The sequence below is a fragment of the Nuphar pumila genome, chromosome 10 (assembly GCF_984573655.1).
Source record: "Nuphar pumila chromosome 10, dmNupPumi1.hap1.1, whole genome shotgun sequence".
Classification (NCBI taxonomy): Eukaryota; Viridiplantae; Streptophyta; class Magnoliopsida; order Nymphaeales; family Nymphaeaceae; genus Nuphar; species Nuphar pumila.
The window spans coordinates 110,248,231-110,320,319 of record NC_143258.1 but is presented as its reverse complement, the minus strand read 5'-3'; the positions used below and the strand labels follow the sequence as shown (position 1 = coordinate 110,320,319).

Below are 72,089 nucleotides of genomic sequence, written 5' to 3'. Positions count from 1 at the left end.
TGGTGCTAGGTAGGGGGTGTAGGTTCAAATCCCATGAGCGTTCACCCCTTGCACAAGACGAAACATGACCACTCCCAAATGGGCAAGGAGTAAGCCCACGGAGTTTTACGCTGCGGATATAGTGATCATAAGTACAGCAGGCAGATCCAGCGCGGTTAGGTCTATGATCTTGGGGGCAGTTTTCTCCATGTAAATTAAAAAAAAAAAACTGATGGGAGTTAACATTGAGTTTCCTGTTTGATAATTTTTAGGACAACTATAGCTCATATCAGGAATTTTAACAAAGTGAGACCAATTTTTTAAATTATGAGAAAAATGTTGTCCTCCAAATGAAAACTTCTTTTAAAAAGATAAAAAATAGTCATTTTAGCCTCATAAACTAGGCAGTCGAACGTAATAACCGGAACATTGAGCTGCTTTTTATGAATAGCTCATATGTGAAAACATATCCGCATTGGATCTTTTCTATGGCTGCTGCCGCTACACGACAAAGGAAAATGTGTGTGGGAGGGATCAGCCGATCAGGTCATGCTGAACATGAGCAAATTTTTGCTCATGCCGACATCGTGGCCGTCCGTTTTGCATTTTTGAAAAGTCAAAAAGTCTATAGATCCGTTATATGCTACGTGGCATTCATCCAAAATGCCCACGATGTTGGCGTTAGCATGACCTGATCTGCTTCCGTGTGGGAGGCCCAAAACCGACCACCCCATTTTTTGACTCAACGCTCCCCCGCCTACCTTCCTTCTTTCCTTCCTTCCCATCTCAGTTTCTTCATTTTCTGTTTTATTCGTTTCCGAGCATGGCTGCTTAACTTGCCTTCATCACGAGGAAAGACTCGGTTTCCATAATCCCACACTTGTTATTTCCATTCCCTTCATCAAGTCCAACGTCAAGCCTTTTCTTTCTCTCTATCTGTCAGGGTACTGATACAAATTGTTGGGGGCCTATCTGAGAGCCAACTCAACCTGAAAAGCATGCGCGAGTGAAAAAAAATATATCTGAAAAAAGTGTTGAGTGATTTTTCTAAATTGGATCACCAAAAGGCAGAGAGGGAATGAAGCATTTGATTTTGACAGTTTTGTTGCTGTTGTTGCTGCTGCTGTGCGTTCATCTGAGTTGGGCAGCCAAGGTTAGCAATGCAGATGTGACAGTTAAGGTGAGCGTGAACAGAACGGTGGCTTTTACAGACGATCATTTCGTGTGCGCAACTATAGATTGGGGTCCTCCGGAGAGGTGCAACTCGGACGAGCCGTGCAGTCATCCCCAGACTTCTGTTCTTAACTTGGTAAGTTTGCAGCAGGTCGTGATGTATTTTCTGTTTTTTCCCATCTTTTTTTTATTGAAATGGGATCATGTCGGACTGCCGTTGATCTCAAGACGAACGGCAGCCAAAACCTGTTTTGATGGGTGTCGTTCATTTTTAAGATGAACGACATCCAAGGCCTCTGACGTGATCCTCTCTCTTTTTTGTTCCTTCCTTTTTTCGTTGTTGTTGATGTTATTTATTATTATTATTGTTAGAGAATTTGCCTTAAAAGCATGTTACAAGTACAGGCGGTATTTTAAAATAACCCAATTTTTTATCGTAGATGTTTTGAAAAATACGGCAATTGAATTGGCCATGTTTTGAAGATATTTCATTTTTTTATTGCGATATTTTCAAAAGCCATAACATGGAAAAGCAACCATTTTAAAATATCGCCTATTCTGAAATATCGCTTCTTTTGTCACCATATTTTACTTAAGTTCAATTTTTTATATTTTTATATTATAATTTTATATATTTGTATACATCGATCTTAATTTTTTTTTAATTCTTTTGTATCAGGATTTGAATAACCCTCTTCTTCCCAAGGCCATCAAAGGTATGAAATCTCTCTCTTTCGTCTCTCTCTCTCTCTCTCTCTCTCTCTCTCTCTCTATATATATATATATATATATATATATATATAAAGAACTTTAAAAAAGAAAATCTTCTTACCTTCTCATTTGTGAGTCGAAGGCTGCCTTAATATGCTATGCATAAGTAACTCGCTGACCTTATAATACACTATGTCGATTCATATCCCATATTCTGGATTTCAAATACAAATTGTTATAATAGAATGTTATGAACAGCCTTTTGACTTGGTAACTTAGAATCTGTTTCTGGAACAGGGCACTAAGTAAGGAAGAGGTGGTTGTCTCTGAAAATAAAATCATATGGTAGCAATTCAGAGCTCTAGATTGCATATGCTTCAAATGTATAAAATTAATTTTCTTGATTTTATTCATAAAATTCATAATATTTGAAAAAAAAATGCAAGGACACCTGTGGTAAAATCAATCATAGTCATGACATAGACTAAGGGCCTGTTTGTTTCATTTCCATGGAAGGAAATATTCTTTCATGAAAAGGGCATAGGTTTCTAAAAGCTCCTGTCAGCTCAGATTTCCCATGGAAATCCTTTCATATGGGGGGTTACGAAAGGATTCTGAAATGAAAAGAGAAACGTGTGGTGGGAAAAACCGGTCCCACCTGTGCCAAACTTTCCACCATGATGCTTCGATGTTTGTTTCACCAGGTTTGGAAAGAGAGCGAAAGGAATGCCAGCTCAGCAATTTCCCATGAAACAAACGGGGCCTAAGGAAACTAGCCTTAACGAAAAGAATAGGTCCTATGGCTTTATGATTGTAGGTGTGAATCCAGACATCTGATGAACCATATGAATGAAGCTGAAAAGGTTTGTTCCAAAGTAGATGGCAATCAAGCTGCCATAAGTTTTGCAGAAATACAGAGATTCTGGTAAAATTTAATGCAGGAAAATGATTTGCTCTATGCCGCAAGTTTTTTGGCAGTGACTGAAAACTACTCATATAATATATATTGATTGTATAAATACTTTATGGCAAAGTTGGTCATGGTAATTTGGACCAAGGTGATGATTTTATGTGCATTTATCTGAGAAAGTATGTTACGACTTCTTGGTCACTCTTACTGCAGCTTTTGGTCATTTGAGGATAAGAGTTGGTGGCTCCCTGCAAGATCAGGTCATTTATGATGTGGGAGAAACTGAGTCCCCATGCTTGCCCTTTCAAAAGGATGAAAAAGGACTGTTTGGTTATTCTAAAGGTTGTTTACACATGGACAGGTGGGATGAGCTTAACAAATTCTTCAGCCAGACAGGGTATGTACAATGATTAGTCCATTCTAGAGGAGCAATTACCGATTTATCATTACTTTCTGATTTTTGGGTTTATATTCAACTTAAGGACTTCCATCTTTATTTTGTTACTTCTTTAGATCGCTTGAACTGTGCACAAAATAACTAGGATGATCGAAGTGGGATGCTAGCTTTGATGATAGAAAATGTTAGAGATTATATTTCAAATGTTCTTTTTGCATTTCATCATGACTCTTTAAACCAGCTTGTCATAACTTGTTCTTTTGTGCAACATGCAGTAACTAAGGCAAAATGTTTGATTACAGGGCTATCATCACCTTTGGTCTAAATGCTCTATATGGGAGGCAAAAAGGTGCAAACGATCTTTGGACTGGTGATTGGAATTCTAACAACACTCGTTCTTTTATAGAATACACAGTTGCAAAAGGAATTCAAGTTGATTCATGGGAATTTGGTACTAAAGATCTTGTCCTGCTCCACTGATTTTGCCAATGTTCATGAAATATTCTTTAGATGCTTATTATCCTGTGCATGACAGGGAATGAACTCAGTGGAAAGGGCATTGGTGCAAGAGTGACTTCTCAACAATATGTAAAAGACTTGATCAAGCTCAAGTCCCTACTAAATGAGACATACAGTAACTCCTCATCACGGCCATTATTGTTGGCACCGGGAGGTTTCTATGATCAACAGTGGTTTGATCAACTTCTTCAGGACTCAGGACCAGAAGTAGTCAATGTATTGACACATCACATCTATAATCTTGGTGCAAGTGAGATAGGAAATGTTTTCTCTTTTATCATTTCATAACTTAGAAGTAGAATCCAGAGCTTGTGAGGCCTGATATCTACTGTTTGGTTTTGTCTTTTGTTTCAGCTGATGATCCCAATCTCATGAAACGGGTACTGGACCCACATTATCTTAGCCATGCTGCTGATATATTCAGAAGTCTTCAAAACACTATACAGAAATTTGGTCCCTGGACATCTGCTTGGGTTGGAGAAGCTGGGGGTGTCTTCCGTGGTGGCGCTCCATATTTTTCTGATACCTTTGTCAACAGTTTCTGGTCTCTCTCTCTCTCTCTCTCTCTCTCTCTCTCTCTCTCTCTCTCTCTCTCTCTCTCTCTCTCTCTCTCTCCAATGACTTCTGCTTTATCTGGTCTTATCCTGTCATACAGACTCCATTTTCTCTCATTTTGTATCCTTGTGTACAAGTCATAAACTTCATAAAAATGACCGTATCCCCATATCCTTCATTCGTGTCCATGTGACATAGGTCTTATCCCTTGATCATGCTTTACTGTTACTGTGCTCTGGCACCAAAAATGCCATGTAACACTTTATACTGTCTATCTTTACTCTCTCATACCACATCCCTTTATACACTACTCATTAATAGAAAACTTGATGACAGTGGCCATTATGCTTAACTTTTTCCAGTTTTCTTCGAGAGCTTGCTAAACAATATTATCTTATAGGTACTTGGATCAGCTTGGTATGTCAGCCACGTATGACACTAAGGTGTACTGCAGACAGACTTTGATAGGCAGCAACTACAGTCTCCTGAACATAAGAACATTGGTACCAAATCCTGATTATTACAGGTAAGGACTCCTGTATACATTGATCTATTTGCACATTCAGAAATCGTGTTCGTGTAAATGATGATGAACTTCTCATTCTGTTCCAGTGCATTATTATGGCATCGGTTGATGGGAAAAGGTGTACTTTTCACCAATGTTTCAGGGTCAGATTATTTGAAAGCCTACACACATTGCTCAAGAAACAATAAGGCACAATTTTCTTGAACATATCTTGCTTCTTCTGTTGTTTCTGTTCTCAGTCCATGCTCTGTTATTTATAGCAGCTGCAAACATGTTTCATTTGTTGCTCATTTGGACTGAAAAATAAAATTCAGTTATTAGAACAGAGCTACTATAAGGCTCAAAGTCTGTAACTAGCTCACCATTCTATTCATATTTACAGACTGGTATAACGATGCTTCTGATAAACCTGAGCACTGACACGGCATTTAAGATCGCGATGGAAATGGATGTGAACGTCACGACTCATTCTGAGGTCGACATCCGCATCCCCAGGAAGGCGACGTTCATGCATGGACTTAAGAAAGCTGTGGCATGGATGGGAAAGATGGTTTCCAATCCCACATTAAGGAGAGGTGAGTACCATCTAACACCAAAGCATGGAAACCTCAGAAGCCAAACCATGATGCTGAATGGGAAGCCATTGAAGCTCACTCAGGGTGGAGACATCCCTCCTCTGAATCCTCAATTTGTTGATGCCAACTCTACTCTATCCATCATGCCCTTGTCTATAGCCTTTGTTACATTCCCCTACATTGATGCTCCAGCCTGTTCTCAAGATAGGGAAGCTCAGATGTAGAAAACTGTGCAGATTGTCCTGCAGCTCATTTTCGTTTATCGGTTCGATGACAAGATATGTCACACAGATACTCCAATTTGGCCCTCTTAACCATTCTGATCCACTTGGTTCCCTATATGGTGAGTGGTTTAAGGCATTGGTATAATAATGTAATAGATCTCTTATTAGCCATTGGTTGGCTCAAGAGCATTTTTGTTGTTGTTGTATGTATCATCAAATATTTTTTCAATTTAATTATTGTATTAATTCATGGTTTTTATCTGTTTCTTTCTTGAGAATTTTTGTTGTTGTTGTATGTATCATCAAATATTTTTTTTAATTTAATTATTGTATTATTTCATGGTTTTTATCTGTTTCTTTCTTGCCTTTCGTCTCTCTCTCTCTCTCTCTCTCTCTCTCTCTCTCTCTCTCTCTCTCTCTCTCTCTCTCTCTCTCTCTCTCTTCCTACTCAAACATAGGATCTGTGATCTAGTGGATCTCAGATCCTAGAATATGTGATTCCTAGGTCTCAAAATCGCCTCTGTTCTCGCAAGCGAACATAAGATTCGAGTATTGGATGTCAGATCCTAGAATATAAGGCCTTAAGATCTCAAAATCACCTCCGATCTCATACTTTCTTTTTCTTGATATTTATATGGAGAAACCACTCACAGGATCATAAACCTTGCAGCGTTGGCTCTGCCTGCCATACTTACGGTCACTGTCCTGACAGCCTAAAACTCTATGGGTACTCCTTGCCCCCAAGAGAGTCGCACGCATAGACTTGCCCAAGGGGTGACTCCCATGGGATTTGGACCTAGACGACCTGCTTAGCAGCCTAGACCCCATCCCTCCCACTACACCAAACCCCTTCGGGACCTCAGATCTCATACTTGAATCTGAGATTAAGGATTTCAAATGCCCGTATATCTAGCCTGACCTCCTCGATTAGGCCAGAGATTCTTGTCTCTCTCTTAGAATGAAATGCATTTATTTCAGATTCATCATTTATTTTTTCTGGGATCTCAGTGCAGGCCCCACGAGTTAGAGGACCATGTATAATGTATTAGAGATCTAGTTATGTGAGCCGTTCTGATTAGGGTCAGATGTAGCCAATACCAAATCTGACTAATCAGATGTTGGCTAATTGGATTAGGATGGGGAAAAGCTAATACCGAATCCAGAAAAATCATGTAATCGGATTCAGATATCCGTCGGATTTGGTCATTAAATCCTTGCAGTACCAACTCCAAATCTGATTGCTAATTGGATTTGGAATCGGGTTGGATGTGGGATATATCCGACCTGTTGACCTCCTTATATTCAAAGTAGGGGTGGCAATTTCTGACACGACCGCCAACCCGCTTCTTAGCCGGGTTTGGGTTTGGCTTAAACGGGTTCGTGTCGTAAATGGGTTGACCTGCCTAACCCGTTAAACGGGTCGGGTTCGTGTTAGGGGTATGCCAACTCGCCAACCCATTTAATAATTGGGTTAGGTGGGTGGGTCAACCCGTTTACTCTAACCTGACCCACCAACCTGCCCGCCAACCCGCCTGCTAACCCACCAACCTGTAAACTTTTCAATGTAAAACTCTGAACCTGACCCACCAACCCGTTTACCCGACCCGACCCATTTATTAAACGGGTTAACCCTGTCGTGTCGGGTTACCTGTTTAATAAATGGGTCGGGTTCATGTTTGCCACAGCCGACCCGTTTAATAAATGGGCAGGGTTCGTGTTGAGGTATGCTGACCCGCCAACCCGACCCGATTGCCACCCCTAATTCAAAGACACCCTTAAGGGTGCGTTTGATAGCATTCATATATAAACAATAATTGGCAATGACTGTTTATCCACGGATGAATTTTCCCAGATAAATTGTTAGACCAGGCCCTCACCGCTTTTTGGGGGGATAAAACACACAAAATGGATTGATTGTTTCTTCCATGTTTGATTGGGATGTGCAGTCCACACAAAAAATCGGAAGAAATGTTCCGCCCTTCAAACGCCTCCTAAGTGAAACTGTGGATCATGCATCAATTGCCTTCAAACGAGTATTGTTTCTCCATCACAATTTGTTAACTACAAACACTCTCACATGAATCTAGTGGTATCGTTCTATCTCCCTACAATCCACCTAAAAATGCTACTGATCGGTTAGAGTTACCATTGGGGTTGTCCACGTGACCAGCAGGGTGGTTGTGAAGACATTGAATTTGATAGGAAGGCGTAGGATCAAAACCCCACTGACACACGGGTGCATCTGTAGCTTTCAAAGGTGGGCCACGCAAGGAAAGGTGGTTGTGGGCCCCACCCAATGTTTGCCTGGCTGGGAGGTGGGTCTATTAAGTGGCATGGTTCTCGGCGAGAGTCACTCACTACAAGAAACTAGGTCATTACCGATAAAAAAAAGATGGTGATGATAAATTATCGTTGTCAATAATAGTTTAATCCCGACAACATATAATGTCATAGTGAAAATCTTTGTTGCTGACAATATTTTATCATCGCTCTCATTTCGTCGGTATTATGATTAGGAAGACGGGGAAGATGGTCGGGAGGAGATATTGCCGACGATGTTATCATCGACTTTAAATTACAACGATAATTAATCATCGCAGAAAACCTTTTATAATTACGGCTATCATTAATCATCATCATTTCTAAGATGAAGATAATTATCGTCGAGTTTAATCAGTAGCCGACGATAATTATCACTGAGTTTTGATTTTTTTTTAAATTTTGAAACTAATATAGCCCACAAAAAAAATGGTCATCTATATATCTTATAGTAATGATAATTTATCGTCGGCTATGTAACACCCCAAAATTTTAACCCAAAATTTCAAGTTTTTTTTTAAACAACAGAAACAAACTTTTTTTTAGGTTAAACACTCTGTGCAGGTTACAATACGATCAATCATCATACTGAATTAAAATGTGAATAACATTCATTATTAAAATTTAATTCAGTTCCAATAATTTAAAATTTACATCAGAGTCTTTTCAATTTAAAATAACAAAATTGTTTTTTCAAAACTATCCCCAAGAAAGGAAAAGACCGTCTCTCAATGACACTCAAGCATCCCGCATCTGCTCTGCAGTTATATATCATACTTCACCTGAAACTCATAAAATAGGTCAGACTCATGAAAGCCTAGTAGGGATTACCAATACAGGTAAACCAAAACCAATATACATGAGACATACTATCGTGCATTCAAACAGGTAAACATTCTTATCAGGTAAATAAAAAATAATGTACATGATCATATTTCAATAAACACATGCAATGATCCAAACAATTATCTATTCAAATATGCATAGCATCATATTTTATCATAAGAATATCATTAATAAGTAATTAAATCTTATGCAAGATCAATTAAGGATGCATATACTTACTATTGCAGAACGAGTGGTCATTTATGCATAAGTGGCTTAATTGTCTTTAATTAGATATTTTTTGTAAATGATGCATGCCATGACTAACTAAATGCATAATTAGTTTAAGTTCTCACTTCTTAGCCCTATAAGTACGACATAAGTAGAAACATGGATCAGGGTCATGGCACAAGTAGTGTATTTATAAAATTATGGCTCTAGACCTGACCGAATACGTTTCACCAATCTTATGAGTGATGAACGACTGTATCGAGAGAGCACTTCCAACATCGTCATCCTGATGCATCAGATTTTCACTCATGAGTTTCTAACCTTTCACCCCACGGTCTACTGTGGAGGCTTTCTCTATCTTCATGGTTGAGGAGGAGCAACCTTTCGTGCTAAAAAATAATATTTATGAAGACAGACATACCGCTTACCCTCTCCTAATAAGCATTAGACTTTAGTGTCACATGGTTAACCTCTTTAACTCATTAAGTATATGCATATTATAATATAAATCTAATTAAAGATTCAGGCCTCTTTCGGACTTCATGGATGCACAAATTCAAATGTCAATCAATAGTCATGCATCATTGAATATTTTTGTATTTTTTTTTTTAACATTCATTCATCAATAAGCATTGGTCATACACAATTAGATGCATCCATATACATTCTCATTCCATGCGTATTTTATTTAATACGATCACAATATGCAATAAAAACCAATTTGTACAACAAGCACCTTATTCAATTCATGCCCCTACAACGTCTGTATAAAATCAGTGTCGGAATTACATTTACAATTTCAATAATTTTAGATTAAATAAAAATTTGAAAACCATTAGTGCATTGCATTCACTATTATTTGGGTCCTTAGCTAGTTCGGAACTCACTAGGTCCCCAAACTGTTTTGTTGGTGTTATTCATGAGTTAATCCATATTGAATTTGATTAAATTTAAAACAATGAGATTTCAAAGGTTTTTGGTCTCAATAAGAGTTTTTACAAAAATGTTTTTTGAGAAACCTAAATTTGTGATAACGAATATGTTATTTCCAACCAGTTTTGAAAATAAATTGATCTCTTTGAGTATCAGTCAAAAAATCTAAATAAAAATACTAAGTTAATTTACGCATCATGGCCTTAAATTTAGAATCTTGTTTTATTTCATTTGAATTCGTATTAAGGGAGAAATATCCGTTTTAATAAAACTCTAGTTTTTGGCTCTAGATTCAAGACTAATTTGACCTATATCTGATAAAAGCTATAAATGCCCAAGAAAAATGACTGAATAATTTATAAAAAAATTGGGTGAAAAATAGACCCTGTAAAAAGGGTTCTGTCAAAAACTTTTTATAAAAATTCCAACGAAAACAATAATTTGATAAACATATTACAGATTTTGGATTGAAATTTTGTCAAAATAAGGTTTCGTAAAAGATTTTTAGTTATTTTTGTACTCACTATTTTTGTGATCTGTTTATTGGGTTGTATTCTTAATAGGTGTACATAGTCACTATAAAAATATAGTGATCTTATATCTGATCTGTTATTCTTGACAGATTTTATAAAATGAGTCATCAGATCCAATCTCCATGACGACTTATGCTTGTGTTTAAGTAATAATGTATTTGAATCTTATGGATTTAATATTTTTCTAATATATACTTCATATTATTAGTGTTTATAAACCCTATTGAATCATAAATAAAGGGCTAAACATTTAGAAAGATATGAATGAAAATTTATGCAAGTTGTATGTGAAAGATGTTACTAAATCTTAATTGTCATGTAAATCAATTGTTTTGATTGATTTCAAAAGAGAGTATATTTATTTATATGATTATGTTCAGCATGTTTAGCTTATTTAATATCTAAATTCATGCTTGACTTAATGAAGATTTGATGGTTTATTCGTAAGAGAATTAAGACTTCGATTTCTCAAAAATTGATTTAGGGTTTTAAACTTTCTCTTGGATTTTGATTCTTTCAAATGCATATATGGTTAAGATATGATGTTTACAAGTTTTATGCAACATGAACTGAATTAAGTTATGTGTATTTACCTTGTTTAAGCATGGTTACAATTGAATGTAATTAAAAATATGCAAGTCTTTCTATTTTGGACTTATGGGGGACTGAATCAGGGAAAACTACTTATGTATTTTTTGTTATGGGTTAATTATAGTGGGTTTTGTGATTTATATGTTATAATGGATATTTTAATTATGTTTGATATGATTTGAGTACTGAAAATTCAATATATTAATTAGAGTCAGGTTGATTTGCTCGATGAGGGTTTATGGGAGCTCTTATCGGGAAAGTTAGGTTTATGGCTTTAATTATGTTTTAATATTTTCTCTAAACTTTTCACAAATTCAGTTTTGAATCATATTAGATTTGATATAAATGTTTATAGTAGAGATAAAGGTGAGTTTGATTGCTATTATTGTAGTGTATGGATGCCCTGTTTCTGAGGAAAATGCTCTTATACGTATTATAATTGACATGTATGAATAAATTCAATCATGGCAGACTATGTGTGTTTATTTCCATGAAAATTGACCATGAGCATGATTGTATTTGCAAAGCATATGAAAGGATGAACATAGATATATTGATTGTATTATGAATTGGCAACATGTTTCAGTTGTGCGGGTTCAAGCTACTCTGGCCACGAGACCTAAATAAATTGATAGTGATATTAGAACTGTGGTTCTCAGTTTATTTCATAATTATGAAATTGATGCATGATTATTCTGAATATTAAAATTATGTGATATTGTATGAATAAATTATTAAATAACATGTTGACATGATTCTTTGTTATGAGAATGCATGTTATGCTTTGAGATGCAATATTTGTGAAATGTATGCAGGATGATATAAGTCTCTCAGGGTTACATGGGTACTTGGAGTACTTGATAAAATAATAAATTATGGTTTCAGAGAGGGAACAGTGAGATGGCAATGCATTAGCCTAAATGGTAGTTGCGTTTACCTATAGCCTAATTGATAAAGATAACCCTGTGATATAATTTTGGACATGCCTTTACTAAGGTATGCTGAACTGGAATGATTAGTATAGTCTACATTAGAGAGGGTAGGCAATATGAACTTTTTGGGTCATATTCTTTTTATGATGCGAAAGGCAATAACTCTATGAACCTCCAGCCCAGAGACTTTTAGGGGAGACCAAGACTGCTTCTTATATCCTAGGCAAGCATATCCATGAAGTACTTTGGCAAAAGTGAGTGATCATGATCATCATTGTAGTGAATTCTACTTTATAGCTAGATTTTTCTTGGAGCATGTTGTTATTTCTCATAGCCTTTGACTTCACTCTTGGAGGATACGACTTAGTAGCTATTCGAAAAAATTAAAATACATAGCATAATAAACACATGGGTAGACTAGTCTGTTTTGTGTTGATCATACGCCATACCCAGGTAGGCCTTGGTAATCAAGAACATAAAATACTTGCTCACTTATGATCATGTGATTATGTAGATTTATGCATATTATTAGATGATTTGATTCTATTTAAATGCAGTTGTGTATGCTTGAAATTTATATATCATGCTTATTTAAACTTAAAATCGTGAATGCATGAATATTTCATAAAATCATTTGTATGCTTATTAGATGTTAAATTACAGTCTTTTAGTGATTGGTGTTTATTATGCAAGCTTTATGTATTATATCTTGCATTAGCTATGTGAATTTTACTAAGACTCTTAAAAGTCTCATGCTTTCAAAATAAAATATTTTTCAGAAAATCGGTGATCTATGGAGCGAGTGCAGGATGCTGGAGAGGGCTGTAAGGACTGACGTTTTTTAGAACCCAAGGGCTATTTGTCTCTTTTTAGATTCAATAATAATTGACTATTTATTTGAATAATTACTTTATTGATTTAATACTTAAATACGACTATTTTATGTTCAGTTAATTTCTCTTAGTAGCATTTGTTGATAATGTTTTTAAAATATAATGTGTTTGAGAGATTTAACAAAAAATCTAGTTTATTAAATTGAATTCCAAAATCAATAATTTTCGTTATGTTTGCTCACATAAGTGATAACTTAAAGATTTTGTCATTGTAAAGCTTTATTCTTTAACTTTGTTCTAAGAAGCTATTAAACGTCGGTGCATGCGCATGCTGACTCTTTAGAGCTTATTTTGGTTAGGGTAATGCCAATGATAAAAGACTTAGATTAATAATTGCTTCGATGTAATGGCTCAATTAGATTTGTTAACGATGGTTTCGTATTGGATCTGGTTAGGAGGCTAAGACATGTTCATGCTTGTGCTCAGGCTACTTGGCATGGTTGGAATGAGTTCGTTGATGAGATTGTTGAATTATTAGATTTTAGAAAACGATAATCAACAAGATGTTAACTTTAAAAAAAAAATGTTAATATGTTTGGGTTTGAATTGTTTCAAGCTGTTATAGTTGGTATGAGAGCTTGGGAGCGAAATTCATTAGTTCACAGCTGCTCAACAATCTAGCATCTCGTTGTAAGTATATTTCATTAAGACTATGTGTTTGTATAAAGAAATAGTTATATTTGAGGATATTGAGGGGATAATATAAAATAAATCATGTTTAAATTTAACATTCTATGTTGTAGCTAAGTTATAGTTAATTTATTATAGATGCCTCATCATGGGAACACTTTTAGGGAAACTGTTTTCAATGTGACTAACTCCAATGATGAGTGGCAGACGCAAAGGGGTTTTGTCACAAACACCCTTCAGAATATCAGGCAGGCCATTAAGACTCTGGCACAAAACCAGAACCGTCCAGTTCCTCATGTGCAAGTTGTTCATTAGAATCTGAATCCAGGGCTGGTGACCTACGAGAAGTTCCTTAAGTTGGAACCACTTACATTTGGTTACATGGCTGGAACCGGTCCTGCAACCTCTAAACCCATCCAATGAGTTTGCAAGTTCGTTCAAACTGTATCATTTTGATAATCCAGAAATTGTTTGTATGTCTCAACCTCTTGTTGGAGACAATTATGCCACTTAGAGTCCAGTCAGAATAATGGCCCTAAGTGCCAAAAATAAAACCGTCTTCATAAATGGTTTGGTTTCAAATCCTGAAAATGATTAACTGGATTATCCTAAATGGGTGTGATGTAACAACATGATTCTAACTTGGCTGTTAAACTTGATTTCTCGAGATTTGGCCAATAGTGTCATTTATGCCACCATAGCTCAGTAAGTCTGGGCAGACTTACATAAGCGATTCTCACAAAGTATTACACCCAGGATTTATTAAATCCAATGCACAATAGTTCATCTTTGGCAAAATTTTATGTCAATAGACACATACTTCTCTAAACTCGAAGGAATTTGGGATAAATTGTCTTCGTATAATCCTTTACCCTTGTGTACATGTGTTGTTATCAGACAATTGAAAGAATAATGAGAATGTGAAAGAGTTTTTCAGTTTCTTATAGGTCTTAATGACTCCTAAGATACAATAAGGGGACAAATTCTCCTTAAGAACCTATTGTCATCAGTTGCCAAAATATATGCCTTGGTTAATTAAGATAAACAAAATATATGCTTTGGTACGGTTGAAACGAGTCTGTTAATAAGACTGTTGTATTATTATATTTAAAAAAAATAAAATCAAAATTTTGAAAACTTAAAAAAAATCTTAACATTTTTGGATTGAAATATGTGAAGCCATTACAAATAGGTCTTAAAGTGTTGCATGCTCTCTCCATAAATGCACAATCAAAGCCCCTGTTATACGAGAAATTCATTCACTAAAGGGTGTGGTACTGGTATGACACATTTTTCATGTGAAATGTGCTTATTCGTTTGAACATGGATCCCACAGCAGGATCTTCATTTTGCGTAAGAAAATGTAGCCCTTTCCTTGGTTTTGGAATAAAACAAACGCTCCACTTTATTTATGTCAATGAGAGGAAAAGTTTGAACATCTGTAATTTGCCAAAAACTAAAATATATTTTGAGAGAGATCGAGATCCTTGAAATCGTCTGCTTAAGTCTTTTTCTTTGTTTTGATTTTCCTTTTCTTTTTTAATGAGAGGTTCCTCTTATTCTCAAAGATTTCACATTATATGAATCATCGCTGCCATTCATTTTGCCATTTTTCGTGGCATTCATATTGATAAATGTTGAGATGGATGGCCAGCAGTAAGCATGCAATACCGCTGCATAAAAAATGGATAGCAGATATCAGGTGAGCCGCAGTGATTTAGCATTCTCACCTTCCACAATGTACACAAGAAGCAATGGACGGTGAAGATGACAGATCACCTGATCTGATCTGGCCTCATTGGCAAAACGGATGATGACATCACTCTGGCCAAAAGTATGGGCCCCATCATTTGCTTGATGGATGGCTCGGTGAACGCAATGGACAGTGACGATTTCGAAGCACCAATTAGCTGCTTGTTTGTGGGACCCATCAAAGAAAGAACAAAACTTGGGAAGCAGATACGTTGGTTGTCTTGTCACTTTAGAAGCCAATGATGTTCCACGAAAAGTGGGGCCCCCACCCCCCCCTTCCCCATGACCCAATAAATCAACATGGAATCTTAGAACCAGTCATACCTTCTCGATTCAACCCTCCCCCAAAAAAAAGAAAAAAAGAAAAATAAAAAGATGAAAGAAAACAAATAAAGCAACAAAGTAAAATTTGAAAAACCATAATTTAATGCTAATAATAAAGAAAAGTGAAAAAGGGGTACTTTGCTTTGCCATTGCTTTGCTTTTTCATGGTCATTAAAATACTGTACTAAGAAGAATCTCCATGCAAAATCGCTACTTTTGAATGGACCAAAAGAAAGTTCGAGATATCAAACGGTTTTGCAATTTGAGTCATTTGACCAGGCTTGGGCCCCACAACGCATCTTCTACGTACCCGGTTTCTGACCCGAGATTTCTAGACCCATTTCTCTTACTTTGATGATGAGCCAGAGATTGGTCTGATACAAGGGGTGCAACATCGGGTTGGCCCGACCCGACCCAAATCGAAGTGTGCAGAAACTATGCCATGTGGCCCCACCCAATCCAAACCCTTGTCAGGTTCAGTCTGGGCCGTGGTTTTATTGGGTAATTGATTTCAAGGTTTGACGGGTCAAGCTCCTAGAACACTGACTAGTAAATGAGTCGAGCCAGGTTAGGCTCTATTGGGACGACATTTTGTCCCTCCTAAGCCATACTCATTTACTAATCGGGTCAGGTTAGGCCCGACATGTATCAGGCTATAGGCTATGCAAAGTAACCCAAAACCAGCTCAAGTTGGAATGAGTACTTGACTGCCCATGGGGTACCCAACTAGATGTCCAACCCCTACCTGGTACAGTACCTTGATGGGCCCAATGGACCTCGTCAAGGACGAGCTGGACAACTTGTGAATTATGCTTACTCGATATTATCCCAAACCCTTGATGGAACAAACAATATCAAATGGTAGTCTCTCTCTCTCTCTCTCTCTCTCTCTCTCTCTCTCTCTCTCTCTCTCTCTCTCTCCAACGGTTCACATTACGGCGTTTAATGTTCGTTCCTTTGAGGCTCACAAATGCATGATTATTGGCTTATCGGTTCATTTTTCTTTCTCGCCGGCCGTCACTGTGTCCACTACTACTGCCCTTGTCGTCACTGATTCTGTGTATAATTCTTGGGGGGGTGTGGCTCTCCCTTCCGCTCCACCACTTCCTCGACAGTGCCCCACTCTATTGCCTTTGGGTGTTGAGGTTGAAGAGGCAGCCTGGATGCTTGATATCTCTCTCTCCTCGTCGCAGCTGCTTCATATAATTATCGATATGGTCTCTACCATTTCGGTAGTCTCTACTATCCTATGTGGCAAGTCTCCACGAAGGTCGGCGAGGCCACACACTCTCCAGATTTTTCTTGATTGTGTGTCATGAAGTCTCTTTGTTGGAATATCAGGAGCTTGAATTGCCCCGCTAAGTGTATATTTCTCGCTAATTGGGTTAGACATGAGAAGCCTGACCTGATTGTTATTTGTGAAACTAAGATGGATGACGTTTTTCATTCTGTTGCCTCTGGTATATGAAGGGGTGCTGACTATTTTTTTAAGCCTGCGGTCAGTCACGTCGGTGGTATCCTTATTTTAAGGAAGCAATCTTTAAATATTTCTCAGCTGAACATGGGTCTTTTTTCATTGTCTGTTGCCTTCACTTTGCAAGACAGTGGCAGAAGAGTCGTGGTCACTATTGTGTATGGCCCTAATCACGCTGTCATGAAGCCTGCTTTCTAGAATGACTTAAACATGATCGTCGTCTCCAACGGGGAGTACCATTTTCTTATGGGGAATTTTAATTGCCTTTTGTCTATTCAGAATTCTAACAACCTCGTTCTTCACAATTCATATATGCGAGGTTTTCAAGATTTTATTCATCAGCATCACCTTTACCCAATTTCTTTTATCGAGGAGCATTTCTCTTGGTCGAATAGGCAGATTCGCCCATGCTGCAGAGTTCTTGATAGGGTTTTTGTCACTCCAAATCTGCTGGATCTAATTCCTGATGTCAAGTGTGTCTTGCTAGCTCCTTCTATCTCGAACCATGGTCAGTTAATCACTCTTTGGGGGGATGACTTTAAATCCGTCAGGAGTTTTGTGTTTGAACAATGGCGGCTTCAAAAGCTAGATTTTCATACGATTATTTCAAACTCTTAGAACAAGTCCTCCAATGAGCAGTGGGCGGCTATTCGGTGTCATGAGAAGTTGTCTCATCTCGCTAAGGATATCAAAGTTTGGCTACATAATCGGGATGTGGTTAAATTTCAGCAAATGGCTGCTTGGGAGCAAAAGATTTGTGTTGTATCAAACTATGTATTCCTCATAGTCTCTATGTGATTTGGACCTGCAGAGTTTGCAGGTCATATCTATTGAGTTATCAACACTTTTGAAGAACTGGAGGGTCAAGAAGAAAATTAGATGGAAGCAGCGAGCAAGGGTGAAATGGCTTGCGGCTGGAGACAGTAATACTAAATTTTTCACTCATATGTTTCTCATCGTCATAGGAGAAATATCGTCCCATCAATCACCATTGGGAGTATTTTGTACTTTAATCAACACATTATTTCAACTATCACTCAGTATTTTAAATATTTATATTTTGTTTCACTTACTACGAAAGGTGCCATTGGTCCTTTTTCTATTGGTTCGATTCGGCAAGATCAAGCCAGAATTATGCAAATGAAGTTCTCTGAAGATGAGATTTTTAGGACCATCAAAGGTTTGTCGGGGTGAAAAGCTCCAGGTTCTGATGGGTTTCATGTGGATTTCTTTAAAAAAATTTGGTCTTGTGTAAAGCCTGATGTTATTAACATGTTTGATGAGTTCTATTGCAACTCCAGATTGCCTATTTAAACCCACTTGGCAATTATTTCTTTAATTCTGGAAGATGGTGTTGTCACTGATATCTCTAGGTTTCGCCTGATTTCTGTTATGAGTGTCTTTTATCGGATGATCGCCAAGGTGTTGGCTAATAGGTTGAAGGTCGTGGCTCACGAAATATTTTCAAACTCTCAGTTCGCCTTTATCCAAAACAAGAGGATTTACCATTCATTCATCTTGGCCTCTGAAGTCATTCACTCCTTACATCTTAATGGCCAACCCTATTTTTCTCTTAAATTAGATTTTCATAAAGCCTTTGATTCTGTGCATTGTCCCTTCTTATTTCAAATGTTATCCAATTTTAGCATTGGTCATCATTTTTTCTAGATGAGTGAGGGAATTGGTCTCCAATGCTCAGGCCAGATTAACGGCATTAGAGGTGGCCAGATCAAGTTGGGACGTGGATTAAGGCAAGGTTGTCATCTCTCGCCTTTGTTGTTCAATGTCATTGTTGAGGGTCTCGTGGTGTTGCTCAAACGTGTTGCGGAGAAGCTCCTGATAGATCCTTTAGATGTTTCAGATTTTTTGGACCATATTCTTATTTATGCTGATTATATGATTATTTTTTGGTGAGCAAACATGCAGCAGATGCTTAGATTCAAGTTTATTCTTCAGTTCTTTCTTTCTCTTTCTGGGCTTTCCCTAAATGATAGCAAATGCTCTCTTACTATGTTCAATGTTGAGTCTTCTATGCTTGCAGCGGGTCAGCATATTTTTAATTGCGCAATCTCTGAGTTGCCGATGATGTATTTGAGCCTGCCGTTACAAGTGAAGCGCATCTCTTCCGCTGCTTGGGCTCCAACTATTCAAAAAGTGAAAAACAAGCTTTTTTCATGGCAGACGTTTTATCTCTCCATCGCTAGCCATCTAACTTTAATCGAACATGTTCTTTCTTCTATTCCTGAATTCTTCATGTCAATGTTCGCGATGCCTGTGGGTGTGGAGGAGCAGATTTGTCGTTTGATGGTGAATTTTTTTTTGTCTGGGTGTCAACTTCAGAGTAAGCGTCATTTGGTTGGTTGGCGAATGGTGGTGTTACCTAGGCGTATGGCTAGCTTAGGTGTTTTTGCTTTAAGACAGATGAGTATTGCTCTTGTGGCCAAGCAATGTTGGATGGCCCATCAATCAGGTTCTTCATGTGCTCGTTTGCTTCATGCTAAATATGGTGCTTCCGATTTATCTTTTTCGTCATGAAACCCGGGGGTTGGCGATCTTGCACTTGCAAAGCATGTGGCTGAGAGCCTTATTGTTTTTCAGAGATCAAATTGCGGATGTAGGAAATTACGATCAGTGGTTGCAATGGGCGATTGCGCCAAATGATGTGTTCAGCACCCACAAAGTGTATAGATCGTCGCTCCCTCCGGGAGCTGATTGGTTACCTGAGTGTGTATTATGAGCTAAGAGTCCTTCTCCAAGATCTCGGGTCTTGGCTTTGGTTAATTTTGCATGATAGGGTTCAGAGTCATAGTTATTTAAAGAAGTTGGGCTTTCAGTTACCTAGCGGGTGTGTGCTTTGTCAAGCTACTGAAGAAACTACTTCTCATTTATTCTAGTTCTGCCCAATCTTTGTGGCCCTATTTAATAGGACGTGGAGATCTCTGGGCGTAATTGTCAAAGAGGAGTCTTTTTGCGCTTGATCTGCTCCTAAGCCCTATTGGAATTAGGCGATGCAAGCGGTGGAGACTGGTTTGGAAGGTGTGGTTGCTTACTACTTGGTGGTTTGTTTGGATGGCACGCAATGATGCTACTTTTGTTCAAATTCTGGTCGTCCTTAATAATCTTGTCCATAAAATCCTGGTTGATGTATATGTGATTCTACGTATGCATCTTAGAGACCTCATGCATCTTAGAGACCTCTCCTTCCCTCTGAACAACGTTCACTCATCAGTGGTTTCTTCTAATCCAGCGGATCCTTGTTGAACTTGGCTTTGTTGTATGTTGTTATCTAGTTTTTTTTTCTTTAGCTTTTTATTTCTCTATATTTTAGTTTTATTTTCTATATTGTTTGGTTCATGAACATTTTCTTGATCTTCATGAGTGGTAACGTTGATCTTCTTTAGGCTCTCTCTCTCTCTCTCTAGAGAGAGAGACCCTGTCTCTATTACATATTCGTCCTCTGTCTTGTAATTTGAAGATTGGCTAAGCAACACTCCGGGCAGTTGAAGTTCTAACAATCCCCTTCCATCAGTTCTCGCTCTATATACATAGATTATATTGACGAGCGTCACAAATAGTTGATGACTACGCAGTAACTAATTCAGTATAGGTCGGAAGCTATATTGTGAGTGCAGAGTGTTGTTTAGCCAATCTTCAAATTACAAGATAGAGGACGAAATGTAACAGAAACAGGGAATCTCTCTCTCTCTCTCTCTCTCTCTCTCTCTCTCTCTCTCTCTCTCTCTCTCTCTATATATATATATATATATATATATATATATATATATATATATATATATATATAATCATCTTTGCCAATCATGAGATTGCCTTTTACAGATCCCCTTCCATCAGTTCTAGAGACAGTTCCCAAACCTTGAAAACTCTCTTTCTATGTCTCTTATTATAAGGAGAAAATCAAAGGAATTGAACTGGAGTGAGAGTATGCAAATGCATGACAATCTTTATAGAGATACATTCTTTCCTCTGTGCGTGCACGTGCGTATGTTTGTCTGTGGTTTGGGCGAAGCTTCTCCCCTCCAACACCTTTAGTCGAATAAATGAATATATAAATAAATAAAGCTAAGTACAAACATCGATGATTTGCAGGCATTGGTTCACTCCCACTGGTGTCAATTAGTATAAAAATTTAAAATATAAGAAAATGTACAAGAATATTGCACCTCATGCCGTCTCATCTAACAAACTAGTCTGAGAACCAGTCTCCCCTCAAGTCATGCTCTGCCCGGAGGTTGTCTCGACTTGCCGGCCCTCCTAACAATACCCAACAAAAAGTTAATATATAACAAAATAGAAAAATGAGAAGAAGCAAAAACAGATTACATATATAGAGTGAGGGAAGCATGCTAAATGAAAGATGCTAAATATATATGGATGGTTCTCTCTCTCCCTCTCTCTCAATATATATATGGATGGTCTCTCTCTCTCTCTCTCTCTCTCTCTCTCTCTCTCTCTCTCTCTATATATATATATATATATATATATATATATATATATATAAAATTTATTTATGTATTTAGTGGTATTGAACCACAATAACTTATGGTTGTACGCACTTAATTCACATAGATCTGACTTGCATTTAGGTCATGTTTGGCATGTTCTAGCTACTATTTTTACTGTGAAAATTTTGATTCCTCAGGTTTTAGCCATTATTAATCTACAGTTGATCCATGCAAACAACAGTGTGTTCCATTGTATGGTATTGTGGTTCAAAACCACAGTAATCTCTCTCTCTCTCTCTCTCTATATATATATATATATATATATATATAATGTTCAACAATTCTTGTCTAGCAAAAACTATAGTCGAGCTTCATCTGACCTCCCACAAGTGGAAGCTGAATAAGTTGCAGGCTATAATGTGGAATAAGTGCCGGATGCGATCCATTATAGTTCAATCTCGGTGGAAACCAATGTATGAGGATTCGGGGACATATATATGTGTGTGTGTGTGCGCGCGATTGAGATTTTATCTGGAACCTGTGCTTTTTGTTAATAAGGTAAGCAACGATTTAATCAAACATGCGACATACCTGTTGTGAATGGGGTCGGGACCGTTGGGAACTCTCCTCTTGCTGTCATTGTTTGGATCAAGATTCGGGTAATGAACATATGGAGAAGCAGTAGTAGTAGTAGTAGATGAAGAAGAAGAAGAATGAGAAGCGGCTTCTCCAACTTTTGTGGGAACTAAATGTCCCAACTTGTCCCCTTTGTGCAACCTGTGTGATAGAGCAGATGAGAAGAAGGCAGACAACAAGAGAGCAGCAAACAGCACCCCTCCCTTTACGCCCTTATGCCCATGACCACCACTGCCCATATCAGCAGTGTTTTTCTCCCTGGCCTAGAGAGATCTCCTTTCCTTTGGCTCCGACTAAATGAGCATGACTGCATTTATATGTATGCCTCTTATTGTGGGTATGACGAGAATTAATGTGGGGGGCAACCAAGGCAAGAATTTTTGGTTTTCATTTTTTTCTTTTTTTTTTCTTTTTTTGTTATTGAGATGAATTGAAGGGAAAGGTTGGTCGCTCTTTTTTCTTTATAGACAGTGAGCGTGATTCCGTGGCACTTTCCAGGAGGATGGACAAGGGAGAGAGAGAGAGAGAGAGAGAGAGAGAGAGAGAGAGAGGAATGGTTTGTGTTTTTCGTTTTGCTTTTTTGGGTGGTTTACAAGAAAACCTTATAGCATATTAGTTATTTAAGTAAAGCCACCCAGCATTTGAGTTATTAGGTTTAACTGCTTATTTTATCTGAATGCATTTCAAATACCCACCTCAAGTGAAAAATGACATTTTCATTTTGTTTTTAATCAACAACTTCGTAATGGTATTGTTAAAAGAAATCAACAAAGAGGGCATTTTAGTAACCCTTTTTGTATAAACAGAGGTCAATTGACTGAGTTCAGCCCCAAGGGTACTTTTACACATAACTTATAAATGCAGGTGGTCCAATGTAATAACTAAAACATTAGACGGCCATCTTATTCTTTACCAGCTTTCTGCATCCAACTACTAAGGCCAAACCCTAACACCCAAACTTATTGCTTTTAGGAGCCTGACTTGCTTGTTTCCACAAATGGCCCTCTTACCATTTACAAATTTTCTAAGATATCACTCTCAAGTATGCATTCATTTTTCCCCCAAGCGGGTTGGCGTAGTGGCGTGGGCCTTGGCTGCTAGGTCGGCAGTGAAGGTTGGATCACTACAAGAAAACCTCTGGATTAGCGACAAACTAAATTCGTCGCTAATCCGTCGCTAAACAGTTTAGCATCGGATTAGCGACGGATAACTTTTATCATGAATTTTTTGACGCTAAGTAGTGCTACAACTTATCTGTCGCTAATTTGCAACGGATTAGCGACAGATATGATCCATCGCTAGTCCTTCACTATTTTAAATTAGCGATGGATAATATCCGTCGCTAATCCGTCTTTAAATTTTTTAAAAAAAATGCTCGCTGTCGACGCGTTCTCCGGCAGGGAGCAATTTTTTTTGTACAGAACCGGCGTCAGGACGCTCTTCCGCAGCGAGCCAGTCACGGCTGGAGACGGGATCCGGCGAGGGAGACGGGATCCAACGAGGGTCGTAGTGGAGACGGGATCCGGCGAGGGAGAGGCGGAACAGGCGGTGGAGACTGCCGAGGGGCACTGCCGGGAGGAGCGGTCAAGGCAGGCGGCGTAGCCAGGGTTCACGGGGGAGAACTTGCAGGAGGCGTCGGGCTGGACGACGACGCGGAGGATGGAGGTGCCATTGGTGCCCGAGCAGTCTCCACCGAGAGGTGCTTGAGAATGGAGGATGGAGGTGCCGTCGGGCTGGACGACGAGACGGGGACAAAAGGATCACTGCAGAGCGGCTGCAGAAGTTGCGCGTGGTGCGAGAGGTGCCGTCGGGCTGGACGATGAGACGGGGATGGAGGGATCGCTGCAGAGCGGCTGCAGAAGCTGCGCGTGGTGCGAGAGGTGCCTAAGAAGATCGACCTCTGTGGTGTGAGAGGTCGTTGCGCATCGTCAGAGGAAGGTGAGGATGGTTTAAATCGAACGGGAGTAGAGAAAAACAGATTGAAAAAAATTTTCGAATGGGGGGAGGAAAAATTTCGCGCCTCAGGCGAGACGGGTTTAAGTCGAAAATTAGCGACGGAATTAGCGAGGGAATTTTTCCGTCCCTAATCTGTCGCTAATTAGCGACGGATTAGGGACGAAAAAATTCCCTCGCTAATTATCATTTTTTGTAGTGTTTTGGCGACAAAAAAACGTTGCCGCTAATTAGCGACGGATATATTTCCATCGCTAATTTTGCAAAAATTCCAAATGTTAACGACAAATAGTTTTCGCTCGTTGATCCGTCGCAAATTTGCGACGGAAAAAATCCATCGCAAATTTCTGTCGCTAATTAGCATTTTTCTTATAGTGGATTCTCATGAGCGTTGCCCTCTCCCCAAGCCAATCTGTAGCATAAGCTCAGGGGCAGGGATCTTAACTTCAGTGTTTTATGACAGGCTGAGCCACTGCGACGATGTTATAAATTAAAAAAAAGTAAGCCATTCCTTTTGCCAAAGAATCCTTTCTTTCTTTTCTTTTCTTTTCTTTTCTTTAATGAGGTGGACTCTATCTTTTCTATTCTTTTTTTTTATTTAATTAAACCCTTTCTTGGTCGTCCGTCCATCACATAGTACAAACATGCATATATCCCCTTGAAATTGACAGCCACGATGCATTTACTTTCTCGTGCTAAAATATTTGCTTGTCATGAACAAACGGGTCGGATATGTGCAGAAACATGACAGATCCAAATCCAAATACAAAATACAAAGAATATATCAGGATCCTTAACGTATCTGATCAGGTACACTTTGAATCCATATTTGAAATAGGTCCGATAAAGCTGGATGCAATAAAAAAAAAGAAATTAAATAAGCTTTATACGTGTAAAAAAGAAATGCAAATGGATTGCATTTTTACCCGAATAAGGTCCTACCTAAAAGGCTGGTTCACATCAGAAAATAATCCGAATAAGCAAATCCCAATCTGATCTAGGTGTACATTCAGATCTTGTTTTGAGGATCCCAATCTGAATATAATATGCCAGATTCAGATATGATATCCAACAATATCAGACATACATATATATATATATATGTGTGTGTTGACTCCCTGGGAGAAAGGGGTGCACCACATGTTTACACTGTCCGGAAAGCGACCATAAGTATGACAAGCATAGCCATAACGACTAGGACTACAAGCTTAGCCAAGCACCACTAGGTCTCTGATTCTAAGGGTGGTTTCCCTGTTTCTCATGAAAAAAAAACTATTGAGAAGAAAATCACATGTTCAAGCTTTATCGACTCAATCTAACCATCTCTAAATAACATGGTTTATTTTGGAAGGATTAAACCTTGAATCGTGTTATTTAGATCTACAAGTATGATTTTTTGAGTCATGAAATTTTAGTGCATGGTGAGGCCATTGATTTTTGAATCCTTTAAAAACCTAATTACATGTTATAATCACATGACTAAAACCTTATTTTCTATTAAACAAACCTTGTAGATCATATTTATAAGGTTGACTCTAATAAAAGAATTTAATGTGATTTATACTCAATGGTTCTATGCCTTTCAATAGCACCAGAGACTCTAATAATATGTTTAATGGGAATATGTTAAACGGAGTGTCGTAGTGTGAACAATTTTCGGGTACGGGTGAGAGGCTTCACTGAACCCGTGGACCTTGGCCTAAAACTGAATCGGGCCCAGTGCACGGACTGGTCTTTGACGGGTGAAAACAGATCGATCGACTACACTCCTATCTGAATCCAACACTTTATTCTTGCATATGAATCTCAAAAATGGATCATAATTTGCAATAAGACCGTATTCAGCTTCTTCAAACGCAGTTCGCAATTCATTGATGTAGATAACGATTTTTTGTGGGATCTAAGTCAGATTAAGTATTTAATTGATGAAATAAAAGAGGAGTGTCACTTGACATGCCTAAATGAAGTTCGACATGGGATTTCATGATAGGGTGACCTTTTAAGAGACTTACATACATGAAGACTCAACCGAATTCGATGTTTAAATAGTGGATTTGATAGCCCTCAAAATGTAAATCATAGTAATATTTTTAGATTCAATCATATGCGTATGGATCAGTCAAAAAAATAGTCAACACTGAAAAATGTAGATTTCTTGCCTGCAATTAGGCATGAACTTCGGCTGACGATAAAATACTCAAATCAACACCAATTTGGGTGTGTAGATAGTTGATTTCGATGATCTCAAAATGAAGAATGTCAAGGTCAACTCTGATTTAATCAATAAACTACCAATCGACCAAAATGTTTGCCAGAATAGTAATGATGGTGCTCATGGTGTCCTACACTTTAGTCTCCACTGGGTCCAAATGTCATATTAGACCCAATTAAGCTTTAAATGAGTATTTAAACTTAAATTAAAATTAAATACCAATTTAAATATATAATACAATTTTAAACCACCATTAAGACTAAATTCTATTTTTATTTATTTAACAATTATAGAAATTTTATAAAAAATTCTTGAGTATTACATCCTTCTCCACATAAAAGGATTTTGTCCGTGAAATTCGGTTATGGTTACTTATATATAGTTATAAATAAATGGGTTACACCATGCTTTTATTGTATAATCTAATCAAATAATTTACTCTTAAAAATAAAATTTATATAAATTCTTAGGCCCTGCAGTCAAGCTTGTTACGCAATGTCCCTAGTATTTTTTTTCTAGATTTTCAATTCATACATAACAAGTTTTCACAAAAATATGAATATCGAAATAAGAAAATTTTAATTATAACATACTTACAAAGTGATGTCGGGTTACCGGACGGGGCCGTGAATCAATAATTTAATCATTGGGCTCTAATGCCAAGACTCTAACACTCCAAAATTTTAACCAAAAAATATTAAAAAAAAATCTTTTAAAATAAGGTCTTATTTATGGTATCGCCCTAACCGAATTAAGCTTTAAAGAGTCAGTTTGTGCATGCACCAACGTTTAATAACTCCTTAAAACAAAATTCGGAAAAAGACAACCTATTAACAAAACCCATTTTCAAATAAGTTTGAAGAACACAACCAAAAATACTAATTTAAAATCGGTTAAATATTCTTGGTGAATTACAGGTTATTTAAACACATCTCATCAAACCATAAAGTAAATTAGAATAATTTAAATAGTTTATCACATAATAAAGTTCATATATCTAATCTTAAAATTTAATAATTTAAATATAAAATAATCAATCATGTCTCTGGGATTGTCAATTCATTGATTCACATGGCACCCCTACAGTATCCTACAACCACTCCGCAACATCTCACTCATTATTTGTATTTATTTAAAAGTAGGTGGTTAGACTTTACAAGTCTCAATAAGTTACACGTTAATCAAGCACACATGCACAATATTAAGCTAACATATAACTGACACAAATTTGGGATAAGAAAATGATAATCATAACAAATGATTTCAGTTATACATTAACAAAACATATCATTAATTTATACAAAAACAATAGCATATGCATGCTTTCAGTAATAAATATGATATGGATGCAATTGCATAATTAAAGTGTTCCTAATCATTAATGCATTGTTTCACTTGATTATAAAACCTCATCAAATACATATGGAGTATCACATGAACAATCAAGACTATTTGAGTGTTTATTATGTTGTGTTTTAATTTTAGAGGAATGACTGACCGAGTCAAACCCACCAAGAGCAGTTCTAGACCCAGAGAAGCTCTCCTTTTTAGCTACGACCAAAAAGAAGGATTGATCCTATATTTCTGCAAGAAGCCTAGGCATACCTGAGTAGGACTAAAATTTTTGGTAAATCTTAGTCCCCTACTACCCATAGACTGGAGACTTGGTGAGTCACTATTCAACAATACTCTTACCGAGCATAATACTTGTATGAATCTCATATGCACACCGCATGTCATTGTATGCATTTCATAATCACATACACTGGAACATAAACATATGTTGAATATTAAATGAGTATGCATACATAATCATATGCAATATAACATTGTTACATGTTAAACAACATAACATAAAAATATGTAAATCTTGTATTGCATGACATAAACATTATTAGAACCACACACCGATATTAATTATTAGTATGTCCACTTGATCAGTTCTAGAGTCAAACCACATCTTATTAGTTTACTTTTGAAACCAAGATACTAAAATCCCAATAGTTTCAACTCGACAAAATTTTAGCAGTTAGTGTAAATTCTTAGATGTTTGAATAACATTTTTAGATGCTTGAATATTTATAAAGATTATGAGCCGTTGATTTTAAAGCCTTAAAAAAACTTGTTTATGCATCATAATTGGATGATTCATAATTGGATGATTCAAGATTTTTTATAAAACCAAGCATGTAGATCATATTTGTATTGATCATTATCGGCCACCCGACACGGCAATAATCAAGACAGAGATGACCTAAACCACATAATTTTCAAAAAAACAAATCTAAAAATATTCAAAATGGTTTTTAATTTTTAATATTATTTTAATATTTTTTGACATGTCTATACTTAGATAAACGTTGGGCGACCCAATGAACCCGAATCATTTGCAAAACAATTCATGGTCTGAACATGTTTATCAAAAATATGTTTCACAGAATATAAACTGAGATTTTCATGATTTTTTTCTTAATATCTCATCGGGCACTCAGATTGGTGGGCTCTCGGATTGGTCGATTATGATGCATAAGCAGGACCTTTTAAGGTTTGAAAAACATGTCAAAATTTTCAAAAATATTCTACAGTCGATTCATGACAAATGGGCGGTGTCAAACGCATCAAAAAGGTCAGATTCATAAAAAACATCAGAAATACCTAGTTCACAGTCCAGTAAACATATTTCCAGTCAGTAAACAATTTCTCATTAATTATTTCATCCTTTCAAGTTTTTTACTATAGAAAACATAAAACATATTTCTTATAACTTCTATTGAATTCTTGAGCTGAAAACAAGTTTTATTCACTTAATGAATAATCAAATTATTAATTTTGCTGAATGATACAAGAATTGAACGTAAATGGTACAAAGTTTAATCAATGCGTGTATAGATCCAAAATACGGGTGTTAACAAGAAACATGATTGGCAAGACTCCTTTGTAGGCGCCTCAAAAGGGGAACGTGACTCAAAAAGTAATAACTAAGGCCAAGACAAAAGCCAAAAAATTTATGTAAAGACTGGCTGTATTATGACGAGGACGAATGGCCTAAGTTGATTAAATTAGTGGAACTGAAAAGAAAAGAAAACAATCTGCAAAGAGAACTTTGTCATTAAACTTTTAAAGCAATCCATGGAAAATAGATATTTCCAAATTATGAACAAAAAAACATAAGATGGATGCCAGAGAAAACTCATAAAAAAAACTAATGAAAACAAATTTGCCTTCCAAGACTAACCAAAGCTTCGCCTTGTCTGGCAGAAGCAGTTAGTGCACGTCACCTTGTGTTGGGACGTTGTAAGTTTGAAACCCAATGGTATGGTTGTATAACTGGTAGGAGTCTGCCTAACCTCAGCTTCCTCTGTCGAAAAATAAAATACCTAATTGGATATAACTGCATCAAAGGTCTGCGGAACTAAAATTTGCTAATGATAAATAGACATATTTCAGTCATTTGATTGATAAGGAGCAGATCATTGGTAAGGGTGAAAAAAAAAAAAGAAACAAACCACATACCAATGCCATCACCTCTAATGGCCTTCAGTAATGGTGGCCGCAGCAAACCTGTGATTCACCTCCCCTCTGGGCAGGAAAATGTCTAAAAAGCAGACGTCATTCAATTTTAGCTATAAATAGTTTTTGATGTATATACAAGAGGTGCAATATTTACCGTGCTTAGGTATTGGTGGCGTCTATAAACTAAAAATTTAAGTCAGGATTATGAACAGTCTATAATGGCAAATAAAATGTATTTTCCATATATCCTTCAACTAGCCTTTGCACGATTTGATTTGGAGTTGGCTGTTCCTTGGCATGCTAGCTTGAATGATCAGAGTAGAAAATGTACACGGTTAAGAAATCAGCAGCATATATTAGTTGATCACATCATGCCTCTGGTCGATTGTGGCGTGGTTTCTTGATACTTCCCGAACAAATTATTATTCTCTACTCTGTGATTAGCATTGTTGCTTCCATCACTGGCTCTGGCAACTGCAGAAGAAAAATCAGTAAATTAAGACATCTTTTACGCCAACAGGAGATTTACTTGTTAAGCAACAGGGAATACATGAGATCCATCACACGGCACTCCTTTGGAGAACTTGCAAATGACAGTTTGTATATGGAAACAAAGATTCCAAACTCAAAGCATTAAATGCAAATAGTGGGGTTGAAAAGAAGCTATGCCAACATTAATGCAAAAGAAATATATAACAGCAAACTTGAAATTAGCAGCAACAGCATCCAAGTATACAAACTTCATGAGAAATGATACAGACACTTAAATGCATCAACATCAACGGAGTTACAGTATGTCAATTAATTTCTCAAGCAAACAAATGTTCATTTCTTAAAAGCATGTCTTTTAGAGAGCTAGTCTTTCCCTTTCTCTTGGAAGATTAAATATAAATTCCTAAATGACGTAATACCTGAGCTTGCCATCTAAAACTGCAGCAGCGCAGCAAAACAGGAGTGTTTAGCATCCAAAAGTATTAGCAGTTACAGGTAACCATCAACCTATGTCACATAGGTGCGGGTGCGGACGCGGAAGCGGACGGTGCGGCACTTTAAAAAAACTTAGGTGCGGGGAGAATATATATATATATATATATATATTAACAGTTTTAAGTTAACACTTCGTGTATTTGTGTGCATTTATGTATTTATATATATAATATAGATAAAAATGGACTTTAGGGTTTACTGAATCTACTTTTGGATAGAAATGGACCTCAGTGTGGTTGACTTCACCCAACACAAAGGAAGTTGTGTCCAAGTGTTGCACCCGCCCGGGTGCGGGTGCGGGTGTGGTGCCATGTTAGAAGAGTCTGTGTGACATAGTCATCAACCATATAAAATGTTGGAAACTAAGGGACAGAAAACCAATAAGATGATCTTCACAAGTAAAAATAAAAGAGGAAAAGTGGAAGTGAATGAAGAACTTAAAAATTTATAAAAAAAAAAAAGATCGAGGAAAACAAATCCTTCTTTATGCATCTGAATGAGTGATTCAATGTGTCCAAAAATGGAGTGAGGTGATATTCACTACTAATCTAACCAAAAAAACAAAATAAATGAATAACCTTCTGAAAAAAAAAGTAGTGGAAAACTGAGGGGCAGGCAAGAAAAGATCTATTTCATGCATTTGAAAGGATTACTAATATAATGTTCAAAACACAAAATTTAGTTTTTCATAAGCAAGCTAGGGGAAGACCCCTGTGTGATTTGAACCCAAGGCCCCTCGGCAGCGCAACCAAACCATTCAGCTATCTCATTCCACCTCAATTAAAACCCAATATCAACAAACTAATAACAGCTAAATTTGTCACCTAGCCAAAAAAAATATATACTTAACATGGAATTAGAAACAACAGTTGAACTTGAAACAGTGCCTTATTTGAAAAACAGTTCTGATTATTTTGCTGATACAGAATCACCACATTATATCTTGAAATTAAAGAATTAGAAAAAACAAATATGCAAGTTCAAGCTTATGAGAAGATGAGTGTGACTACAGTTGAGAAACTGCAAAAAATAAACTTTGAAGCCAACATTTTGCTGAATATTTTAGTAAGTCTTAACTATTTGATCCTTTAGCTTAGCTAAGCCACACAGTTCCAGTTAAAACACTACAAATTGTTGCCACATCATTTTTCATCTATTGTGCACAAATATCATTATCTTTACTCCCACCAGCAACTCTTCTCAGGTTTCCTTCAGAGCTCTTTCAATTCATTAGTTTAGTGCCTTTAGATTTTTCTTATATTGAAATAGTGAAAAAAATCTGAAAATTCTCTAGTTTCTAGAACCTTATTAATGAAAATGCCTACAAATATGGTTTGGAACACCAACAGAAAAACTAACCAGAGAATCTTTACGAAAAGACAAAAGACCCCCTTAAACATGCCGATTAGCTTTATCTTTACTCCATTGCATCTTGCCCAAGTTTTTTCACAGTAAATAAAGTTATTTCTGCTGAAGATTAATGGGGAACCAATGCTTCCTATTGCAAAGATTATAAGGTGTGGGAAAAGTTTGGGAAAAAGATTGGGAAACAATGAGGAAAAGATTGAAGGAGGTTAATTGGAGGAAGAAAATGGGATGCAGCAGAAGAAATGGAGAATTTTTCAATAGGTGAAACTATGGAAACCTGCCTCTCTTTCTGAAAGAATTTGAAGTTCAAATTGATGAGATGGATGATTTGACAATGCAAGTGCAAGATATATATATAGGGTGCTCCCGGAGTTTTTTTTTTTGTTGATCAGACCCTATAGATATGATCTATAAGCATTATTTAGTGGAAAACAATTTTTGGATCATGTGATTATAGCATACATGTAGGTTGTTTAAGACCTTTAAAAATCAACAGCTCACAATGTATCAAAATTTCATAACTTAAAAAATCTTATTTTTATGTCCAAAAAACATGATTCAAAGCATGATTCCTATCAAATAAACTATGTTGAGTACATTCACAAGGTCTGATTGAGAAGATACAACCTACAACTATGATTTCTAGTATGTGGGATTAGGTGCTCTCGGAGCACAGTAGCATTACTCTCTCTCTCTCTCTCTCTCTCTCTCTCTCTCTCTCTCTCTCTCTCTCTCTCTCTCTCTCTCTCTCTCTCTCTATATATATATATATATATATATATATATATATATATATATATATGGGATAGTTTTTGCTACCCTTGTGGGTAAGGAACACCCTAGTTGGAACCCATGGGTCGGAGTATTTCAACATAAAAATATGTTTTTTTTTATGATTGAAAATTTGGTACATTTGTAGACCATTGACCTTTCAACCCTTGTTAAATCCAACATATACATCGGAAATGCATGATCCAAAGGCAAGTTTATAGTAAACTTAATATATAGATCACATCTGGAAGGTCAACTGTGCAAGAAACCTGAAAAAAAAATAAAAAAAAAAATTACAATTTTTCACTAAGGGGTTCTTTACCAACGAGAGTACCAAACATTACCCCTATATATAAATAAATAATATATATATGAGTGTGCATATACATGATCCTTCACATGACACATGTATAAATTCAAGATAGATGCAACTGAGACATTTCCAAGAAGCCTTTTTCAAGTCCATCTTCATTGAGGTGGTCGCCTTTTCCTTTATATTGTTTAAGACTTTTAAGTGGCTTTGTGTGTCACAATGTAGCTCCCATAATCCTCTGCCTTTTACTTAACTCTTTAAATCATATCTCATCTCATTTGAATGCATATCAATGAGAAAATTGGTTCTACAACAGCCATTTGGCTTGTTAAATGCTATTACAGGCAATTTGGTGTTGACTTGGCATCAATCTGGGAAAACACCATAAATGAGTATGTTGAATAAGAACTTGGGTGTTGGTTTCTGGTTTGGAATTTAGCATACACAAATAGGATGAGAGTAACTGTGAAACATCATCTGGAAGGACCAGAACTAGGAACAGGAAAATTCTGATTAAAAGTAAAAAAAGGTTTCCATCATTTGATACATCAGTTCAGTATGACACGGCATATCCTATGAGAATCCAGATGGTGTTTCCTATTTATTTTTCCTGCAATCCAATGATAAATACATCAAATTATACTGAATTGTATGATGAATGTTAATACACTTGTCTAAGCTCTTCTTTTTCTCTTTTCTTGAGGAAGATCATGGCTAATAGCTATATTGGCATTTATCAGGTTTCTATCTATAATCGGCAAATTTCTAAAACTAGTGGCTGTCGCTTGTTGATCTGAGGATGGCAAACTTTAAAGTAAATTTAGTGAACAATGACTGTATATGACAAAGCTGAAAAAGAAAGGAGGAGAGGGTGGGATTAAGTTTAGAGACTTGACCAACACTCCTTTATGGCTGGTTTATCCAATGAAAACAATAAACTTATCCTTTTCCATTATTGCATTTCCAGATTGCGACTTGGCCAAAAACATTGGTCTTTATGACATGACCATTAGTAGCAGTATCATGAGCTCTGCTTTACCACTCATTCTTATGTTGGTCATGGCTAATTCCAGGGTGCTACATGCTCTTTGTGTGGTACTGTTGATATCATTGGGCTTATCTTGTTTAATTATAGGCTGAAAAGTGCACAAAGAATGTGGACCACAAATATTAAAGATCGTCCATGGTTTCATGTTAGATGATATCACATCCAAAAGGGGAAAAAACAGAAATATGACTATGTTGCTATGAAATCTATCGGATTAGAAAAGGTTGTAACTAGGGTATACATGCATAAAGGAACATGTTTCTTCAGGGAAGAAAAAATGTTTTTTTAAAACTACATTGCTATTTTTAAAAATAAAAAGGAGCTTTTCCCCTTTATATAATTTTTCTTCAGGAAAGAGAAACAATCCTTTTTTTAATGGAATTTGTAACTGATGAGCAGAAAGGAGGAAAGATAAATTAGAAGTTGATAAAGAAGAAACAGTGGTTATGACTTCATAGGAGCTCCCTCAAGTTTGAGATTCAAGTGTGCTTCCTGTTAATGGGCAGTTAGTGCATGTAATAAAGAGTTGGTTCTCCTCCTTTCTTTCAGAGTTTGAAGCATGTGTAGGCCAATCCACTGCTTAGGCACAGCCAACCTCTTTTTAGTCTTTTTTTTTTTACTTTATCTTTTCCTTTTCTATTTTATTTTTTCTTTCACCAAAAAGGGGACAATCCAACCTCTACCATCACTCCCCTCCCACTTCACCCTTCTCCTACTCCTCCTTATTCTTTTTGTATATTTATTATTTCTAGGTTTAATTGTAGATGTTTTTAAAATTTTTAACACCAAACATATATTTTCCCACTTAAGGTTCCTAGGCAAAGCCTAAAGCCTTTGACTACCTAGTTTGAAGCTTCCCTATCTTAAAAGATTTGGCTTGTCTTATGATATTTTATATCATGTAAAAAGCACATCAAACAAATTCACTTTGATTGCCTCCTTTGTGATTCATGAAGAGATAGTCATTTTTGCCATCATCAGAATATTTGAGGAATGACTCCTCAGGATGATCACCAAAGTTTTTCGCGAGGAGCAAGCAAAAGTCTAGCAACGTCCACTGGTGAAAGGCACGGATTTAACATTATTATATGCATCAGACAGATCCACCAACAAGCAGTTAACATCTCTAAGGTGCCAATCAACTGATGATGAAACACAGTTAAAGGAGGGGGATAGACCATCATCAAGAAGCCTATTAAACTCTTTGGTCACTACCATATCTAAGGTCACAATCTTTTGTACCATAATCACCTATGTCACAGGGACTCTCCAACTAGGTGCCGCATTTGATGCGGTCAACCTGACCCTGGGTCATTTATGTCAAACTTTTGGACTTTATATATATATATATATATATATATATATATATATATATATATATATATATATATATATATATATATATATATAAATTTTATATAATTTTTTATATAATTTTTTATATTTTTGCCGCACCCCCGCACCAAAGTTTTTTGAAAGTGCCACACCCCCGCACCCGCACCCATGTGACATAGATAATCACCTATATCGTTCAAAGCAGTTTCTCAGAGTTTTTATTCAATTAAGTGATTTTGCTCGGGAAATTCTTGGAAGTTTAAAAAATTGGAAAAACATAAATAATAAAAAAAAGATAAAAAATAATAACACTTGCATTAATTTTCTTGCAAAAACATAAAGAAACAAGTTTTAAAAGGTTTAAAATATAAAAGAAACAAAAAAGGAAAAGTAGGCCTAAAATATAAAAACATAAGACTTTTCCAAAAATACCGCTTAAATATTGTGATATTATCTTGAGATTTTACATACTGGCCATATTTTGAAAACATCACGATATAGCCGATATTCTGGCTTACCCTAAATTACTGAAATTATCATGAAATTTTCAATATACCGGTGATATCGATGACTATGTTTTGTACACAATTTATATGGCACTGATTCCTGGATCCAAATTAAACAACACATAGTTTCCAGACATCAACCAAGTCAGGAAATATGAACACCGCACTTGCAATATGCTTGACAATCCATCGCCATCCACAAACATCCACCTTGTACTCTTGTATGGTTGTACTGCTTATATTGGCACCAAAAAAATACTAAAACTCATAATTGAAACAAACAAAATAGTTTGTTTTTTCAATGCCATGAAATCCAGAATCATTAACCATTTTACTGAAAAACAGAGCCTAAACAGCAGTAGTTTTTTAAACAAACAAGCAGGATACTACAAATATCAATACCAAGAAATCGTAATGTAGCTACATGACAAAATCAATCAAAGAAACATGTGGCTGTGTAGACATTAGTTTACTTGAACAGATAAAACGAAAGTGGCTTTAAAAACACCATAAGACACGCCACTTATTATATAGATGCTACAGTAAGCACCACTGGATTCACACAAAGAACTAAATCTGAAAATGGATGAAGTCCAGAACAACCAGATGGAAAACATCCCGATGACAGTGGCATAGTCAATGACGTCTAAACTGCAGAATTGATATTGCCTTTTCCCACATTCCTAAGAAGATGGGAAAGAATCTGGACACACAATCTGAACTTTCTTGTTGAAGGGATCCCAGAAATCCCATGACATACAACTAGTAAACTAGCTAGGGCATGCATGCAACCATCATCTGAGAACTAGACATCAGAAAGGCAGGGCTCATGAACCTAATTTACTTCAATCCTTTCCAGTGACTGAATACTTGGGGTACTTTTACACTCCAATATTGTAAGTTCATGTGGGAAGATACCCCTACTGGAGCCAAAGACTGGTCATGATAGTTGCACAAGAAAACACCAAACCATAACAACCCTACTGAGAACAGAAAAACTGACTCCCTTAATAAGGGGCCTGTAAGACACCGCAAGCCAGTAGGGGTAAAAACACCTCTCTTTTTTTCTTCAAGCGCAACGAAGAGTGAGGATCTACCAAAAGACTGAATAATCATGTATGCAACTGGAGGGTTCCGACAGCGGCTAAATTCTACAACAAAGAGATGAAAAAATCTTCTATACGAATGATCTGTTTCTTCTGTAACCATGAAGTATCCCAAGGCCAACTCACAACAGCATATTATCCCAATAAAGGAACCTCATAACTACTTAATATAACCTGTAACTTGTCTCATTAAAAGGAATGGAGCATTACACACAAAGAGACATCAAAAAATGCTATGTAAACCAGAAGAACATTGAGGACAAAAGTGCATTTGTGCATCGTACGCATCACAATAAGCATAAGAATATGTATAGAATACTCCCGGTAGCACTTAACTACTATAGAAACCCGACAATTTAATTTACAAATAAATAGAAGGGAAGCCACCAATCGCCATGACCGTTGTAGTAGCTTGACAATATCCCACAAACGGTACGCTCAGCTTGAGTCATCAAACACAATGAGATGATTTTCATGAGAAGCCGAGAAACCAAAAGAACCATCCCAACTGCACTCACACGAGCTTTTTGTGTGTGGGGGATTATCCAGATAAATGGGATCAAGCAATCAGAACAATACCGCAATGGTAGGACTCTGGCTCGAGCTAATCCTTTCAATCCGATCAAACGTATTGCTCTGAGATATATCAAGATTCAATCAACCTTCCTAATTCACATCTTTCTTGGAAAATTTTCTTTTGTAATTATTAAAAGAAAGACTCAAAGAATACTGCATCCCCGCCTACACAAGCAAAACTTTTTATAAAAACCCAAAATTGCAATTTCCCTTTAAAACCAATCAATTTTTTTCCTTCTCGTTAAGGGAAGACATTGGGCACCAAGATTGACGTTTTTCATAAAACCCCATGAACTTTAGGGTTTTTCTCTCCCTCACCCAAATCTTGGCTATAATTCTACATGTTAAGAACAAAACAAGAAAAGACAAAGCAACATCGATCTATCCAAGGGCACATCGAAGACGACGATGAAGAAGGCAAAGAAGAAGATACCTGGAAAGACAGAGAATCCCACCATCGCCGGCCTTCGGGGAGGCAGGAACGAGGGGTCGCGAACTGCGCGATGTCGAGCCGCTTGGTGATGAGCCCAACCTCAAAGTAGATGGAATCAGACGGCGGCAGATCGACCTTGATTTCATCAACGTCAAGCCAGAAGAAGAACTTCTTGACCTGGATGCCGCGGAGGTCGGTGATGCTGCCGTAGCGGAGGGTGCCGGTGATGTTGGGGTAGTAGTAGACGAGGTGGTCGAACTGGACGTAGCAGGGATGCTCCAGCTCCACCGCGAAGCTTCCGTCGGCCTCCGATAAAGAGAACCCCTTCACGGCGTCGGGGAGGAGTCCCCCCGGCAGCCCGTATTTGGGCAGCAGATCGTAGACGCTCGTCCCGTTGGACGAAGAAGCGATCGCCGGCCGAAACCCTAACTGCGATAACAGAAAGAAGGCCGAGAGGATCGAGAAGGACGGAAGAAGCATGGCAACGACGACGAGGACTCTCTCTCTCTCTCTCTCTCTCTCTCTCTCGACAAGCTGGCAGGCTAAGGAGGAAAGACAGAAAAAAGGGGGAAAAAATAGAATGCAGGGGGATTCCATGGAGAAATATTTATAGTGGAGTAAGCGGGTAAGAATGACCCGAAACGATAGGAAAACCGACCCGATCGGTGCCCACAAATCTTGCTCTCGAGCATATCTTGGAGTGGGAAAATCTTTCTAGAAATTTTGGGGTTTTTAGGGCAAATCGTAAGAAAAATTTTGCAAACGATCCAAATAAGCCGGGCACACGAGCAATCTCATTTACAAAAAAATATATTTTTAAAATTTGAAAACTATAGAATTTGAATCTTAAACCTACTAAGCCAACAAGCTCAAACCTGCTCATTCATAAAAATAAATAATTGTTTCAAACTTGTAAGCAATAGGATTTGAACTCTAAACTTATTCTAAACTTATTGCTTGCTGGCTAAACACTTCAACCATCTTCATTCTATAATATAAAATATATGTAAAATATATTTATTATTAATAAATAAAAATATACCGAGCTGAGTGTGAAGGAGTACTTTATAAGCCGAACATGATCCAAGCCACGAGGAATTAAGTAAAAGGAATTATTGTAATTTTTTAACACTAAATGTGAATTTAAATGAATATGACATATATTTTAAAGAAGTGCATTTGGAAAAACTTGATTTTAGGGTACAACCAATTTAGGTAGTAGATTTTGAAATATGCAATTTAGGCTTTGGCAGGTGATGAGAGTGAAGATGGTATTTAATGAGGGTATAATTAATATCACCTAGTCCTCACAGGTGTTTGGAAGTCCCGTTTTGAAAAGAGCAGATCAGGTGATCTGTTGACATCTTCACCGTCCATTGCTTCCTGCACATCGAAGATGCCATCCGATTTGAGAGTGTTGGGAGTGGAGATGGGTCATTTCCAACTACACTTGGCAAGGATATTGACAATTCCAACTTCATATTTCATTTTCATCTCCACTCCCATCACCCAAACACAGCCTTGTTTTCCTAAACTCATGGTATTCTTTGTTATCATTTAGGCTTTGTTGATGTTGGGAGGGGCGATGATGATAGGAGAGACAAAATCATTAACACTCTTGATTTTATGAGAGTCACCGTTCCCAACACTCTTGATTTTATGAGAGTCACAGACAAACATGCTTGATTTATGCATAAGCAGGATCTGAAAATCGACAGCTCAAAATTTTCAAAAATATTTGAGCATTCAAAAATCATGTTTTTGCGTTGAAAACACGTGATTCTACAGTCGATTCATGACAAATGGGCCGCGTCGAACTCATATGAAGAGTCAAATTTGAAAAGAAAAAAAACAGCCTAGCTCACACTTCAATAAACATATTTCCAGTAATCATTGCTTTGCATATTCAGTACACAATTTCTCATTAATTATTTTTGCCTTTCAAGTTTTTTACATAGTTTGATATAATAATTAAACGTAAATGGAATAGAGTGTAACGGATATATATATAGAGAGAGAGAGAGAGAACCAAGGTATCGGTGTAAATTGATTGCCCGTTTTCGAACATTGTGGCCACTGTGAACAGGTGATGGATCAAACGATGGATGTGGATACGAGGAGGATCATCCGCTGCATCCTTGTTTTGTTGATCCATTTTGTTGATCCAAGCATTTCACCGCCGACCCTCTCTTTCTCTCTCTCTCCCTTATGCATCAGTCAAGCAAGGCCACTTGCAGTGGGCACCAGCTCTCTCTCTCTCTCTCTCTCTCTCTCTCTCTCTATATATATATATATATATATATATATATATATATATATATATATATATGCAGCCGCCCAACAGCAAGGCCACTTTCATTGGCACCTCTCTCTCTCTCTCACACACACACAAAAGGTTGACGAGAAGACGACGACTCTGCACGAGTCTCACACCCCACAAAGTATGATATGAACCTATCTCAATTTTCTCAGCCTGCATTGTCTCTAAGCAGTATGTAGTCTCCCTATCGATCTTGATCTCCACCAACAACTCGGTGGGGACCCCGTGGCCTTGTACCTGGAACACCCCCCAACTTCGGCATTCCTCCCTGATCTCCAGGCATATGTCGTCGTTGGAGCCTCGAAGGTCGATGACCGAGACCCCAAAAAGTGAGGGCTAACGGTGGGTCAGAGGCATGTACTCCGGCGGCTGCACGTACGAGGGTGGCACGTGCGAGACGTCGGACGCTGCCAGCGCTTGGACTCTCTGTAGGTGGCTCGGGCGCTTCCTCCTTCGTCTTCCTCTTGGTACCCACCTAGCCATTGAAGCACCTCTGTCCACTTGAAGCCTTCGAGCGTTCACAGACATCGATGAAGGGTTTTCGAGCAAGTTCTGAGCACCAGAGATCATCTGAACCCATCGCTTCCATTCTCTACTGATATCGCCCCCCTTCTCTCTTGTCCTGCGGTCCATCCCCCATCAGCCACTGCACTCCGCTATCGTTTTCCGGCATCGATGTCTAGCTCGAAGCCTGAAGGAGGATTTTATTCTTCTCGTTAGGGCATCACCCTTTGCCCCCCATTAGACGGTCACTCACCCTCCTCCCCACTGGTTCGGCCGGCGATCGGTGCCTTTTGTCGTCCGGCATCTCTCTCTCTCTCTCTCTCTCTCTCTCTCTCTCTCTCTCTCTCTCTCTCTCTCTAACCCCAAATTCTCAAACCCCCAAATCCCTCCTTCTTTTCATTCCCAGTCAATGTAGTCTCTGTCGGACGCTCTCTGTTGCCCTCTGCTATGTGCGCCCATCGATTGGCCTGTTGTCGGGGCTCGCACGACCCAGAAGGGCTTTTCTGGTGACAGTAAGGGCAGTTCAAAAGCTGGGTGAGTTGGAGGCCATAGCAATAGACCACAGCAGCAAGAGGCAATCCCATCCCAGTCGGACGTGTATGCGGTTTTTGACAATAAAGGGGCCCTCCAGTTTATCGAGATATCCAGGAACATCTCTGCCAACATCTCAATCCACCTGAAAACTGTTCCTCACCTCTGCGGTTCACCTCGATGGAAGTCGTAGGCAACCCAACTGCAAATCTGCAACAGCCAAGCTTCAGCTACTGGCTTCCGGCAACAGTCTCGATCGTAGTCTGAAGAAGGCGTCGAAGTCTGCATTTTCAGCGGCAGGCTCGAACGTTGGATGCCCTTGCTTGTGTCGAGTTTCGTTAGTTGTGTAGATCACCGTCGGAGTCCCCAACCCTCGCAAGTGTGCCTCTATCTCGTATATTCCCTTTTTCAGAGTTTCGTAGGCCCCTCCATCAGTGCCTTTTGTCGTTTGGTTATGCGCCCCTCATCAAGCCGTTTTTAGGGGCTTGCTTCTGATCTCTCGTTGAGGGTCAACCTGCGAGCCCTACATTTCATTAAGGAAGCCTTGAATGACTGGGGTGCAGTCTTTGTGCTTCGCCGGTGGGGATTGGATGTTGTCTTGCCTTTCAGACTCAATTATTGGTTCTTCTCTAAGCTTTCGGAGTCCCTCCGATCATGCCTAGATGTAGGCTCTCTTCGTATTTCAGACATTAGGTTTTTCCTGCGAGCTATTAGGCAGGAGCCTCTCGAAGCATGCTTTGTTAAGGCTATGCTTGTTTCGCCTTTCTTCATTCGTGAACTTCCAGTATGGGTTGCTAATCGAGGATGGCAGCAGGTCTCATCTACTTGGCAAAGCTCCTTCCATGTTGTTCGCTCTAGATCTTAGTTGAGTCATGCCAGGCCGGGGGATTGGTGGTGTGCTGCTTATTTTTCTCTGAACTTCCATAAACGTTGTGTTTGTCATAAGTGCGGCTCATCTTTTCTCTCTCATCGTCATCCAGTCTAGAAGCGAAGGCGATCTAACCCCTCGCATTCTCATTTGTTGGGGCAGAATCTAGTCACTAAAGATTTTTTCGGGTTGGAGCGTCATCCTGCAAGTCGGAATCATGAACGGCCTCCCTGGAAATTATTCTTCTCACCGTGGGTGCAAATTGGCAATCTTCATAACCCGGCGAATTCATTCCATGCTGTCAAGATTGGGTCTATTTGGGTCCCAGTCCGGCCGCAACACTTTGGGCTTTCTTTTTCGTCATTTGCTCCAGTTATGTTAGCCGCATCTCTAGCGTATGATGGCATCTCCCAACCGTCACAAGTTTTGCAGGAGTGGGCCCCAAAAAATCTAACTCCGCCATCAATGTTTACTCTCCTGGAGATTTGCCGCTCACTATTTATAATGTATGGAGCTCAACGTATGATTCTTTTTGCGCTAATTTTTGTGGCAGACTGACGGTGCGGTTGGGTAGGCATTCTCGTGGGAAGCGGAGAAAAATTTTGCCATCCTCGCCATCGCAAGACCTGTCAAGGGTGAGCCCACAAAAAATTTACCATGATAGCAATGTTTTCCCTACTGGAGTTCAGTCGCTAATTATTTCTCAAGCTTGGGGCCTGGTGTCTACTTCTATTTGTACCACTTCCCATTACAGCTTGGAGGCATGATTGGGCACGCTTGCGCGTGGTGGACAAAGGACGAATCTGCAATCGTCCCTTATTATTTTTCCCTCCAGACACTCTAACTATTTGGTTATCAATCTTATTGTGTTTAATGCTAGAACCAACCTAGCAATCAGATACATGGTGCTTGGCTCCTCGATTCTGCGTCCTCTTTCTGTATCGCATTATGTCTCTGAGGTTTTTTCATCTACCAAATCTTTTGGTCTTCTGCCAAACGGGGTCTCATCCGATAGTCCAGCGTGAGGTCAGGGTAGCCACCTGTTTATGCCTTTGCTTCAACAGCGTCCTAGTCCACAACCTCTGGGTGTCACGGTTGTTGATGCAGCTAAGTTGCTAGATATCTCCCTCTCCTCTTCACAGCTGCAAGCTATAACTGTTGATATGGATTCTACGATTTCAGCTATCTCTGCTATTATTGGGGACTCTCTCTGCCACTCTGGTGGAGCAGACTGCTAGCAGTTGGGCATTTTTGATGGTCACTTGAGGTTGTCAGTCAGTGTTGAGGGTGTTCGGCAAATCATGCATGGTCAGCGAAGAAGGAGGAGGCTTTGGTCAATTGTTTCGGCTACCGATGCTAGGTCCCCAAGAAGGTCATTTTGATGCCACCAACCCCGGGTTTTTTCAGATTTTGTTCCATGAAGACTATTTGTTGGAATGTTAGGGGCTTAAATCGTCCCATGAAACGCCTGTTTCTGGCTAATTGGGTTAGGGAGGAAAAGTTGACCTACTTGTTTTATGTGAAACTAAAATGGAGGTCATTCTGCTCGTGGTCGCCTCTAGCATTTGGCAGGGAGCTGACTATTTCTTTAAGCCTACGGTCAATCATGCAGGAAGTATCCTTATCTTGGAAAAGCAATCTTTAAATTTATCTCAGCTGGATGTGGGTCTTTTCTCTCTATCTGTTGCTTTCAATTTACAGGCGGGAACTACTTATCTTGCTACCAATCTATTTTTTCATGCTAAAACCAAATATATAAAAATAGATTATCATTTTGTTAGAGAAAAAGTAACAAATCAAGAGCTTAGTGTGAAGTTTATTTCATCTAAAGAACAGCTTGTTGATATTCTTATTAACGCTATTGTTGAACCATGTTTTTGTTTTCTCAAGAACAAGTTCAATCTCATAGATATGGAGATTGGCTTGAGGGTTCCTGATCTAGTTCTACCATCACATTTTAGAAAGGTTCAGCACAATTCTCAAGGGCACGGTTTTGAGGAAACTCTTGTTGGTGAAGGCATACTTACAAGGAAAGAATTCATAGTGAAGAAATTGAAAGAAGAAGGGCAGTCTAACTGCCTAAAGAGTTGACGCTCTTCTTATGGAACGTTTCATGTTGTAATTCTAATTTGTTGTAATTGCCTAAAAGTGTATGACACCCAGCTGGGTAAGAAAATATATTAGTAATGCTCCGCTGCTTGGGCAGCACCTACTCACTTAAAGAAAGCTTTAGTAGAAAACATGTTTTGTGTCCTATCTGTAGTTTTTTTAAGATCTTTAAAAATCAACGCTCACAATGTACCAAATTTTCATGACCTAAAAACCCTTATTTTTGTGTCCAAAAAACATGATCCAAAGTATGATTCCTAATGCATCTATGAAGTCTGTATTTGGTGGGAGTAGGTGCTCTCGGAAAACACACACACACATATATATATATATATATATATATATATATATATATATATATATATATATATATATATATATATATATATATATATATATATACTCTCAAGACAAGAAAGTAAAAGAAAAAAGAGAGAATTTTTTTCACCGTGGATGTTGGCTTGCAATAGCGTGTTGTGTGTTTGGGCCTGTTACTAATAACTTTACACTAGGGGTGGCAAAACCTGACATGACCCGCCAACCCGACCCACCAACCTGCCTCTTAGGCGGGTTCGGGTTGGGCTTAAGCCAACCCGTTTAATAAACGGGTTGACCCGCCTAACCCGTTTATTAAACGGGTCGGGTTGGGGTATGCCAACCCAGCTGACCCGTTTAATAAACGGGTTAGGCGGGTGGGTCAACCCGACCCACCAACCCGTCCGCCAACCCGACCCACCAACCCGCCCACCAACCCGACCCGCCAACCCGCCTGCTACCCGCCAACCCGTTTTCCCGACCCAACCCATTTATTAAACGGGTTGGCGGGTCATGTCGGGTTACTCATTTATTAAATGGGTCGGGTTAGTGTTTGCCAGACCTGTTTAATAAACGGGTCGGGTTCGGGTTGAGGTATGCTGACACGCCAAGCCGACCCGCCAACCCAACCCGATTGCCACCCCTACTTTACACACACAAAATGAGATGCTTAATTCATGATGAAAAACAGATCAGGTAATACGCCAAATCACTGACAGTGTTTTGCATCATCACCGTCCATCCGGCGATTGATAGGCATCAACATGAATACTGATGATGGTGTGCCTTGATAATGAACCCTGCTACTTGCACAAGGGACAGTGGAGATGGAATCAATGGATGGTCAAAACACCAATGATCAATGATTTGGTATGTTACTTTATCAGTTCTCAATAAATATCGAGCAAAATCACTATTTTGACATGAACATTATCTAAGGCATTGAATTACTGAAACCATCAACACTTCGTGACTAATTAATTTACAAAAAGCTGCCTAACATTTGAACTCAATTCATGCTTAAAAGACTCTTTTGATCCTAAAATCACAGTGACATTTGTTTAGTTAAACCAAATAACTAAAATGCTCTCACTAGTGATTTCGAGCATCAGCTATTTGATGAGAAGAGGACAAAACCATCATTTTACATTTCTAGTGGGTATTCCAAACGCATTTAGATAAAGCAGGCAGCTAAATCTAATAACAAAAAGAAGGGAAAATATTGGCTATGCTCGTGGTTTCCAAATCCCCTAGCTAAACCCATAAGGGGCAGGTCATATTGATCAAATGTGACCCAATGAATTTATTTAGCATGGTTAAAATAGTTGGCATCAATCTTTGGATCTTATTTTTTCAACATAAAAAATCAATTTTTTGAAAGATGAAGATTCGACACATCATAGGCCTCTATGTCAGGATAAAATAAAGTTTTTCAGCTAATATTCTCCCTCAAAAGAATTGGGTGGTTTTGCTAAATTAACTAATAAGTTGGGCAGCCTCTTGTAAATTGCTTTTTTTTTCTTTTTTTAAATTGGTGTCAGGAGGGAGGAGAGAAGAAAGGAGTGCTTCATGTTGACTGTGTGGGAGACACAGATTGCTGCCCAGGGCATTGGGCACCCTAATATGAGGTCTCTTTTGCTCTGCTTTCCACTTATAACATATAACAAATCCCACTCATGTTTTTTAAAGGCTTTTGAGTCTGTTTCCAAAACATGGTTCCCCTTTATAATAATAAACATTGGTAGTGTAGATAGTCTACAACTCCTTTTTATGAGGAATCTAGCTAGCCTTCCCCTTATTCTTTTCCTTCTTTTTCATTTTTGTTCTTTTTTTCTTTCTTTTTGTCTAGTAAGAAAGCCCTTTTGTTTCCTTCTCTTTTCTTAAAAGAAAAATATTGGCTATATGTGAAGCAAAACTCTCACCTTTTGTTTGATGGTCAGAAAAGCAACAAATCCTTTAATCTTTTGGCCTCTCTCATCTTTTGGTTACCTTTCTGGTGTAGGGTTGAGCCTAAAAATAGTTTGTCAAAGTCCTTTCAAGATGAAACAAACCACATAGATCACATGTTCTTGACTAAACAAACCACATAGATCACATCTAAAGGGTTGATGCACAAAACAATCACGAAAATGTGAAGAAACACACTGTTTCTACTAAAGGGTATGGTACAATGTACCTTTAAAAAAAAAGGTGCATAAGTAAATATTCAAATGGTGTGAGCAAATCGAAGATGCATGTTAACCAAATCCAACGGCAACTATGCAAAGCTTGCCCATTACGGCTGAGAGACAAGCCAAGCTGTTCAAGGCTTGTGTTCAGATTATAAAGACCTCTTTCAAACTCATAAAACAGATTCGACAAGCTGAACATGATCAGTACTGCTCGGATATTATTAGCTCATTAGGTAGTAATAAATATATTTCATGCTTTACATTATATAATAGTGTAAGACTTCACATTCCACCCTAACTAGAGTGCCTTACACGGTTTCATAGTTTAATATGTTAAGCATTGATGACAGGAGATATTGCCTCTTGGACCTCAAGCACTACCCTTGATTCGGTGCAACTGGCATGGCATGCTTTCTTTGGTCCTTAAAGCCATTGTTGGGGGAAAGAAACAAAAGCCAACCTCAGGACATAGCCATCTATCCTCCACCAACAACAATATTTTAACCTTCCATTCTCTATTTTCCACAGAAATAGCAGTATGGCAATACCTTTTGGGGAACCCTTGGCTTCAAAAGAAACATTTCTAGCAAAAAAGGCATTTCACTTGGGCCCCTAATACAGGGTGTGACTCCCAACTGCCTTTATAAAAGTCTCTCTCTCTCTCTCTCTCTCTCTCTCTCTCTCTCTCTCTCTCTCTCTCTCTCTCTCTCTCTCTCTCCATGTTAATATTTTTGCAAGTAAAAAAGAAGAAGAAAGAGGAAGAGAAGTGAGAAGACTAAACATTCAACCTACCAGAAAGGTTGGGTAACAGAGCGTCATCAGGTTGAAGCCAACAGGAATCTAACCCTAGTAGGCAAGGAAGAATATTTGCAAAGTTTTACACAATGAACACCGAAACTAGGCCGCAGTCAACTTGACACCTCTACTACAAGAGAAGTATTCCATCTGCAGATGAATTTTTCAGGTGAGAAATTATTGATTCTATCTCCCTCCTCAGCAACCATCAACTTCTCTCTTTTTTACAGCTATCTTTGCACGTCATAATTCTCTGAATGCACAAATGGTAACGAGTAAAAAGATCAGGCCAACCCAAGGAGTCTCTGCTTGTCTGGTAGGAGCAGCTAGTGCAAGTCACCTTGTGTTGGGACGTTGCAAGTTCAAAACCCAATGATATAGTTGTATAACTGGTAGGGATCTGCCTAACCCCAGCTTGCCTTTCAACAAAAAAAAAAGAAAAAAAGATCAGGCCACTTAATTCACCAAACTATTTTTCATTGATTCTTGCAATTGCAAACTCAACCATCTCTCTCTCTCTCTCTCTCTCTCTCTCTCTATATATATATATATATATATATATATATATATATAACTACCAAAACTACCCATTAAGAAATATTTTATCAGATTTTTTGGTATTTTTTTTTAAATTCTACCCTTAGAGATGTGATTTATGTGCTTGTTTTTATATGAATCCTAGCATTTGATTCCCATGCATGGATAGGTTTTATAAAGTTTCAAATATCAACAGCCTACAATTTTCATAAGTTTTCAAAGCTCATTTTTCATCAAAAATGCATGATCTAAGTTTTCATTTCTAGTAGATCAATCATGCTAAACACATCTCTAAGGTCAGAATTTTGAAAAAAAAAAACACAGAAAATAGGATAAAATGTTTCCAATAGGTTTTCTAAGGGACAGGTTTGGTAGTTGTTTCAGAAATTTGTGCGGATCTTATTAATTTAATAATGATGGCAACAATGATGATCGCATGCTCAATGGTACCCCACGCCGTGCTGGGCAGGTGCCCACTCTCCCATTATAGCATTATAGCATTATAGCATTATAGAGGCCATAATTACAAGCTTTTTAAATAGCAACTTGCGAAAACATATCGCGTATTTTAGTTTAATACTGCGATATTTTGACCGCCCCAAATGGCTACTAAAATACCTTCCTTAAAAAAAATGGCTACTAAAATATCACGGTTTTTGTGATATTTGCAAAATATTCGTTATATTTGTCAGACTGAAACAGCTATTTGTTAGGGGATAAGATCCATGGATCAGATTCAATAAGATATTGAGCTTGGGATTAGAGGATCCGAATACCATTCGGATCGGCAGAGCCGGACCTGTCAAGAGGCCAATGAGACTTGGGCCTCAGGGCCCCTGGGCCAAAAAAAAATTTATGAGCCCATTTTTAATAGGGATTCCATTTTCAATAAGAGCCCCAAAAAAATTAGAGGTGCTGCCCTCAAACTCCTACTATTAATAGGAGGCTCAAAAAATTTCGAGGCGCTGTCCCCGAACTCTTACTATTAATAAAGGGGCTATTTTTAAGGAGCCCATTGTTAATAAGAGCTCAAAAAATTTTGAAGCCCTGCCCCCGAAATCCTACTATTAATAGGGGAGCATTTTTTCCCTCGGCCTCAGGCCCCATAAAACAGAGGTACGGCCTTGCGGATCAGAATCTTGTTTATGTGGCTATGCACCAGTCCAGGACCCCAGAATATAACCAGAAAACGTAAAGGACTTTACATGGTTATCCGGTTGTGGTTTCTCATCCATATGAACTGGTGCAACTACCGAACCATGATCGATTAGATCTGCTTTGCATGCAAATCAAGTCTTGACCAGGATCCGATCCATATTACAAGGGGTTGGTGGTGTGGCAGTGCTGCTTTTAGGTCTTATCAAATTCTTGCCACTGCCCAAAACCTTGCATGTGAATGCCCCTCCTAGTGGATGGGCCCCACATGTTTTCTTTTATGCCTTTCATGCTTCAGATGAACGGCATCCCTGGCTGCAAAAATGAACAGCTAGGATGCTTTCTATTTATTGTGTTTGTGGCAGCGTGGCAAGTATCACAGAATTTCAAAAATATCATAATATGTTGTCATTCTTTTTAAATGATCAAAATACCATGACATTGGAAAAAAATTACGATATTTTTGTTTTTTGAAAATCACTATTTTTCTACATTTTTGTTGTTCGTATATCAATAAAAACCCGTTTTATATTCTTAATTATTTTAGTTTTAAATTTTAAATTATATTTTCATTCATTTCGGCAGATATTTTGCAAAAAATATAGAAAATAAAACTGTTAATTTTTTTTAATAATGAGGGAAAAACCACCTGGCTCACCGAGTTCGTTGACCTAAAATCTCATGCCCACCAAGGAGCATAGTAACAAATATCGCCGATACTTTGAAAATATTGTGAAAAAATGCCACATTGTAAGTCGTCGTTTAAACTCCAAAATATCGTGAAATTTTGAAAATATCTCTAAAATTTCATTAAAATGCATACATCACGTTTTTATCACTAAAATTTACGTTTTTATGGCTATTCTTCGTAAGAAAATGTGCCTTGTTATTCTTAAATAATTTTATTTTTGTTAGAGATCCAGTTTTTTTTTTTATGTATTTATTTTTGCAGATATTTTATTGATAAAAAATGTAAGAAATATACAAATTTTTATTTTCTGTATTCGCCTTATTATTTTTAATGTCGTTTTAAACATTTTGGGTGCGAAGGAGTACACAGCTCCGGGCCTCGCAGCAAAGGGAGACACACCCATGGATTTCGAACTGATGACTTCCTGCTTCTTTTTACTTTTTCACAAAGCATTAGCTGCCGGTCTTTTTTTGCGGTCCAGAACTATTTGTCACTATGGCTTCCGGATGTCATCGTGATGATATGAACAGTGGACAGTCAAAGCACGCCCCTGACCTTACTCCACTCACTAAGACAAGAGAGACTCCTGTCCTGTGACATTGATGGTACACACCCAAGCCGAGGCACAGAGAGAGAGAGAGAGAGAGACTCTCCTCACTCTTTTTTTTTCAATTTGAACAAACAGTTGCTCCCTTTTAGATTTTAATGATATGCATTGACACATCTCCCATGTGGTTGTGTGCATCAAAATGTGAGTCCCCTCATAAATTTCCCACATCTTGACCGAATATTTACTCTCCTTGTGGTTTCAAAAGTTTGAACGCTTTGTTGGTTTATGTTTCCTCCTCCCTTTGCTACCTATCCCCATGTTGGTGTTTTTTGAGACTTACAATAGTCTCATTCAGCAATGCAGAAAAGAAAAAACAAAAAAAGAAATGTGGTGAGCCCAATTCCCCACCACCTCCTCCTCCTCCTCCTCCTCCTCCTGTGAGGCGTCTTTGGGACTGCTGCTGCTGCTGCTTTTCTCTTTCAACACGTCCCCATAAATATTCTCTTCTTTTTCCTCGCTTGTTGACTCGCTTTCTTCAAAAGCTGAAATGGGTAGGTTTGATTCTTGGTCAGATTGGTCTCGGTTTTATTCCTTAACAAAAGGAGGAAAAAAGAGGTACAATGCTTCAGGGTGAAGGGACTGTTGGTGCTTCTCTTTTTTTTAAAGGTTAGAACTTTAGAACTTATAATTCATTGTGGATTCTTGACTGGTAGCGCAAATTCCTTTTTTTTTATTATTAATAAGATCCAAATGGTTTTGCTACTCAATTCAAAGGGAAAAAACCCATCACTGGCCGCACATTAGGTCCTCCTACCCACCTTGCGGCAAGGGACGCCACCCCCTGGATTTTTAACTTATAATGTCCCGTCAAATTGGTGACATTCACAAGTCGCCCTTACCAGATGTGAGCGCAATGTAACAATATGTTTTGGGCTCCTCGATTCTTACTATCTGGGGTGCAGTTTTTGACTACCTTGCCTAGCAGCACGATGGTTGTTATGCTCTCTCACAACTCCATTTTCACAGTTTAAGGTGCTTCTCTTTATACATAAACAGTGTCGTACGGATCTTACTCCGGTTTTGTTCCGTCAATGCAGAAACAAGATGCGCATTGTTGATTGGTCTTCACCTGGAAAAGGCTTGTTGACGGGGGTGCTCACTTTTGCAGGACAGCAATAGTGGTCCTTTGGGACATTAACGTCTTGTATTTAGTATTGGAAGAAATTGCAAAGAAAGAACATTAGCATATATATTTGAGGGAAGAGCAGAGGGAGATTATTAGCAGAGTATGGCAGCTGCAACCGATACAGATGTGGTTGAAGAGATGGATTCTATGTGCCAATCCATGAGCACCTCATCTATTGAGGGTGGTAACTTTAAGGGTGGGGATGCTAATGCTGGTGTCCCAATGAGTGGACCACTGAGCTCCAGTGTGAGTAGTATGGACCTCAGCTTCAAGAGCAGCCTTAGCAGTACAATCACCATTGGTACTAGCAGTGTGAAGAACAGCTGCTGCAGTAAGCTGAGTGATGGCCTGAAGATCAGTGATGAGCCCATTTTTGAAGGGAAGAAGGTTGAACTTACTGGAGCTGCTGAAAGCTCTAAGGTTGCACATGTGGACTCCATGGATAGTGGAAAGAGCAGCTTGAGCATCGCGAGCTATTGCAGCGTCGTATCTGATAGCAACGAAAGCATAAGCGGAATCTGCACGAGCTCGATCGGCATAGCAAACAAGCCCCATAAAGGTAATGACCTTAGATGGGATGCCATTCAGTATGTGAAGTCTAAGGATGGGCCATTAGGGTTGGGGCACTTTAGGCTGCTCAAGAAACTTGGCTGTGGAGACATTGGAAGTGTGTACCTGGCTGAATTGAGAGGAACTGGTTGCTTGTTTGCAATGAAGGTGATGGATAAGGGCTCTTTGGCGAGTAAGAAGAAGCTATTGAGGGCGCAGACTGAGAGAGAGATCCTCTTGTCTTTGGACCATCCGTTCTTGCCAACTCTGTATTCACATTTTGAGACAGAGAAGTTCTCATGCTTGGTGATGGAGTTCTGCCGTGGCGGTGACCTTCATATGCTCCGCCAGCGGCAGCCTGGAAGACACTTCTCGGAACACGCTGCACGGTAAATGTCACTTTGTTTGCCCCTGGAGATTAGTTGGTCATTGTGGTTCCTTTGCTTGATTAGTGTTTCTTTTGCTTTAGAAGGATTATAAGTTCATGAGATTTTAATTCGTTGTGCTTCCTGTCCCACATAAGTGCCTGGATGAGTAACTTATTGAATTTTCAGACCCAAAATGTTCCATAACTACTGGACATGCCAACTAAATGTAGTTGGTATCTGTTCTTAGATACAGTGAATTAGTCAAGCTTTATACAAGCCTCAGATTCAGATGCTGTCTTAAAATGCAAAAATCCAAAGACAGTTCAGGTATGTGAGGTAGGGCATCTGTCTCTAGGCATTCTGGGGATCATAGGCTCGACGAAAACATTTAATAACATAAAATATGTACATTTAATAAAAAATATCAGAATAAAGAGGTAATAATGTAGGGTAAGTTGTACATACAGGTATAAAAAATGATTCACTGTGATTATCTAGGAATTTGAAACAAACAACTTGTGAGTTATATAAAAACTGTGAAATCAGATCTAACCTTTAATTATCAGTTATCAGCATCAGCAACAAAAATCAAATGAGAAAAATGGAAAAAGGGACTCTGTAACGTATAGTTTAATAATTTCTTAATCAAACTAGAAACTGGTGGACTAATTATAACAATGATATGATGGAGAAATAGATAAAACAAGTTGAGAACTCACCAGGAATACCTCTAAAGCAATTGGAATATAGCAAATTATTCTAATGTTTAGCTTACTGGTCATTGAGATGCCACTAGAACATGCTGAACTATGGAAAATGCAGAATATTATGAAGATCTTTTGAGCTCCAACTATTCGTTGGAAATCAGAAAACATGACTCCTAAAGCACTGGATCCAATTAGAGCATTGCATAGTCACGTGAAGGTTTAAGGCTTTGTGATGAAATACTCCCAAGTTATACTATCTGAACAGATGATTAAAATCATTGGATAGGAAGCTGAGTTGATTTAGCACTTTATTGGATGAAATGTATTTAATGATGTGGATTCTGTTTTGGAGAATGTACGCACAGACAAACAGGGAATTGAGGAAGTTAATGTTGGAAATTTCAGCCATATCTCCTTGAAACATCATCATGTTTCTTTGTTTGGAACATACATGAGATCATTACAAAATCTTAAGAATTTTCAATATTCTTTTCCAAATTCCTATAGATGATCCAGCCATTGTAAGTAATATCTTATATTAATTCCACGACTTCAAATTTGCTGGTAATAGGAACTTCAATGACATTTCACGTTCAAATATTGGATGTCACGAGATCCTTTTGTATAATACTGAATCTTCTGGCTGGGTGATCCACCTGCTCTAACTTGGACTCCATCGAATTGGGATCTAATTAGCACTCCTATATTCTTTTATTTATATGTGGTCACACTCTGCTAAATTATATGTTTATAATGAGTGAACAGACAAGTACTTCATTATGTTTCTGCCCCAGGTTATCTTGTGTCACTATCTTTCTTCTATAAAGATACCTTTTATCTTTAAGGCCAAACTAATTTGCTGTCCATGTGTTCTGTCCGTAAACTGTTCTTATGAGCACAATGCAAGCTTCTATTTGCAGCCAAATTTCTGCCTTCCTAATATGGAGATGATTACACTGAATCAATCAGGAGCCATCTTGAGCTTGACACAAAGCGTGCCCAACTGCCATGTCCCTTTGAATTTCAATCTTTGGTATCATTTAGTGTATATTTTCATGTGATTTATTTGGATTTCCTTCATTAATAATGCAGAAAGGAGCTGCAGAAATTTATGTACAGATGTAATAGAGTCTCACCAAACACTGAAAAGAATTTTTGTGCACTGTTTTTATATGCATGTATGTAGCATTATGCAAATAATGAAGCTAATGCATGGATAAATAAGATTGCAGGGGTCCATGGAATACAATTCATGATTTTGTCACTAGTCCAGATCTTTCTAGATTAATGATGAATAGCATTTGCAGATAATATTACTAATTTCTTAGTCTCCAACTGTTACCGTTGTGGTAACAAGAAGAAGAAGAGGAGAAAGCAATAGAGACGTGTTCTTAGGAAAGATTTCATTCAATTTCATTAGAACAAAGAAACCAGTATTAAAGGGTTGACCCCTCTTTTACAAACTTTTCTTGGACTAAACTACCCCTATAACATATGTAAAATACAACACATTAAATAGGCAAATCTAGACAGAACTGTCCTCTATGGCTTTGACCTACTATAAATGCAAATAGCAATATATTGCATGGCAGCTGTAACACTTTAACAACCATTAGGATCTCTTTATACTTTCTAGGATGCAAAATAGGAGGAAAATCATACCTATTGTAGAAGGACTGATCGATTATTTCTTTCATGGCCCGGAGTATGCCAATATTAGCACCCCTATTGTGTTCATATATTTTTCATCCAAGTCTTGTCTTAGTTTCTTCTATGGACATTTTTGTAGCACTGACTTCAGTTTTTATGCAAACAAAAGAGATTTTTTTTCTTCAGACATGTGCCTATCATATTCTTCAGTAATACGTGCACACTGCACAGTTGAATCAATTCAGTTGACAGGCTAAATCTGAAAAATATTTAATTACTGTTGGCTTTATTGTTTGTGTATCATGCATAAGTGATAAAATATTTCTGAACTGTTTCTGACTATTAACTACATTCTTTTCAGTTTCTATTTATCAGAAGTTCTTGCATTTGAATATTTACACAGCTATTGGTTTTGTTCTTAATGTATTATGCATAACTGACAAAAATATTGTTGACCTGCTTTTGACTAACACGTACATTTTTTGTTCAGTTTCTATGCATCAGAAGTTCTTCTTGCACTTGAATATTTACACATGATGGGAGTTGTATATCGAGATCTAAAACCGGAAAATGTTTTGGTGAGAGAGGATGGCCATATCATGCTCTCAGACTTTGATTTGTCATTGAAGTGCTATGTAAGTCCCACCCTTGTAAAGTCTTCATCTATAGGTCCTGATCCCTCCAGGAGGATCCCTGAATACTGCATCGAACCATCCTGTGCTGTCACTGCATGTGTGCAGCCAGCATGCCTGCAACCATCTTGCTTTGCACCAAGCTTGTTCTCCTCTACTAAAAAGAATAGAAAGTCTAGACATGAAGGTACATGTCTGAGCCATACAACTGCCCTTCCAGAGCTTATCGCAGAGCCAACAAGTGCGCGCTCGATGTCTTTTGTTGGAACTCATGAATATCTTGCACCTGAAATTATCAAAGGGGAAGGCCATGGCAGTGCAGTGGACTGGTGGACCTTTGGAATATTCTTGTATGAATTATTACATGGGAAGACACCTTTCAAGGGGTTGGGCAACCGTGCTACACTATTCAATGTGGTTGGGCAACAGCTTAAGTTTCCAGATTCTCCTTCTTGCAGCTTTGCTGGTAAGGATTTGATAAGGGGCTTGCTTGTGAAAGATCCAGAACACAGGTTGGCATACAGGAGAGGAGCAACAGAAATCAAACAGCATGCATTCTTTGAGAGTGTCAACTGGGCTCTCATTCGCAGCACATCTCCTCCAGAGGTTCCTATGCCTGTGGACCTAAGTTTTGTTAAGAGTGCAGGTGCTCCACCGGTGCCTTTAGTGGAAAAAGAAGTTGCTGATTCAGAAAAGTCGTCTGGTTCTTACCTTGATTTTGAGTTTTTCTAGTTCAGTTTTGCTCTTGTGAAGGATCTGAAGGTATCCTTGAATTGATCCATGTTTATACGGATGGTTTCCACTTAATGAAAAATTTTCCAAGTTTGCTCTTTACTGTAAATTGGTTGGCTGCAATAATGCAGCCCTTTTGTTGCCTGTGATTTTCTTGTAAATTTGAAGTCAAAGCTCGTGTTTTTAAGATCCCGTTGCATTGTAGTCTTTTTCTTTTCATTCAGCAAAATGCTATACTGCTCTTTATAGGGATAAATCAAACAATATACTTGAGTTCAGTGACTTATGGTCATCATATTTGTTCATTTGCCAAATCTGGTGGTGATTCATATCATGTATACCTGTAAATATCCATGTACTTTAAATCTGCAACTCTCACATCCCTATAATCATGGGATTTACCTGCATGTAACCTTATAAGTAGCATTTTTCCCTCGGGGCAAAATATATGTTTTCTACCATCAAGGATCTCCTTATTGTGTCAGAGCAACCACAGTAGGCTCATCAATCAAGCTACTTCCATGGCTACCAAAGACAACCAGCCTCAAACATCTAGTAACGTCAGTAGTATGAATGATTTAGATTTTTCTATATCACCTTATTTCTTGCACCATTCTGATAATCCAGGTACCATTTTAGTTTCATTTTCCTTGAACCGTGACAATTAATCAACATGGAAGAGAGCCATGAAAATGAAAACAAATTCATGGCCAGATCTTTGCCACGACCATCTTCTTCACCATACGAAACACAAGCCTGGGGTGATTGTATTGATATGATTCTATCTCAGCATCTGAATGCTCGCATGGAAGATCTTGCCAACAGCATCATCTGTAAACATGGCTAGAGAGGTATGGCTCGATCTTAAGGAATGCTTTTCACAAGGCAATGCAACTAGAATATATCAATTGAAAAAAAATTGATTGTGGAACACTGATAGTATCAGTCATCCCCCGCCTCTTATTTCACCACTCTTAAGAGCTATTGGGATGAATTAAGCTCTTATCTCATGATGTCCCCAGGCATTACTGTGGACAGGAAGTTCCCTATGAAGTTGGTTCCTACCACCCCTGCTCCCTTAGTCTGATAAATACCTTCATTTATAATATCAGCATTTTTATGCCCATTTCAGTACTCCCCCACTGAGTGCAGCATTATAAAGTTCAGAAGAAAATAAGATTTGATGTATGTTGAAACTTTCTATCTAATATTAATTGGATGATATTGAAAGTCTGTTGGGAATAATAGGACTTGGTTCTGATCTGCTTAAAGAGCTGAAACCCTGATGTTGGTTGAGCTTGGGCTGGACAAGAGAGTCCAAGCAATGAAAGGGAAACTTTTTAAGAAACTTTAGCACATGCCTGCCCCTTGACCTTCTTTGCAAAATCCACTTGGTGCATCTTTATCAGAGTTACCAGTCAAGGAAGCGGGAGCGGGAAGCGATACGGGAAGCGGGAGCGGGAAGCGAGGCACTTTCAAAAATTTAGGAAGCGGGGAAGCGTGGGACCACTTAGAAGAAAATTCCGAACCGTCTCGGAAACGACCTAGGAAGCGAACCGGAAGCGAGGGGAAGCGAAAAAAATGAAAAAAATGGGGAAGCGAGGGGGAAGCGAGGGGGAAACGAGGGGGAAGCGTGGGGGAAACGTGGGGGAAACGTGGGGGAAGCGTGGGGGAAGCGCGTTTCCCATAAAAGGGGGACGCGCTTCCCATAAAAGGGAAGCGCCCTTCCCAAAAAAGGGGGACGCTTCCCCTCACGCTTCGGAAGCGCGACGTTTCGCGCTTCGGGGAAGCGCGCTTCCCCTTTTGCCTAGGCGCTTCCGGTAACTCTGATCTTTATCTCCCATCAAGTTGGTGACTGAAAGCTCGAAGAAACAGCTGTGAGTTCTTTGGAGCAATTTGCCAGCGCAATGCTTAGATTGAGCCAATACACCTTCCCCCTATGATTTACACCTCAATAGTTTTGCACCTTTGTTAGTACTAAATACTTTTATTCATATATATATATATATATATATATATATATATATATATATATATATATATATATATATATATATATATTGTGTGTGTGTGAACAAAAATATAGCATTTACAAAACAAGTGATGTTTCACTATGGAATACGCCCTTACAGAGGGCTGATGATCCACCTTGTGACCCATTCCCTTGATCGTGCATTATCTGAAACAACCCTAACTCATACCCCTTGAAAATGCAAAAAAAAAAAAAATTGAAAACTATTGCGAAAATCTTCTCAGAGACCCGGGGCCTTTACAGTTTCACTCCCAATTGGATAACCAAACACACCACAATAGAACTTACACTTATCATCCATACCAAACCAAACCATTATTCATTTATTTGAAAGAAAGAATGTTTAAGCAATGATTTTAGAAGACATCAGAGTTATTTAAATGACATAAAGTAAATAACGTAAAACTCAGCCACGTTGTCCCTTTGTGAACCGTCCAGCAAGAAGGTGACACTCGTAACTCTCTCAGAAGTTAGTCACTTCACTGATCACCTGCGACTGCGTGAAAACATAAAAATATGGTGTCATAATCGAAATCCTAAGCACAGGTACTTATAATGAAACAATTGAGAAAAAGATTATAAATAAGATTTCATGCAATAATTTGAGGAAATACAAATATGACAATTTACAGCATTTAAGTAAGCATTTATGCAACAGAGAACATATGTTAAGCATGAAGGAACATTAAAGCAGTAACATGCATCAAGATTTAAGTAAACAAGACCTTTAGCATGCATTAGAAAGTAAATATCATGCATTCATCATCATGTAATAATTAAGGGAATAGGTAAAATATGCATGTTCTAATGCATAACAGGCATGATTTGTGTGCAATGCATGAATACTTTATTATCTTTCATTAAAGTTTTTCTTTTTTATATGCATGTCATATTAAATGCATACAATTTAAGTTTCTCTTTTTAATTAATTACCGTTGTCCACGGATACACCAAATGGGTACAAGCTCCGAGGTCAAGTTAGGTTTCCAGAGTAACTTAGCACACAAGTTGTATTTTTATTTACTGGTACCAAACTTAGCCCTCAACTGAATCACTTTTGTAACATTAGACCGTCACATCAAATGTCGGGGACACCACACGCCCACATGTGTCACTTCCTTGGTATATCAAAACAACAATTGTGTTGAACACACCACCCCTAGGTAAAGTAGTGGACTCTTCCTAAAATTGTGGCAAGGAAAAATAACCTCAATATCGGGTTCAAGGAAAAAAGTAAAGCACACGGAGTTTTTGTATCCTCGTAGTCTCCCCAAGACCGAATCTTTAAGATTCTCATTCTTCTGATGGGAGATCTCAAAACGTATATTACATTGTTCTTAATCATTATCTTTTTATTTAAAAGCCAATTATTGACTTTTGCAATTCAGCATGCAAAAACAAGGCAAAAGCTCGCATCTACCCCTGCGAGAACCATCACGGAACTCTCGCTCGTGGAAACACAAAGAATAGTGCAATAAAGTGCAATAAAATAAAGATAATTTTTGCAATGCAATTAAAAGTACATAAAGAAAAAGCAAACTATAACTCAAGGCCCACCCGGCCCACGATGATTCATTTAGACCATTGATGCATTATATGCAAAAACCACAACCACATGCCATATATGAAATAAATCACATGCTTTCAAGATGTATGTAGAAAATTTCAACCATGCTAATGCACAAAGAGTATTTAAAGCATGTGTATATTTAGTTCACATAATAGTAACACATGCATGTCATGCACATATTAAAGTTTATGACATACTTTCGTTCACCACGCATAAATATGTCAATTACATAAGTTCATCGTATGCTTATTCAAGTCAATGCACGGATGCTTTGAGTGTGCATATTCATGCACATGCATATACCCATCAAGTGCACATGTTCATGTTGAATCCAAAACCTCAATGACCTGACAGATGCATGACAGCACATATCCACATGTTTTATTGCACAACTATAATAATGCACACTAAGATAAAATTTTGCATGTATAAACTTTGTATTTCCTCTTGTCAAAAAACTAATTTCTGCATATGTTGGAGCAGCTGATCGGGTGCACCAGCCCCGGACCGGTCAGCCTGCTGGCCGGTTAAACAAGATAGTCTAGCCGACTCGACCTGTCAACCAATCCAGACGACCGGATCAACTGGAGTTGATAGGTCAGCCGAAACACACTGGATATAACACACCATATCCCTACATTTCAATATAACTTTTAGACACATTTATGATAATTCACCTGTCAAGAGGGTATGAAGACATAAATATGCATGTTCACTTGACTGTCAATGCTTCAATAAAATCAAAGATGAAATAGATATAAAGAAAGCATAACAGTCCCCGTTACAGGTACATATATGGTTGTAAAAATAAAAGTGAATGCTCGTGGGCCAGTATTATGCCCATAATTTTTTTTTTCTTATCAACCCATGCCCAGCCGACACTCGGCTGGGTCTGGCAGCATATGCACAGACCCCAGTCCGGGCCTGTGTATGCTGTCAAGACCGAACACCATAACAACAAATAAAAGCATAAAAAAATATTTTTAAACTCTATATATATTTTTTATTTTTATTTTCTCTTGTTTTCTTTTTATATCTGCAACTACAGGCAAGTACCCAGGCTCGGTTGGTCTGACAGCCAGTCGAACTCTGGGTACAAAAATAAATAAATAAAACTTATTTTATTTCTTTTTTTTTAAGTAACATGCCCAGCCGATCACTCGGCTGGGCCTACAACCAATGGTGTTGTTTGTCAAGCCAGTCGAACCGAGTTCGGCTGGTCTGTCATCTGGCACCTTATGGGGAATAGATCGGCTATATTTTTTTTTTTTTGAAGTATAACGTGACTCAGCCCACTGCTAAGTCTCACACATAAAAAAAAATCTTAAAAAGAGAGGGAAGAGTAGACGAAAAATAAGAGATTGATCCATGGTTCGCCCTCCATGTATCTTAGAGAAAACAGCCATATAGACGTTTTTCCATAGATTCTCATCCCAAAGAACTACACGGAATTGAACTAATATTCGATTCCTCTCCTAGATTCAAAAGAAGACATGTACCTCTGTCCGGCGCTAGGTGGTTACTGCAACTGCGAGAGGTTGATCCCGCAGACTTCGATTGCCCCCCCCCCCCCCCCCCCCATGTGAAGGGGGATTCCGAGAGATAGAAAGGGAGGAAGACAGCAAGTGCAGACCTTCCTTCTAATCACCAGAGCTGACAAAGATGACAACTCGTTGCCCAGAGAGAGAGACGAGGGCACGGTAAGGTTTTCCTTCCTTCCGATCGCAGGAAAAGAGACCAATGGAAACTCTCTGCCGACGAGAGAGAGAGAGAGAGGAGGGCGAGGGGAACCAACTTGGGATCCCCTTTTTAAAGGGGAAAGCTCAAAAAGGGAGGAGACGACCTATCTCCCAGCAGCTGCGCTCCGAGCGCCCCCCCCCCCCCCCCCCTTTTTTAAAGTGGGGCGCGGTCCGGGTCCGAGACTCGGAATCCAACCAAGTGTTGGATTTGTGCCTCACTGGCAAATGTGGATCCACAGGTTGGATCTAAATTGATCCAACCGTGGATCCCTGCACTTAAGCCCCCTTTATGGGTCTTGGATTCGAAACTTGGATCCCAAACCCAAATCAAACAATTTTCGCATTAAATATATAGAAATTTCAAATAAATAACAATGAAAAAATTTGGTTATTACATCCTTTCTCTCTAAAAAGAATTTTGTCCTCAAAATTTAAAATGTACCAAATAAGTGTGGGTAGTACCAGAATCAAATATCACACGAGCCTAATGATCGACAACTAAGATGATGCATTCGATCAGATCAGTTTGATCATCCTGCATGGTAGTCGTAACGGCATAAACTCTCTCATTGATTCTTCGCTGACCTAGCTGATGTTGAGGTTTATGTTGTTGTTATTGTTGCGGTGGCGGTTGTTGTTGTTGTTGCTCTTCTTGAGCCGCTGGCTTGTTCGGACAGTAGGGAGCAATGTGCCCCGGTTTCTGGCACTGGTAACCGACCCCCTTAAACATTGGACAAAAGCCCAATTGATGGTTCTTGCCGCACTTGCAACATACTGGATGGGCCTTTTCCTATTGTCGCCTCTCATGAGTTCGTTGTCTCTTGCCATCTTGTGTCTTTCCGCCTACAGGTGGGTCCTTCCTCGTTCTGCTCAAAGAACCTCCTCTGTTGCTGCCTCCATTTTGTGATACATTTATAGACCTCTCTCAGTCCTTCGTCAGGACTATAGCAGACTCAATCGCATCATCCAAAGTAGTAGGCCGATTCTTCAGTACGCGAGTTTGCAACTCGTCTTTCAATCCACGCACAAACTTAGCCGCCCTTGCCTTCTCACTGGCGAACAAGTTTGGACAGTACCTCTCCAAACTCCTGAATTTGGTGGCATAGTCCACCAAACTCATTCTCCCCTGAGCAAGATCCAGGAATCGATGTTGCATATGTTCCTGTGCGAAAGATGAAAAGTAGGTGTTCTGGAACTCCTCTCTAAACACCTCCCAAGGAACCATATCCAAATCTGCGTATTTCACCCGTCTCAGGGTATCCCACTATTTTTTCGCATCGCCCTTCAGATGATACATGCCAAAAGGTGTCTTCCTGTCTTCGGGGATAGATAGGACATCGAACGCCCACTCAATCTCTTTGACCCAGCTCTCTACTGCTTTTGGGTCGACTTTACCCGCAAAAGTCAGCGGGTCCAACTTCAAGAACCTCTCGAAGGAAACGCCGCCCGTGTTCAGAACAACGTCAATAGGAGAGTCATGGGCAGTTGCATATGCCGTTTGTGCAGCCTGCATGGCTTGTGTCGCCTGCAGGGCCTAAGCCATCTGCATCGCGTGTGCCGTCATGATCTCGGTCAGGATGTGGATGGCATCCATCATGAAATCCCTCTGCTTCTGTCAGTTTGCAGGAGCAACAGTGAAAGACGAAATACCTCTGCGTGAATAAGACATCCACAACGCATAAATTTTTGCAAAAATTAGACCCTTACCCCCCTTGGGTTGATTCCGAACACATTCCTTCAGAGAATTACATTAAAATCTTTAATATACACTATATGAAAATTTATCATAATACAAACAAGCATAAGAGATTTAATGCTTAATCAAAAGTATTAAATAGTCTTACCAGTGAAGGAGACTGTTCTGGAGTATAAGGCACGACTTACTGACACTTCAGGATAGGGCTCACTTACCAAAATAAAAAACTTAATGTTAAAAGATGATAAAAGTATAAGATTTTGTGGTGGCTCTGATACCAAACCTATAACGACCCCAACTCATACCCCTTGAAAATGCAAAAAAAAAAACTTTGAAAATCATTGCAGAAATCTTCTCAGAGACCTAGGGCATTTACAGTTACACTCTCAACTGGATAATCAAACACACCACAATAGAGCTTACACTTATTATTCATACCAAACCAAACCATTATTTATTTATTTGAAAGAAAGAATGTTTAAGCAATGATTTTAGGAGATATCAGAGTTATTTAAATGACATAAAAGTAAATAACGTAAAACTGAGCCACATTGTCCATCTGTGAACCATCCTGCAAGAAGGTGATACTCGTAACTCTCTCAGAAGTCAGTCGCTTCACTGATCACCTGCGATTGCGAAAAACCATAGAAGTAGGGTGTCAGAATCAAAATCCTAAGCACAGGTACTTCTAATGAAACAGGTGAGAAAAAATATATAAATAAGATTTCATGCAATAATTTGAGGGAATACAAATATAACAATTTACAACATTTAAGTAAGCATTCATGCAACAGGGAACATATGTTAAGCATGAAGAAACATTAAAACAATAGCATGCATCAAGATTTAAGTAAACAAGACCTTTAACATGCATTAAAAAGTAAATATCATGCATTCACCATCATGTAATAATTAAGGGAATAGGTTATGCATGATTTATGTGCAATACATGAAAATTTTATTATCTTTCATTAAAGTTTTATTTTTCCATATGCATACCCTATTAAATGCATATAATTTAAGTTCTTCTTTTAATTAATTATCGTTCCCCGCAGATACACCAAACAAGTACAAGCTCCGAGGTCAAGTTAGGTTCCCAGGGTAACTTAGCACAAAAGTTATATTTTTATTTACTGGGTTCCAAACTTAGCACTCGACTGAATCAGCTTCGGAACATTAGACCTACACATCTAATGTCAGGGACACCAGGGGCACCCCACGCCCACAGGTACTACTTCCTTGGTATACCAAAACAATAGCTATATCGAACACACCACCTCCAGGTAAAGTGGTGGACTCTCTCTAAAACCGTAGCAAGGAGAAAGAACCTCAAAATCAGGTTCAAGGGAAAAAGTAAAGCACACGGAGTTTTTGTATCATCATCCTCTCCCCAAGATCGAATCTCTAAGATTCTCATTTTTTCGATGGGAGATCTTAGAACGTATATTACATTGTTCTTAATCATTATTTTTTTATTTAAAAGCTAATTGTTGAGTTTTGTAATTCAGTATGCAAAAACAAGGCAAAAGCTTGCATCTACCTCTACGAGAACCGTGAAAACACAAAGAACAATGCAATAAAATAAAGGTGTTTTTTGTGATGCAATTAAAAGTACATAAAGAAAGAACAAACCATAACTCGAGGCTCACCCGGCCCACGATGATTCATTTAGACCATCGATGCATCATACGCAAAAACCACAACCACATGCCATATATGAAATAAATCACATGCTTTCAAGATGTATATAGGAAATTTCAACCATGCTAATGCACCAAGAGTATTTAAAGTATGTGTATATTTAGTTTACATGATAGTAACACGTGCATGTTATGCACATATTAAATTTTATGACATACTTTCGTTCACCACGCATAAATATGTCAATTACATAAGTTCATCCTATGCTTATTCAAGTCAATGCATGGATGCTTTGAGTGTGCATATTTATGCACATGCATATACCCATCAAGTGCACATGTTCATCAAAACCTCACCGACCTGGCAGATGCATGACAACACATATCCACATGTTTTAATACACAACTATAATAATGCACACTAAGATAAAATTTTGCATGTATAAACTTTGTATTTCCTATTGTCAAAAATCTAATTTTTGCATATGCTGGAGCAGTTGGTCATATGCGCCTGCCCCGGACCGGCCAGCCTGCTCATCGGCTAGCCAAGATAGTCCAGCCGACTGGACCTGTCAACCAGTGCAGCCGACCAGATCAGCTGGAGTTGACAGGTCAGCCGAAACACACTGGATAACACACCATATCCCTACGTTTCAATATAACTTTGAGACACATTTATGATAATTCATCTGTCAACATGGTATGAAGACATAAATATGCATGTTCACTTGACTGTCATTGCTTCAATAAAATCAGAGATGAAATAGATATAAAGAAAGCATAACACACCCCATTACTGGTACATACATGGTTGTAAAAATAAAAGTGAATTCTCGTGGGCCAGTATTATGCTCATAAATTTTTTTTGTCTTATCAACCCATTCCCAGCCGACACCCGGTTGGGTCTGGCAGCATATGCACAGGCCCCAGTGCGGGCCTGTGTATGCTATCAAGACCGAACAACATAACAACAAATAAAAGCATAAAAATATTTTTAAACTCTATATACATTTTATTTTTCTTTTCTCTTGTTTTCTTTTTATTTCTGGAACTATAGGCCTGTACCCAGGCTCAGCCTATCAGGCCAACCGAGCCCCGCTCGACTGACAGCCAGCCGAACTCTGGGTACAAAAATAAAAACAAAAACTTATTTTATTTCTTTCTTTTTTTGAAAGTAACGTGGTCACTCGGCTGGGCCTACAGCCAATGGTGTTGTCTGTCAAGCCAGCCGAACCGAATTCGGCTGGTCTGTCAACCGGCACCTTATGGGGCATAGATCGGCTATATTTTTTTTGAAGTAGAACGTGACCCAGCCCACTGCTGAGTCTCACACATAAAAAAATTTCTTAAAAAGAGAGGGAAGAGTAGACATAAAACAAGAGATTGATCTATGGAGAACTATCCATGGTTCGCCCTCCATGTATCTTAGAGAAAACAACCATATAGACGTTTTTTCATGGATTCTCATCCCAAAGAACTACATAGAATCGAACCGATATTTGATTCCTCACCTAGATTCAAAAGAAGACCCGTACCTCTGTCTGACGCTAGGTGGTTGCTGCAACCACGAGAGGTTGATCCCGCCGACCCCGATTGCCCCCCGTGAAGGGGGATTCCAAGAGATAGAAAGGGAGGAAGACGGAGAGTGCAGACCTTCCTTCTTATCACCAGAGCCGACAAAGACGACAACCCGTTGCCCAGAGAGAGAGAGAGAGATGAGGGCATGATAAGGCCTTCCTTCCTTCCGATCGCAGAAGAGGAGACCGGCGACAACTCCCTGCCGACGAGAGAGAGAGAGAGAGAGAGGAGGGTGAGGGGAACCAACTCGGGATCCCCCTTTTCAAGGGGAAAGCTCGAAAAGGGAGGAGACGACCTACCTCCGACGGCTGCGCTCTGAGCCCCCCCCCCCCCCCCCCCCCCCTTTTTTTTAAGCGGGGTGCGGTCCGGGTCCGAGACTCGGGATCCAACCGAGTGTTGGATCTGCGCCTCACTGGCAAATGTGGATCCACAGGTTGGATCCAAATGAATCCAACTATGGATCCCTGTACTTAAGCCCCCTTTATGGGTCCTGGATCCGAAACTTGGATCCCAGGCCCAAATCAAACAATTTTTGCATTAAATATATAGAAATTTCAAATAAATAACAATGAAAAATTTTGGTTATTACATTATCACATTTTTTTTGGAATTTATTGGCCTTTGAATCGCCATAAAGTTGTGATATTTTCAAAATATTGCTGACATTAATGACATATGGTGCAACTGCTACCCAACCTAGGTTATTGATGAGCCTATAAAAAAAGCACACCCATGAAACCAATATAAAGTGACTGAATCTTGAAATTGGAGGGCACTTGGAAGAGCCGCTTAATGGGGATTGCATCATATAATTAACCATCAAAGCCCATTTTTAATATTAACAATTTTTACAACCATGACCAATAACAACAATGAATACAATTACAAGAAAATAAACATTTGTATCTTAATTAAAAAACACACAAACTGGACCTACCATGCACATCTCAACAACTAAAGATGAGTTCATTTAGGAGGTGAAAGCTTGCAACCACAGAAGATGGCCAAGAAACCGCACCCTTTCTGGACTGTGGGCTTGGCATTCGGCGGTGCTGTTCGCCACCAATTCGGTGCTCCTGTTTGGGACAGGCCCAGATGTTGATGGCCTTCCAGGGATGATGAAGCGATCATCCCAAACACGGCCAGAGGAGCCTTGCCTCCTAAAGGACGCCGATGACATCTGCAATGTACTCATGAGGGGGAAAGGAAGGTGTCATGGTCACACAAAAATTGCTAAAAGATCAAGAGAATGCAATGCTGGCTTTGGTTGTGTAAATTAACCAAACAATTGGTGAGCACACAAGAGGCGCTCGCCCGTGTGGCCATGAAGTTGAGTTGGTTATGTTTGTTTTGGTGGTGCTTGGTTGCACCAAACGCCTGATGTTGGTCCTTCAGTTCTTGAACATCCTGCCGAAACACGTGCACGAGTTTTATGGTCTTGAACCAAATTCTTCACTTGTGGCAGGTCATATTGTATATAACTAATTCATTGGTCATATTCAATCCTCACCGTGCATCTCACCTGATGGAGATGTACGTGGGCCCTACTCTCATGGTTCGAGCGAGATGCACGGTTCCCAAGATGTGTGATGACGATTGAATATAACCTACGATAGGATTATGTTTAATATGACTTGTTCTGCCCCTAAAGCAGTCACATATTTTTAAAAACTTTGATATTTTCAAAAAAACTTAAAAAGCTTGATATTTTCAAAATAACTTGAAAGGCAAACTGGGGGTTAGGCAGACCCCTGCCAAATTATACAATTATACCATTGGGTTTTGAACCTGCAATGCCCCCAACACAAGGTGACGTGCACTAGCTGCTTCTACCAGACAAGCGGAGCCCCTGTTGGTGTTTTTTTTCTTTGAAAACGAAAGCTGGAGTAAGGCAGACCCCCCCAACCAGCTATTATTCAACGTACCACTGGGGTTTGAACCTGCAACGTCCCAAGGAGACGTGCACTGACAGCTACTACCAACCAAGAGGAACTCCCATTGATGACATTTTCAAAGGTTGCTGTGATAAACAAAGATTCAAAATATCTCCTATTTTTAAATTACTAAAATTTTATCACAAAAATAACACAATTAAAAACGATTTTGTGTTTGTCATTTTCATGCAGTTTGAATTTTTTTCTTTATACTTTTCTAATTCTTTTGTATTTTAGTATGTTTTGATATTTTTCTTAGATTTTCCGAAAAATAAAACCAAGCATTTCAAAATGTTGCGAGATGTTCCTTTGAACAATATTTGACAGGCTACATCTGTGAAACTAGTGATCCCGATTTTGCCTTATAGGGGAAAATGATATCCTGATCCATATTTAGCCAGGTTTAGTTTTACAAAATTTAGGGGCCAACTTTTTGCCCCTAATGCCAAAATGAGTCTCGCATTTCTGAATTTTCTGATATTTGCCATAAGTTTTCTCGTAACCATGTTGTCAGTATCGGAATTGGACCTGTATCGGTTCGCCAACGATTCAGGTGAATCGGTAATTAAAAAATATTACATATCAATCAGGACGTGACACTTGTTAAAGCCATTAAAATATTATTAAACAATTAATTTTAAGTTATTTTTTATATTTATTAAAAATAGCAGATTCAGGTCAGTATTGTATCAATTTTCTGGTGATACGTAGGATACGTATCGGGCGATTCAGGCCGATACACACCGATACTGACCACTGCTGGAAATTACCAAATAAAGACCCAGAGTAATGTTCCATAAATAATCTTAGGTAAAATCATATTTTTAGTTTTTCATATTGCCCTTTTGGAATTTTAAACTACTTATTTATCCTCATAGAAAACATAAAGGTAGGTATTTGGGTAATTCAGTTATGCAGGATATTATTGTTAGTTGATTCAATCTAATTGAGATTTTTAAATGAAATTTTTTTACTTCACAAAATTGGGCATGTCCCTTTGTTATCAAACCCTACTGTCCCTACCAGATCCAGTGCAGTTCGGGATCCGAAACCCATATTCCTTAAGCTCCACCTCAATCCATCACCTTCACGACCCCAACGCTCCCTTCATACCACTTGCAACTGGTGACCTACTAGGTAATTTTTCCTCGTATCATGCCATACTTTTTTTTTCTACAGAGAAAGCTGGGGTTAGGCAGACCCTTACCAGCTATATATACAACTATACCATTGGGATCCCAACTTGCAACATCCCAGCACAAGGTGACATGCACTAACTGCTCTTTCCACATAAGCGGAGCCCCCCGACGATTGGTCGTGTCATGCCATACTTCATCACCACCCTTAGTTGATTTTGTAGGGCCAAATCATTTTGGTCCCTTGCCTCCCAGATTTGATAGTGTTTGCCGGAAGTAGATCAGGTCATGCTGAACATGAGTGTTTTTTCTCGTGCCAACATCGTGGCCGTCTGTTTGCATTTTGGATGAATGCCACATGGTTTTGTTGACTTTTGCGCTTTTTAAAATGCAAATCGGATGGCCACGATGTCGGCACGAGCAAAAACGCTCATGTTCAGCATGACCTGATCTGCTTCCATGTTTGCCCCTTTTCTTTTGTCAATCAGGAAGCTTAGGTGAAGAACCTAAATGTAAGGTTGATGTAGGGCACTTGGTGAACACTAGGGACTGCATGCATCTAAATGGGTTGGTGAGCCTCAGTCTGCTTCACTTGACTGCACCACCCAAAAAAAAAGCTTGATACAATGTGGCAATATGGTATGGTCCTTATATGACTCATTTAGGAATAACCAATTAATAGGGCGGTTGGAGTACTACAAGAGCAACTGCAACCAATCTAAGCCGCTTAAATGGTAATAAGAGTCCCACTTCTTACACTGGTCTTATCAATGCACAACATACTATAGAATAGCAGCTTCTGGAAACTAAAGCCTTTCACTCCACCAACCATGTTAGTTCCTCCCCGTGCCAAGTTGGTTATTTGATGATTTTGATCAATGTTGTCAGGATCGGTATATCGTTTGGACAACTATTCAGGTAAATCGGTCAATACAGATACTCAAGTGAATCATTCTGAATTGGCTAAAAAATAGTGTCAATCAGAACATAACATGTGTTAAAGCCATTAAAATAATATCTAATTATATTTAAAAATAATTTTCAAGTGTTAGACATGTTACTTGTCATAATGTGGTGCGTGTTATATAGTCAAGATGGGATTAGGTAGACCACCTTCCAGTTCATTGATCAACTAAATGTAGTAGTTTGTATAAAAAAAATCACCTTTCTGTCAAAGGGTATCAGTTGAGGGTGATCTTTAGACATTTTTCCTCACGCTAGTGTTAGGTTTTTAACCAAAAAATGAACTTAACAATAACTATAGCTAATGTTAATCCTATCAAAACTGTACAAGGGGTTAACAGTTCTATAAGCAACTCTCCTCTCTTCTTCTCTTGAGGGAACTTATTGAGAATTTTTTGCTGGGCACTGTTTTTTAAGATGATCCTACCTTCCCACCTGGTTTCTGTTAGTGTTGGATGCATGTTCAAATCATTGGAGATGATCATTACACTAACATCTCATCGGTAACGAATAATCAGAAATCTTATCTTGCATATACCTCGTTGCCTTGGATCAAACTAGTGTCAGAGAACACAATTAATTAAAAAAAAAATTGATAGTTTAATGCATAATATTTTATTATCAAAATATTATTCAAACAATTTAAGTGGAAAATGATGGTACTGCCCCTGAAAATAATGGTATTTCACATTATATCCACAAGATATTGCAATATTTTTATCCGACCCACCCACCCGATTCTTGTCGAATTCTAACGATTTTACCTTTTTGCTAAAATGTGATCTACCAAAACTCAAAAAGTTTCACCGAAACTGAGATTCACCTTATATCAAAATAAAAACTCAACTTTTGTCAGCAAAATTGAGATTGGCCTGTACATCAAAATAGCTAAATTTAGTTTGTAAGACTTACTTTACTACAAGAAAAAGTTTTTTTACTGGGGAACCCTGCTCCCGGCCGACCAGTAAAACAGCATTTTCACTGTAGCTATTCCCTTAGCGCGCAAGTGAATAACCTTTTTCTGGCGCAATAGAGTACTGCGCCAGTAAAAAAATTTAGGGCCATATACGTTTCACTGGCGCATTATTGAGTGCGCCAGAAAAAATTAAAACTTAAAGTAAAAACTAAAAGGGCATGTTTTTCCCCTTTTCGTTTTTAATCTCTCTCTCTCTCTCAAGATCTGGTGATCGCCGGCCACCAGCGAT

General features: G+C 38.5%; 2 protein-coding genes and 1 pseudogene across 2 annotated transcripts; 2 read left to right on the top strand and 1 right to left on the bottom strand.

Annotated features, from left to right (window-relative positions):
• Positions 1-729: 729 nt before the first annotated feature.
• On the top strand, positions 730-5,845 carry LOC149827885 (heparanase-like protein 2). Its single transcript, XM_090018284.1, has 9 exons — positions 730-1,288; positions 1,832-1,868; positions 2,987-3,170; positions 3,473-3,621; positions 3,706-3,939; positions 4,044-4,233; positions 4,645-4,770; positions 4,857-4,959; positions 5,153-5,845. The coding sequence occupies exons 1-9, from the start codon at positions 1,058-1,060 to the stop codon at positions 5,567-5,569; spliced, it is 1,671 nt and encodes a 556-aa protein (XP_089874410.1). The 5' UTR covers positions 730-1,057; the 3' UTR covers positions 5,570-5,845.
• A 23,843-nt stretch (positions 5,846-29,688) lies between these two features.
• LOC149827884 (uncharacterized protein At5g01610-like) lies at positions 29,689-38,758 on the bottom strand. Its single transcript, XM_090018283.1, has 2 exons — positions 38,227-38,758; positions 29,689-30,257 (listed from the first exon to the last, which is right to left on the bottom strand). The coding sequence occupies exons 1-2, from the start codon at positions 38,704-38,706 to the stop codon at positions 30,213-30,215; spliced, it is 525 nt and encodes a 174-aa protein (XP_089874409.1). The 5' UTR covers positions 38,707-38,758; the 3' UTR covers positions 29,689-30,212.
• A 13,302-nt stretch (positions 38,759-52,060) lies between these two features.
• Positions 52,061-56,596, top strand: LOC149827883 (serine/threonine-protein kinase D6PK pseudogene; annotated as a pseudogene).
• Positions 56,597-72,089: the final 15,493 nt, after the last annotated feature.

Excerpts from the sequence above, each read along its gene's own strand:
- LOC149827885 (XM_090018284.1), top strand. The coding sequence starts at position 1,058 with ATGAAGCATTTGATTTTGACAGTTTTGTTGCTGTTGTTGCTGCTGCTG. Across the intron at positions 3,171-3,472 it reads AAATTCTTCAGCCAGACAGG|GGCTATCATCACCTTTGGTC; the intron begins GTATGTACAATG and ends GTTTGATTACAG. Across the intron at positions 3,940-4,043 it reads CATCTATAATCTTGGTGCAA|CTGATGATCCCAATCTCATG; the intron begins GTGAGATAGGAA and ends CTTTTGTTTCAG.
- LOC149827884 (XM_090018283.1), bottom strand. The coding sequence starts at position 38,706 with ATGCTTCTTCCGTCCTTCTCGATCCTCTCGGCCTTCTTTCTGTTATCG. Across the intron at positions 30,258-38,226 it reads GGGATTCTCTGTCTTTCCAG|TTGCCAGAGCCAGTGATGGA; the intron begins GTATCTTCTTCT and ends TTTCTTCTGCAG.